This window comes from Triticum aestivum, chromosome 2D (assembly GCF_018294505.1).
Source record: "Triticum aestivum cultivar Chinese Spring chromosome 2D, IWGSC CS RefSeq v2.1, whole genome shotgun sequence".
Classification (NCBI taxonomy): domain Eukaryota; kingdom Viridiplantae; phylum Streptophyta; class Magnoliopsida; order Poales; family Poaceae; genus Triticum; species Triticum aestivum.
In genome coordinates this window covers 617,948,268-618,020,356 of record NC_057799.1, presented here as the reverse complement: position 1 = coordinate 618,020,356, position 72,089 = coordinate 617,948,268, and the positions used below count along the sequence as shown (strand labels likewise).

At 44.8% G+C, this 72,089-nt stretch overlaps 2 protein-coding genes across 3 annotated transcripts; both read left to right on the top strand.

Annotated features, from left to right (window-relative positions):
* Positions 1 to 26,736: 26,736 nt before the first annotated feature.
* On the top strand, positions 26,737 to 33,030 carry LOC123054998 (pentatricopeptide repeat-containing protein At1g10270). Of its 2 annotated transcripts, XM_044478888.1 has the most exons (8): positions 26,737 to 29,827; positions 30,312 to 30,345; positions 30,465 to 30,537; positions 30,750 to 30,778; positions 31,022 to 31,078; positions 31,826 to 31,894; positions 32,595 to 32,681; positions 32,760 to 33,030. In XM_044478888.1, exons 1-8 carry the CDS (start codon positions 26,823 to 26,825, stop codon positions 32,898 to 32,900), a joined length of 3,495 nt encoding a protein of 1,164 aa, XP_044334823.1. In that variant the 5' UTR covers positions 26,737 to 26,822; the 3' UTR covers positions 32,901 to 33,030. The 2 variants fall into 2 exon arrangements, with proteins under 2 accessions (XP_044334823.1, XP_044334822.1); XM_044478887.1 differs by lacking the exons at positions 30,465 to 30,537; positions 30,750 to 30,778; positions 31,022 to 31,078; ... (1 more) ...; positions 32,595 to 32,681; positions 32,760 to 33,030 and having other exon boundaries at positions 26,738 to 29,895; positions 30,031 to 30,371.
* A 549-nt stretch (positions 33,031 to 33,579) lies between these two features.
* LOC123050438 (uncharacterized) lies at positions 33,580 to 34,249 on the top strand. Its single transcript, XM_044473232.1, has 2 exons — positions 33,580 to 33,813; positions 33,897 to 34,249. The coding sequence occupies exons 1-2, from the start codon at positions 33,687 to 33,689 to the stop codon at positions 34,091 to 34,093; spliced, it is 324 nt and encodes a 107-aa protein (XP_044329167.1). The 5' UTR covers positions 33,580 to 33,686; the 3' UTR covers positions 34,094 to 34,249.
* The last annotated feature ends 37,840 nt before the right edge of the window (positions 34,250 to 72,089 follow it).

The following is a 72,089-nucleotide window of genomic DNA, read 5'->3' as shown; positions in this document are numbered from 1 at the left end:
TTGTATAGTAAAACGGGGCAAGACTCTCTCTTTGTGTGGTGTGAATAGTTTTATTTTTTTCGTTTTCTTTTTGGTTGAGGGAAGTGCGAATTGATTTGGTACGTACAAGTACAATATTACTACACGTTAGGCTTGTCCCTAAAATTCAACCCGCGTCTTGTTATATCCCGAAAATTCAGATATCGTGCTCCCAAAACTGGCGCCTTCACAACCCGCGCCTTGCTATCCCGAAATTACAACGCGCGCGAAAACTCCCTCCAGCTGCCAAATCCCGACACGCGAAATCCCCCTTCTAACCCTGAGCCGAAAGGGCCGCTAGTTCAAATCGGTGGGGGTACTTTTGTAACACACCCTACATTTTGGACAAGCGCGTCCCTAAGTCATGCTTCACCCCCTCCCATCGCCCCCTTTTCGCCATTCGAAATCCCAGGCTGCCATAACCTCTCCGCTCCAGCCGCGAAACCCCACCCTCCTCCGTCCGCCACGTCACCGCTGCCCAGCCGGAGCCTCTTCCCTGACGACGTCGTCCACCGCAATAGCTCGACGTCCCTCGTCCACCTTCCCGGATGAGGATCCGTCGTCCATCTCGCCGTCCCGCCGGTTCAGCCGCCCCGTCCTCCACCTCCAAGGAGCTACTCCGACGATCGCCTCGTCTATCGCGGCTGCTCCATCCCCATAGCGCTGCCTTAACCTGCTCCACCGGAACCGCAGCATCCTCACCGACTCCTCGGACGAAGCCTAGGCCTACTCGGCGCCACCAAAGAGGTTGTACACTCATCGCATCGCACCTTCTCCTTAACTCGACCTCCCGGCGCCGACGGTGCTCCATCCCGCACCCCCATGGAGCGGCTACCTTGAAGTCAGCACCGCGGGCGACATCTCCACGGCGGCTCTCCCCCAGTGCGAGGCCCCTTCGGCGGCGGCGACCATACCAGCCGGATCTGCTGCTGCTGCTCCGGCTCTTGCTCGCTCGCTCGCGCTGCTGCTGCTGCTCCCGCTCTCGCTCGATCGCTCGCTCGCCCAGCTGCTGCTGCTGTTGCTCTCCCCCTCGCTCGTGCTGCTGCTCTGCTCCGATTAAGCCACATTTCAGTCGACTGAATCGACTTTTGGGTCAGTCAATTTTCAGGGGTTGGGGGGCTCGCCAGAGTTAAGGAAGAACCACCCGCAGTGGGGACGGGGGCTCGCCGGAGAGGTACCCCACTATCTATCTTAGGGTTCAGGGTGGGGGCGGGGGGCCTAGAGGGCTGGCCGGGGCGGCGGTGGCGAGTTGTTTCGGGGCGGCGAGGCGGCGCTGGGGCCGGCAGTTCGGCCGGTGGTGGCTGGCGGCTCAGGGGGGTGCAGGTTGAAGATGAACTGCAGGCCCTCCCTAAACTACATGTCAAGTGCCTCTCTGCTACCATTGCGTTCAGTTTCGACAGTAGCATTCAGATTCCACAGTAAATTTCAGTTTCGACAGTTAAGTTCAGAGTCAACAGTTTTTACCTCATCTGTTGTAGTCAGGTGGTTTTTGGTGATGTTAATTTTACATCCATTTTACATCATCTATTGGAGATGCTATTAGAATCCCACTTGAGATTGACGATGTCTGTCTTGTGCTGCTTCAGCCTTGACGTCTTACGGCTCACTGGAGCTGCTCCAACGACAGAACGATCCATCACAACAGAGCAGTGCCCTGGACGCCGTCTACAGATTCCTCAGATCTTCCTCCACACCTCCGACAGCCACCTCTGCCTCAACTGCTTCAGCGACCAACCCAATGATGCTGAGGTCGACACGGCTACGGCAAAGAGGTTGTACACTTGTTGCATCACTTATTACTATACATTCACGTCGATCCATTAGGGCTATTTTGGTTCAACGGAAAAACGTCGATCCACTGGTTGTTACCATCACTCTAAATTTCTGCATGCTCTCCTTACATAATCTCACCATATTTTTTCGTATGCATGTCAGATATTGTACACAGTCATGCTGAACATGTAGAGAAAAAGAGAAGAGTTTTGCGCGGCAATACAATGTCATGCAGACATCGCTCCATGGTGGGTTCAATGGCAAACCCTCCCCACCCCTCTCCAGATTGTAATCCAGAGGAAGATATCTGTTCTGAGGCGGATTCAGACGCCGCTGACCACTCCTATTTACCCCCCAAGGTGTTTGCTCTACCTTGGCATGATGATGTTAGTCATATCATGCATATGTTGCCTTGCAGTGCCTACTTTTGACATCATATATGTCATCTGCTTAGTTTAGACATGTTCTGTAATGCCACCTGTTTAGTTTCTATATCATATATGGGAATTATGCAGTCTCATGTCTTTTAGCCAGCCATAATATATGTGAAATGTGCAATGCCATCCTGTTTAACCAGGCATCATATATTTGAATGATATCTTGCCCATCCTTTTCTTCATTACATTTCCATTTGTCGACAATGTTTGTACATTAAACTACTCTTCCTGTGAATCAGCCATTTGGGTGGGAGATGGAAAAATCTGGAGTGAAAACAAGGCCTTCAGAGCAGACAGTGCTACCTGTCGAAGCAGATCTCTTGTTGGGTCCCGATAGCTCCTCAGAGATGGATTCAGAGACAGATGACCAGTCCTATTCCCCCACTGAGGTGTATGCTCTAACTTGGCACGGTTATACTGCTCATATCATGCATACGGTGTCTTGCATTGCATAGTTTAGACATCATATACACAATATTCAACACCATGTTCTTAGTTCAGACATCATATCGAATGCCCTCTGTTTAGCATATAAATCACATATGTGAATTAAATGATGCGATCCTGATTACTTAGATAACATGTAGGTGAATTATGTCATGCGATCCTGTTTAGTTATTCATCATATCTTTGAATTATGTTATGCTATGCTATCCAGTTTAGATAGACATCATATATGTGAAATTATGTCATGCTATCCGTTTTAGTTAAACAATATACATGTCAACTATTTCATGCCCTCTTTTTTCCACACTATCTATTGCATCTGTCTCTCATACAATGTCTGTACATTCAACTATGTTTCCTGTTTATCAGCCATTTGAATTGGAGCGGGTGATGCCAGTATCTAGCGGACTAAAAACACGGTCTTCAAATAAAACAGTGCTACCTCTTGGTGGAGATAGCACCCCGGTTGTACATGCACAAGAACCAGCCCTACCACACATAACCCAAACTCTCGCAGATTGTACCCCTACTGCGATGGACAGAGAACCAGCTTCACCCAATCTAACCCCAACCCCAGCCGATAGTAACCCAGTTCCTGTTGACACAGCACCATCTCCACCACAGAGCTCCCAAACAAGAGCAGTTAGTAAGGCAGCTCCAGTGCCCAAAGGGCCAGTACTATCACGGCGAACCCCAACTCCACCAGTTAGTACGCCTATTCCTGTGGAGGAAGCACAACCAGCTAGTCGTAGTTTAGCATCTATCGCATTTGATGTTGTTAAATCGTATGTGCGTATCTTCCCATCTTGGAAATATTATACTGAAGATGAAGGAAAATGCCAGTTGCAGGTGTTTGTCCAGGAGTTATGTGTAAGTAATGTTATTCATGGCAATTACTTTGCTTCGTCCCATACATCCTACCTCCATGATGGTTATAATACAGCAAATTTTCCCATTTTTCTCTATAGAGAAGGACCGATTTGGAAACTCAGGATGAGGTAACCTGTGCTAATACCTCTGCTATCTTCAAGAATGCTTGGTGGCAGTATCGGAATTACCTGAAGAAAACGTACTTCACCGGCAAAGAAACTCATCAAATTCCCTTACGTTCTCCTGAGACACATTTACTGGACGATGACTGGGAACGCCTTGTTCTGTACTGGTCCCGAACCAAGAATGTGGTAAGGTCTATGAGCTCATTTTCTATTTTTAAGTATTATATTCTTGCGTCTTACTGTACTCTGTTCATGTAGAACAAGTGCCTAAACCTGAAGAACAACTGTTCTAATTTAAGATTCCATTGCTATCATAGTTCAAAAAAGCGCTAGGCGTTAATTGTGCGTTTTGCCACCGCCTTGTGCTTTACTGACCAAAGCGCATGCTTATGCGCAGTTATGCACAGATTATGCGTAGTTATGCGCAATGCGTTTTGCCAACGCCTAGAGCCTAGGCGCGCTTAAGCGCTCGCTTAGGCGCGCCTTTTTTAACTATGATTGCTTTGCTCTTGTATCACTGTATTTACTCATACAAACTTATTTTTAAATTGAAGGATCCAATCGAAACTCCAATGGCACAGCAGGTATGTTCACGCATGTTTCTTTAACAGGTTTGCTCTTATCAATAGCTCTGTTGATTTCAATTTCAATTGTGTATACAGTTGACTTTCATATCATGCACATTACTAGCATCACAACAGAGCCAATAGTGTTGTTGTACATGTAGACCCGTGGTACCCATCTGAAATCTTGTTGTGCCGTGTAGTTTCCCACGCTTTGTATTCTTTCACTGCTGCTTTGTCTTGAACTGATATGATTTGAACCGTGTCTCTATTTTGATTTGGCAAGACAATGCAGTGACCATAGGACATAGATATATGTTTGTTTGATGCTTTTATTATGTACTAGTACTTGGCAATAGAAGACTTGGTAGTTTAATCCTGTCCACCTTACTAATGAACTGGTTCACCGAAATGAGTTTCATATACTAGTACATGCTAAACTTGTTATGTGTCTGCTTGTTTCTTCTTTTAGAATGCTGACAGAATATTGGGGAAGAGTGCCTTATTAAGCAATGGTAAAGGAAGTAATGCAGATAAGGTTCAGGATAGTGACACATCCTTGTTGGTCTCCAACAAAGCTGATAAAACAGCTAAGGAAGACTATCTTGAAGACAGCGAGACAACCCCAAAGTCCTGTCTTGGTTTAGTGTTCGAGTTACTGGCCACTACCGCTTGCACAAGCTATTCAAACTCACTGTCTGAATCAGTTCGGTTTCTTGAGTCTCAACTACAAGCTGAAAGACATCGATCAGCTGTGCTGCGACAAGAAGCGGAAGGACTGCGGAAGTCCCTGGAGCATTCAGATGCATACTTTCTGGTGCAACAGCAAGCGTTGGAGGATTTTAGCGCCAAACAGGACAAAGCTAATCAGCTTGCTAAGCTTATTGCCAGCATGGTGGATACCCAGGATAACGTTTCTTGAGCTCTTCTGAAGTTGTTTCAGTTATGCTCTTGTTTTGCTGCCGCGTTTATTTGCACTGGTGGCCAATTTTGACGGCCAGTGTATGTAATGTGCTGCTTTGTTCCCTATATTTGCACTGGTGGCGAACTTTGATGCCCAGTGGATGTAATATGTGTAATAGCGGTAATAGGCTAGCGTTAATTGCTTGCTTATTTATTTCCTTATTGTCTTGTTTAGTTGTTTGCTTGTAGTCACTGCAGTTCTTTTTCTGTTTTTTTCTAGTGGCCACAATAGCCTATTTTTGGTAACTAGGCCAAAATAATCATGGCAACACACGGACTGTTGTAACCATGGGCCTCCTGCAGGCCGTATGATCCATGGGCCTTCGTCCGGCCGTAGGATCCATCGGCCTTCTATACGGGCCTTAGGGTCCATGGGCCTTCTACGGGCTGTAGGGCCCATGGGCCTTCTACGGGCCGTACGATCCATGGGCCTTCTACGGGCTGTACTATCCATGGGCCTCATACGGGCCGTAGGATCCATGGGCCTTCTACGGGGCGTATCATCATTTCGCCAATCATGGGCCGTACTATTCGTGGACCATAACGGGGCGTTAATAGACCGTATTTGATAACTCTATGAAAACAGCCCAACGGGTTTTTTTGACATGAAAACGGCCCAACGTATTAACGGTCCGCAAATGGGCCAACTGTAACGACGGGCTGAATTTGGCCCACAAGCAGAAAATGACAGTAACGGGCTGTATGTAACCGAATTCTGCAAATGAGCCCAAGAATCAATGGGCCCTGAGAAGGCCGAAAGATAACTTGGGCTGGAAACGATCCAATGGAATAACGGGCCGTTAATGGGTATAAAGTGATACACTGTTCATTACGGGCCAGTTTCACCACAGGCCGTTAATGGGCCAAGAGTTACAAAGGTCCTCATATGGGCCGAAAGAAGTCATGGGCCACACATGGGCCGGAAGTTAAAACGGGCTGAATCATATTGGACGGCCTAGATGACGCTAATGGGCCTAACTCGGATAGGGCGTAACTGGCCCTGGGTTAGCAGGCTGTAAATGGGCTATATGTGAACAAGCCGTTAACAGGCTTTCCGTGGGCCGGCCCGCCACCTTTTGACCAAGTCAAATGGGCCGGCCTTTTCACCGGAATGGGCCTCTGTTGGGCCGTGCCACGTGTCGCCGTATCATAGGCGCCTTTGGTCCAATGAGCGGATGACATCTGTCCCAACGGTGAGCTGACACGTGTTTCCTCCAGCCAATGATGATTTTCGCGTGGAAAATCCCCATTGGTCGGGGCTGTTAACGGGTTATCGGATCCAAAACCCGACCCGATAGCTTAACGGCGTTCCGTTACGGTGGATGCCACGTGTCGGTCACCCTTGATGAAAGCACTTCTGTGACGCGCGATTTATCGTCATGGAAGTGGACACTTCCGTGATGATAATTTTGGTAATGTCATGGAACACTTCTACAACAGCACAGGTATGACTATCTTGATTCTGTCATAAAATCGTCATGGATGTACATGCATGACAAAAAACGCGACCTATTGTGACAAACACGTATCATCACGGAAGTGTATTTTTTTGTAGTGGGAGGTAGAGCCGATTGGATGCATGACACGCGGTGTTGATGGCTTCGGCCCAAAAGTTGTAAGGAGACTTGAACTCCGCCATCATGGTCCTTGCCGCATCCATCAACGTCTGGTTCTTCCTCTCCGCTACACCATTTTGTTGAGGGGTGTATGGTGCGGAATATTGATGCTTGATCCCCTCATCACTAAGAAACTCATCCAGGGTGTAGTTCTTGAACTCGGTGCCATTGTCGCTTCTTATAGTTAAGATCTTTGCATTGTATTGACGTTGGGCTTCATTTGCAAAGTCAATGACGGTTTGTTGGGTCTCACTCTTCCTCTTGAAGAAATATACCCAAGTGTATCTTGAGTAGTCATCCACAATCACCAAGCAATACTTTCTACCCCAAGACTATCAAAGGATGGAGGCCCAAAGAGATCCAAGTGAAGGAGCTCCAAAGGCCTCTTCGAGTAAATGATAGTCGTGGGTGGGTGAGCCTTCTCATGTAGCTTTCCTTCAATACAAGCACGATCTTTAGCAAAACTAACATTTGTTAGTCCATGAACATGGTCCCCCTTGAGAAGACTTTGCAAAGATCTCATATTGACATGGGCTAAATGGCGATGCCAAAGCCATCCCACGTCAACTTTAGCCATTAGGCATGTCGCGGTCTTAGTGGGTTGCTCCAAAAAGTTAATCACATATAGACCGTTCTCGACATGCCCAACAAAGGCTACTTTAAGAGTCTTGATCCACAAGAGGGCCACGGTATCAATATCAAAGAAAGTGGCAAAGCCCATGATTGCAAGTCGACGAACGGAAAGTAAATTGTATGCAAGGGACTCAACAAGCATGACCTTCTCGATCGTGAGATCATGAGAAATGACAACCTTGCCAAGTCCCAATACCTTAGAAGACGAGGCATCACCCCACTCGACGTTGGTGGGCATAGATGGAATCTTGTGCATGTCCACCACCAAGTCCTTGCTTCCGGTCATATGATTTGTAGCTCCACTATCGAGCAACCATGATCCCCCACCGGAAGCAAACACCTACAAGAGATCAATGCTTGATTTTAGGTACCCATTTTGTAATGGGTCCTTTGATGTTAGTAACAAGGGTCTTCGGAACCCAAATAGACCATTCAATGTACTCATAAGGAGAACCAACAAATTTGGCAAAAACATGTCCATCACTAGCACGACACAACACGTAAGAAGGGTTAAAGTCGCCGGCTTTGTTGAGAATGGAAGCGTTCCCCATCTTGGCATCACCACCCTTCACGGTGTTCTTCTTCTTCTCCTTAGTAGCACCCTCTACCTCCTTCACAAAGGTTTGCTTAAGAGGGGGAGGTCGTTTGGCCTTGTCATTCTTCTTTTTGATCTTGGACTTGGGTGCGTACCCAACCCCTTCCTTGTCCACAGCTTCCTTTTGATTGCTCAAAAGGTCATTGAGGTTCTTCTCGCCTTGTATGTAAGACACAAGACCCTTCTCAAGCTGCTCCTTTAACTTAGCATTCTCCTCAACAAGATGCACATGCTCACAACATGGGTTAGTAGCATTTGCATTATCAATTAACACCATATGAGGAAATGTGGCTTTCTCCTTGGTTAGATTTACTTGGAGTTGATCATGAGACTCCTTGAGGCTAGCATGAACACCCTTCAAGACTTTGTGAGCCTTGTCGAGAATGTCAAACTCCTCTTTGAGTCTAGCAAGATCAACCCCAAGCTTGGCCTTCTCGGAGTTTAGCACACGAGAAACAACAAGAGCATGATCAAGATCTTTCTTTAACTTAGCATGATCATCGTTGTGTGACTCCTCAAGAGCCAAACGAAGACCACGCTCTTCCTCAAGAGCATTGGAAAGATCCGAAATCTCATCGGCATAGTCACGACTATGCCCCTCCATCTTAGAGATGGTATCTTCATGAGCCTCGATCATGTCATTGGCTTCACCAAGTTGTTCCAAGAGAGCAACGAAGTGCTTCTTGGATTTACCCTTGAGTTTACCCATAAAGGTCTCAAAATCATTCTCCTCCACATTTGTTCCCTCATGTTCATCAATGCTATCCGTCGAAGAAGGATGATTAATGATGGTAGTTTTGATGTTGGGGGTTACCTTGTTGGTGGCTTTAGCCATGAGGCACTTGGTGGTGATGCTCTCATTGGGTGAGTCGAAGAGAGACACTCGTGGAGTCGTCGCAATGGCAACGGAGTCCATGGAAACCGACTCACCATCTTCATCATCGTCATCATCCTCATTGTACTCTTCTTGTACCATCAATGCCTTGGGAGGAGTCTTCTTGATGAAGTTGCTCTTGTTGGGGAACGACTTGGCCTTGTCCTTTCGGATGAGCTTGCCACCATTGTCTTCCCTCTTCTCATGGGCACTCCGCAACAAAGTGGCTCACATTGCCACAATTGAAGCAAGTCCTCACTCGTTGCTTGCCCTTTGCGCCACTTGAATTGTTCTTGTTGAAGTTGGGCCTTGAGTTCTTCTTTCTCCAAAATTGCCTTGAAGCAAGGGCCATGTGTTCATGATAGGCATACTTCGTATCTTCGAGGTTGCTCTCATCTTCTTCCTCTTCATCCTCTTCCTCCATACTAACCTTGGACTTTAGAGCAAGGTTGGGCTTCTTTACTCTTTGAGAGCGTAGTACCGCATTGTCGGCGGTCTTGTCCAAGATGCTCATAGCAACGAACTCATCCAACACTTCACTTGAGGACAAGGTGTGGAAGTCCGGCCTTTGACGAATGATGGAGAACATGGCTTTGTGGTAGGGCATCATTGCCTTGAGGAATTTGCACTTGATCCAATTGTCATCCGTGTCCTTACTTCCATGATCTCGGAGAGAGACCGTGAGTTTGGTTACCCTCCGATAAAGCTCACGAGGTTCTTCATCTTCTTTCATTGCAAACTCATCGGCTTCATCTTGCACCAATTCATAGTTGGAGCACTGAATGCTTGTGCTTCCCCGATAGAGGGACACCACTTGGTGACACGCATCTTTGGCCATGGAGTAGGGCCGGAGATGAGGAAGATCTTCGGGTGGGATTGCTTCTTGGATGATGAAGAGAGCATTCTCATTGAATTGATTATCCACGGCTTCTCTAGGAGTGAAGCTGCTTCGGTGATGCGGATAGAAACCTTCTTCAATGATTCTCCAAAGGTTAGTGTTCACATGATTTAAATGACGCTTAAAGCGATAGACCCAAGAATCAAATTCTACATTCTTCTCAATCTTAGGGGCCAGGCCGGCATGATTCAAATGAGTGGAAGGAAGCGGTCCACCATAGACAAGTGGAGGTTCCACATGGGCAAAGATGCCGGTGCCATTTTTACCACTAGAAGAAGGAGCTTTCTCGCTAGTAGCTTCCCCCTTGTCGGAGGTAGCATCCGTCACCTTGTTAGCGGGATCACCCACTTTCAACGGTGCGGCGGAAAGTTTAAGCCCTCCTAAGAATTTATTAAACATGCTTTCGACCTTGGTCGTCATGGAGGTTTTCAATGTGTCCAACGCCACATTGAATTCCTCACGAGAGACCGCGGTTCCCCCATCTCCCGTAGATGAGACCGGATTCGCACCGAAGTGCTCCTCCACACTGTCTACGACGTCAACCATACTCTTCGGATGGTAAAGTCCTTAATAAAGAGACGAGGCTCTGATACCAATTGAAAGGATCGATATAGTTGACTAGAGGGGGGGTGAATAGGCAACTAACAATTTTTAACTTTTCTTTACCAATTTAAACTTTGCATCAAAGTAGGTTGTCTAGACATGCAACTAGGTGAGCAACCTATATGATGCAACAACAACAAGCACAAAAGCAAGCAAGAGATATAACACAAAAAGGCTTGCACAAGTAAAGGCATGAGATAACCAAGAGTGGAGCCGGTGGAGACGAGGATGTGTTACCGAAGTTCCTTCCCTTTGAGGGGGAAGTACGTCTCCGTTGGAGCGGTGTGGAGGCACAATGCTCCCCAAGAAGCCACTAGGGCCACCGTATTCTCCTCACGCCCTCACACAATGCGATATGTCGTGATTCCACTATTGGTGCCCTTGAAGATGGCGACCGAACCTTTACAAACAAGGTTGGGGCAATCTCCACAACTTAATTGGAGGCTCCGAACGACACCACGAAGCATCATGATGACCCACAAGTATAGGGGATCTATCGTAGTCCGTTCGATAAGTAAGAGTGTCGAACCCAACGAGGAGCAGAAGGAAATGGTAAGCGGTTTTCAGCAAGGTATTCTCTGCAAGCACTGAAATTATAGGTAACAGATAGTTTTGTGATAGGATAATTTGTAACGAGCAACAAGTAACAAAAGTAAATAAAGTGCAGCAAGGTGGCCCAAGCCTTTTTGTAGCAAAGGACAAGCCTGGACAAACTCTTATATAGAGAAAAGCGCTCCCGAGAACACATGGGAATTATCGTCAAGCTAGCTTTCATCACGTTCATATGATTCGCGTTCGGTACTTTGATAATTTGATATGTGGGTGGACCGGTGCTTGGGTGTTGTTCTTACTTGAACAAGCATCCCACTTATGATTTACCTCTATTGCAAGCATCCGCAACTACAACAAGAGTATTAAGGTAAACCTAACCATAGCATGAAACATATGGATCCAAATCAGCCCCTTACGAAGCAACACATAAACTAGGGTTTAAGCTTCTGTCACTCTAGCAACCCAGCATCTACTTATTACTTCCCAATGCCTTCCTCTAGGCCCAATTAATGGTGAAGTGTTATGTAGTCGACGTTCACATAACACCACTAGAGGATAGACAACATACATCTCATCAAAATATCGAACGAATACCAAATTCACATGACTACTAATAGCAAGACTTCTCCCATGTCCTCAGGAACAAACGTAACTACTCACAAAGCATATTCATGTTCATAATCAGAGGGGTATTAATATGCATATAGGATCTGAACATATGATCTTCCACCAAATAAACCAACTAGCATCAACTACAAGGAGTAATCAACACTACTAGCAACCTACAGGTACCAATCCCAGACTTAGAGACAAGAATTGGATACAAGAGATGAACTAGGGTTTGAGAGGAGATGGTGCTGGTGAAGATGTTGATGGAGATTGCCCTCTCCCGATGAGAGGAGCGTTGGTGATGACGATGGCGATGATTTCCCCCTCCCGGAGGGAAGTGTCCCCGGCAGAACAGCTCTGCCGGAGCCCTAGATTGGTTCCGCCAAGGTTCCGCCTCGTGGCGGCGGAGTCTCGTCCCGAAAGCTTGCTTATGATTTTTCTTCGGACGAAAGACTTCATATAGCAGAAGATGGGCACCGGAGGGCCAACAGGGGGCCCACGAGGCAGGGGGCCGCCTAGGGGGTAGGGCGCGCCCCCACCCTCGTGGACAGGTGGAGGCCCCCCTGACGTATTTCTTCCGCTCAATATTTTTTATTATTTCCAAAAATAACTTTCGTGGAGTTTCAGGACTTTTGGAGTTGTGCAGAATAGGTCTCTAATATTTGCTCCTTTTCCAGCCCAGAATTCCAGCTGCCGGCATTCTCCCTCCTTATGTAAACCTTGTAAAATAAGAGAGAATAGGCATAAGTATTGTGACATAATGTGTAATAACAGCCCATAATGCAATAAATATCGATATAAAAGCATGATGCAAAATGGACATATCAACTCCCCCAAGCTTAGACCTCGCTTGTCCTCAAGCGGAAGCCGATAACGATAAATATGTCCACATGTTTAGAGGTAGAGGTGTCGATAAAATAAAATACGGACATGAGGGCATCATGATTATTCTCATAACAGCAACATATATGGATATTGTCATATGATTCCTTATGCTCAAGTAATAATCTATTCACAATGAAAAGTATGAATCAGAAACTTTATTGAGAACTAACAAACTATAATCTTAGTCATTGAGGCAATTGCAATTTATCATAACATCAGAAAGAGTCTATGTCAGAGCTTTCTAGCAAGTCCACATACTCAACTATCATTTAGTCTTTCATAATTGCTAACACTCACGCAATACTTGTGGTTACAGAGTTTTAGTTGGACACAGAGAAAGATAGGGGCTTATAGTTTCGCCTCCCAACCTTTTACCTCAAGGGTAATGTCAACAATAATAACTCATGCTAACCCACATCCAATTAGATATATATATCAGGATCTTTCCAACATCCTGTGCTTGCCAAAGGACAAAATGTTAAAAGGAAAGGTGAAGATCACCATGACTCTTGCATAAGATAGAAGATAATAATAATAGATAGGCCCTTCGCAGAGGGAAGCAGAGGTTGCCATGCGCTTTCAGGTTTGGATGCACAAAATCTTAATGCAAAAGAACGTCACTTTATATTGCCACTTGTGATATGAACCTTTATTATGCAGTCCGTCGCTTTTATTTCTTCCACATCACAAGATCGTATAAAGCTTATTTCCTCCACACCAATCAATCATACATATTTAGAGAGCAATTTTTATTGCTTGCACCGATGACAACTTACTTGAAGGATCTTACTCAATCCATAGGTAGATATGGTGGACTCTCATGGCAAAACTGGTTTAAGGGTTTTTGGAAGCACAAGTAGTATCTCTACTTGGTGCAAAGAATTTGGCTAGCATGAGGGGGAAAGGCAAGCTCAACATGTTGGATGATCCATGACAATATACTTTATCTCAGATATAAGAAAACATAACCCATTACGTTGTCTTCCTTGTCCAACATCAACTCTTTAGCATGTCATATTTTAATGAGTGCTCCCAATCATAAAAGATGTCCAAGATAGTATATTTATATGTGAAACCTCTCTTCCTTTATTACTTCCTATTAATTGCAACGATGACCAAAGCTATGTTTGTCAACTCTCAACAATTTTTAATCATCATACTCTTTCTATGTGAAGTCATTACTCTCCATAAGATCAATATGATCTCTTTGTTTGTTTTTATACTTTTCTCTTTTCTTTTATTCCCTCAAGATCATAGCAAGATAATCAAGCCCTTGACTCAACACTAATCTTTATTATATATAGCTCACGGACTCGATTACATAGAGGGATCATAAAGCAAAACTCAAAACTAGATCATACCAAAACTTTATTCTGCTAGATCAAGATACTACTAATAGGATCAAACTAAGAAAAAGGTAAAGGTAGGAGATGTGGTGGTGATACGATACCGGGGCACCTCCCCCAAGCTTGGCAGTTGCCAAGGGGAGTGCCCATGCCCATATGATTATGTCTCCTTTGCTGGTGAAGAAGGTGGAGTTGTTGATGATGGGTAATCGCACATCGAGCGTAAGAGATCCTCCAACTTGCGGATAATGCCCTTGAGTGCGACAATATGCCCCTTCAACAAAATATTTTCATGGGTGAGATATTTGTTTTGTATATGAGCTAACTCAATCATCTTGAAAGCTTCGATCTCAGTTGGGGTAAGAAAATTGTGATCAAGTTGAAGGGTGTCTCCTGCAGCCGGAACTTGGTCTTCTGTGGCCTTCTTGATCCCTTCATCCTTGTTGATATCCACGGGTTATTCCCTCTTCAGCTCTATCTTCATTAGCCAAGCATCGTTGTCACCATTGTTGGAGGAGGGGGACGACATGATGCCTGGCCTTGACAACCCTGACAGAAAACAGCTCGAAACAAGAACAGGGGACAATTGCGTGATACAGGAGTCAAAACCTTCGGGAGATTATATAATGAATTTTTACCGACCAAAATACGTATCGTGCAAGAAAACGGAGTCCGGAGAGCGCACGAGGTGCCCACGAGGCAGGGGGCGCGCCCTCCACCCTCGTGGAGGCCTCGTGTCCTTCCCGGACTGCTTCTTATTTTTCTATTTTTCTAAACATTCCAAAACGGAGAAAAATTGCCTTTAGAACTGTTTTGGAGTCGGTTTACTTACCGTACCACATACCTATTCCTTTTTGGAGACTGAAACGTTCTGGAAAGTGTCCCTTATGTATTCCTCCGGGGTTACGGTTTCAATAACATTGGTTTCAAAATTTATAGGATTACCTGAGATATAATGTTTGATTCTTTGACCGTTCACCACCTTCGGATTTGTGCCTTCGAAGTTGTTGATTTTTATGGCACCGGAACGATAGACCTCCTCGATAACGTAAGGGCCTTCCCATTTAGAGAGAAGTTTTCCTGCAAAGACAGTTGTATAGAAATACATAGTCACCTACATTAAACTCACGCTTTTGTATTCTTTGTCATGCCATCTTTTAACTTTTTCTTTAAACAATTTGGCATTCTCATAGACTTGGGTTCTCCATTCATCAAGTGACCTAATGTCGAATAACCTCTTCTCACCGGCAAGTTTGAAATCATAATTGAGTTCTTTAATAGCCCAATATGCCTTATGTTCTAGTTCGAGGGGTAAGTGACATGCTTTTCCATAAACCATTTTATACGGGGACATACCCATAGGGTTTTTATATGCAGTTCTATATGCCCATAATGCATCATCAAGTTTCATGGACCAATTCTTTCTAGATCTATTAACAGTCTTTTGTAAAATTAATTTGAGCTCTCTGTTGCTCAATTCTACTTGACCACTAGACTGCGGGTGATAAGGAGATGCAATTCTATGATTAACATCATATTTAGCAAGCATTTTACGAAAAGCACCATGAATAAAATGTGAACCACCATCAGTCATTAAATATCTAGGGACTCCAAACCTCGGAAAAATAACTTCTTTAAGCATCTTAATAGAAGTGTTATGATCAGCACTACTAGTTGGAATAGCTTCTACCCACTTAGTAACGTAATCAACAACAACTAAAATATGTGTATATCCATTAGAGGCAGGAAAAGGTCCCATATAATCAAAACCCCAAACATCAAACGGTTCAATAACAAGTGAATAATTCATAGGCATTTATTGACATCTACTAATATTACCAATTCTTTGACATTCATCACAAGACAAGACAAACTTACGGGCATCCTTGAAGAGAGTAGGCCAATAAAAACCGGATTGCAATACCTTATGTGCAGTTCTGTCTCCAGCGTGGTGTCCTCCATAAGCCTCGGAGTGACATTTGCGTAGGATCTGTTCCTGTTCATGCTCAGGTACACAACGTCTAATAACACCATCTACTCCTTCTTTATAAAGATGTGGGTAATCCCAAAAGTAATGTCTCAAATCATAGAAAAACCTTTTCTTTTGCTGGTATGTGAAACTAGGTGGTATGAATTTAGCAACGATGTAATTAGCATAATCAGCATACCATGGAGAAGTACGAGAAGTATTTATGACATTTAATTGCTCATCAGGAAAGCTATCATCGATAGGTAGTGGGTCATCAAGAACATTTTCTAACCTAGACAAGTTGTCTGCAACGGGGTTCTCAGCTCCCTTTCTATCAATAATATGCAAATCAAATTCTTGTAACAGGAGAACCCATCTAATGAGTCTAGGTTTAGCATCTTTCTTTTCCATAAGATATTTAATAGCAGCATGATCAGTGTGAATAGTTACTTTAGAATCAACAATATAAGGTCTGAACTTATCACAAGCAAATACAACTGCTAAGAATTCTTTTTCAGTAGTAGCATAATTTCTTTGAGCATTGTCTAGAGTTTTACTAGCATATTGAATAACATTTAATTTCTTATCAACTCTTTGCCCTAGAACAGCACCTACAGCATCACACATAATTTCAAAAGGTAAATTCCAATCAGGTGGCTGAACAATAGGTGCAGAGATCAATGCTTTCTTAAGTATTTCAAATGCTTCTACACAATCATCATCAAAGACAAATGGTATATCTTTTTGTAATAAATTAGTCACAGGCCGAGAAATTTTTGAGAAGTCCTTAATGAACCTCCTGTAAAAACCGGCGTGACCAAGGAAACTTCTTATACCTTTGATCTCCTTGGGACATGGCATCTTTTCAATAGCATCAACCTTGGCTTTATCAACTTCAATACCTCTTTCAGAAACTTTATGCCCCAAGACAATACCTTCATTAACCATAAAGTGGCACTTCTCCCAATTCAAGACAAGGTTAGTTTCTTCACATCTCTGCAAAACTCGATCAAGGTTGCTCAAGCAATCATCAAAAGAGGATCCATAGACGGAGAAATTGTCCATGAAAACCTCACAAATCTTTTCACAAAAGTCAGAGAATATAGCCATCATGCATCTTTGAAAGGTAGCAGGTGCATTACATAAACCAAAAGGCATACGTCTATAAGAAAAAGTACCGAAAGGGCAAGTAAAAGTGGTCTTTGATTGATCATCGGCTAACACCGGTATTTGAGAGAAACCAGAATAACCATCTAGAAAGCAAAAATGTGTATGTTTAGATAATCTTTCTAGCATTTGATCGATAAAAGGTAATGGGTAATGATCCTTTTTAGTAGCTTTATTTAATTTGCGGAAATCAATTACCATCCTATAACCTGTAATAATTCTTTGCGGAATCAATTCATCTTTATCATTAGGAACGACAGTAATACCTCCCTTCTTAGGGACACAATGGACAGGACTTACCCACTGACTATCAGCAACGGGATAAATTATACTTGCCTCAAGGAGCTTTAGTATTTCCTTTCTTACCACTTCTTTCATCTTAGGATTCAACCGTCGTTGATGATCACGAACTGGTTTGGCATCTTTCTCCAAATTTATTTTATGTTGACATAGAGTGGGGCTAATGCCCTTAAGATCATCAAGAGTATATCCAATAGCAGCGCGGTGCTTCTTCAGAGTTTTCAATAATCTCTCTTCTTCATGCTCTGAAAGGTTAGCACTAATAATAACAGGATATATCTTTTTCTCATCAAGATAAGCATATTTAAGAGTATCAGGTAACGGTTTAAGCTCAAACACGGGATCACCCTTGGGTGGAGGAGGATCCCCTAGGATTTCAATAGGCAAATTGTGTTTCAGGATAGGTTCATGTTTAAAGAATACTTCATCTATTTCCCTTCTTTCATTCATAAACATATCATTTTCATGGTCTAGCAAATATTGTTCTAAAGGATCACTAGGAGGTACGGCAATAGAAGCAAGACCAATTATTTCATCCTTACTAGGCAATTCCTCTTCACGGTGTTGTCTACGAAATTTAGAGAAATTAAACTCATGAGACATATCACCCAAGCCAATAGTAACGACATCCTTTTCGCAGTCTATCCTAGCATTAACTGTGTTCAAGAAGGGTCTACCAAAAATAATGGGACAAAAGCTATCTTGTGGGGGGCCAAGAATAAGAAAATCAGTAGGATATTTAGTTTTCCCACACAAGACTTCAACATCTCTAACAATTCCAATGGGTGATATTGTATCTCTATTAGCAAGTTTGATGGTAACATCAATACCTTCTATCTCAGCAGGTGCAAGTTTGATGGTAACATCAATATTGCTTTTACAAACCACAGTTGAAGCTTTAGCATGATCCTTTATTCTAACAGGGAAAGGTGGTTTCTCAACATAAGTAGTAGGAACAATAGGATCATTATAAGTGATAGTCTTTTCTTCAACTTTAATAGGTGCAGCTACTTTTACTTCTATGGGAGGATGATATTTAAACCACTTATCCTTAGGCAGATCAACATGAGCAGCAAAAGATTCACAGAAAGAAGCTACTATCTCAGAGTCAAGTCCATGTTTAGTGCTAAATTTACGGAAAACATCGGTATCCATAAAAGATTTAACACAATCAAACTTAGGTGTCATACCTGACTCCTTACCTTCGTCGAGATCCCAATCTTCAGAGTTGCGTTTAATTCTATCCAATAAATCCCATTTGAATTCAATAGTCTTCATCATAAAAGAGCCAGCACAAGAAGTATCGAGCATGGTGTGATTGTTATCAGAAAGCCGAGCATAAAAACTTTGAATAATTATTTCTCTTGGAAGCTCATGATTGGGGCATGAATATAACATTGATTTAAGCCTCCCCCAAGCTTGAGCGATGCTTTCTCCTTCGCGAGGCCAAAAATTATATATATAATTGCGATCACAATGAACAAGATGCATAGGATAAAATTTCTGATGAAATTCCAATTTCAATCGTTTGTAGTTCCATGATTCCGTATCATCACATAGCCTATACCATGTCAATGCATCTCCCTTCAAAGATAAAGGGAAGACCTTCTTCTTAATAACATCACCGGGTATACCTGCAAGCTTAAATAATACACAAACTTCATCCACATATATTAGGTGCTCATCAGGATGCTTTGTTCCATCACCTGCAAAAGGATTAGCTAGCAGTTTTTCTAACATACCCGAAGGAATTTCAAAGTAGACATTTTCATTTTCAGTAGGTTCAGTAGGTTGAGGAGCAATTCTTTGCTCTACTGGTCGGGGTGAAGATACCCCGAACAAGCCCCTCAGAGGATTACTTTCCATAGTAACAAGTGACAGTACATTTCAGCACACTATATAAATTTTTCCTTACCAAATTCCACCCACCAAAGGCGCTTCACTCCCTGGCAACGGCGCCAGAAAAGAGTCTTGATGACCCACAAGTATAGGGGATCTATCGTAGTCCTTTCGATAAGTAAGATTGTCGAACCCAACGAGGAGCAAAAGGAAATGATAAGCGGTTTTCAGCAAGGTATTCTCTGCAAGCACTGAAATTATAGGTAACAGATAGTTTTGTGATAGGATAATTTGTAACGAGCAACAAGTAACAAAAGTAAATAAAGTTCAGCAAGGTGGCCCAATCCTTTTTGTAGCAAAGGACAAGCCTGGACAAACTCTTATATAGAGAAAAGCTCTCCCGAGGACACATGGGAATTATTGTCAAGCTAGTTTTCATCACGTTCATATGGTTCGCGTTCGGTACTTTGATAATTTGATATGTGGGTGGACCGGTGCTTGGGTGTTGTTCTTACTTGAACAAGCATCCCACTTATGATTAACCTCTATTGCAAGCATCTGCAACTACAACAAAAGTATTAAGGTAAACCTAACCATAGCATGAAACATATGGATCCAAATCAGCCCCTTACGAAGCAACGCATAAACTAGGGTTTAAGCTTCTGTCACTCTAGCAACCCATCATCTACTTATTACTTCCCAATGCCTTCCTCTAGGCCCAATTAATGGTGAAGTGTTATGTAGTCGACGTTCACATAACACCAACTAGAGGATAGACAACATACATCTCATCAAAATATCGAACGAATACCAAATTCACATGACTACTAATAGCAAGACTTCTCCCATGTCCTCAGGAACAAACGTAACTACTCATAAAGCATATTCATGTTCATAATCAGAGGGGTATTAATATGAATATAGGATCTGAACATATGATCTTCCACCAAATAAACCAACTAGCATCAACTACAAGGAGTAATCAACACTACTATCAACCTACAGGTACCAATCCCAGACTTAGAGACAAGAATTGGATACAAGAGATGAACTAGGGTTTGAGAGGAGATGGTGCTGGTGAAGATGTTGATGGAGATTGCCCTCTCCCGATGAGAGGAGCGTTGGTGATGACGATGGCGATGATTTCCCCCTCCCGGAGGGAAGTGTCCCTGGCAGAACAGCTCTGCCGGAGCCCTAGATTGGTTCCGCCAAGGTTCCGCCTCATGGCGGCGGAGTCTCGTCCCGTAAGCTTGCTTATGATTTTTCTTCGGACGAAAGACTTCATATAGCAGAAGATGGGCACCGGAGGGCCAACAGGGGGCCCATGAGGCAGGGGGGCGCGCCCCCCACCCTCGTGGACAGGTGGAGGCCCCCCTGACGTATTTCTTCCGCTCAATATTTTTTATTATTTCCAAAAATAACTTTCGTGGAGTTCCAGGACTTTTGGAGTTGTGCAGAATAGGTCTCTAATATTTGCTCCTTTTCCAGCCCAGAATTCCAGCTGCCGGCATTCTCCCTCCTTATGTAAACCTTGTAAAATAAGAGAGAATAGGCATAAGTATTGTGACATAATGTGTAATAACCGCCCATAATGCAATAAATATCGATATAAAAGCATGATGCAAAATGGACGTATCACTTCACCACAATGGACTATGGCTCCACGGTGACCTCAACCGTCTAGGGTTCTCAAACACCCAAGAGTAACAAGATCCGCAAGGGATTAGTGGGGGGATCAAATTTCTCTTGGTGGAAGTGTAGATCGGGGCCTTCTCAACCACTCCCGAGCAAATCAACAAGTTTGATTGGCTAGGGAGTGAGATCGGGTGAAAATGGAGTTTGGAGCAACAATGGAGCTTAGAGTTGGAAGAGGTAGTCAACTAGAGGAAGAAGACACCCCTTTTATAGTCGAGAACTAAATCCAACCGTTATCCACCTAACTAGCCCGCGACTTGCCGTACTACCGCCCCTGACAAGCGGTACTACCGCACGGCCACACGGTACTACTGCGAGTGACCGCGGTACTACCGCTGCTACGGCAGGAACTAGGTCAAGCCTGAAGCACAGAGGCTGAGAGCAATACTTCCGCAGGCGCGGTACTACCGCTCCCCCTTGCGGTACTACCGCAAGGCAGGAATGGCCTAGCCTGGGAAGGACGCGGATGAATAAAAATACATCCGTGCCTACTTCCGCTGAAAATCAATCGATGCAAAAATCCGACACGGTAGTACAGCTGGAGGAGCGGTACTACCGCGTGGCGGCTGAGCCAGGCCAGGGCGCGCGGTACTACCGCGCACAAGGTGCGGTACTACCATGGAGGCGCGGATGTAAAAAAATTACATCCGCCCCTACTACCGCATTGCAGCGGCACTTGGCCTGGGGGCCACGGTACTACAGCTCCAGAGGAGCGGTACTACCGTGGGCTCCTACGGTACTACCGCGCCGAGGTCCGGTACTACCGCAGGTGCCTGCGGTACTACTGCTCCAGGGAGCAGTACTACCGCAAGCCCAATATCAGCAACCAAGACATAATGCATAGAGGATAAACGGAGGATGCTCCAAAGCGCAGGGGAAAGGTGGAGACAACGAAGAAAATGTGTACGTGATGATTCCACCCGAACCTTTCCGAAGCGGACCCCCTCTTGATAGTATGACTTTCCTACGACTCAATTCCACCGAAAAGAAACGTAAAAAGAACGCCGTCTTCAATAGTCTTCGAGGGGCACCAAACCGTCTTGTGCCTAGCGATGAAACGTCTGAGAAACTCAAGGCACACGATTAGTCCGCAAAAGCATTGTCATCAATCACCAAAGCACCTTAGGATAAATATGCCCTTACACATGCAATCTCTTTAATTCTATAGTTTCAATAACATTAATTATCAGGCTTGATTAATTATTATCTGATTGAACTCTATTCTCGTACAGGCCATGAAGCAGGAGCCGGGGAATGATTTTATGTGCATACTACGTTTGCGAAAACATTCGCATGATGACGTCCGAAAGGAGCACATCTGATAGACAGATATGGGTACGTTTGCCAGAACACACTATACACAATTTTTACATCATTATCGATATCTAGTCACACAACTAATACATGCATATTGATCTCCTTAACAGTTCAATGAGGTGCGGCAGAAGCTCCTACAAATGGATCACGTACGAGCAATTGCAGAGGAAATAGCGGGATTTTTGCTCGACCAAGTCATAGATCCTAGAGGAGAATTCCATTACCCGCTACCGCACTAATGCCTCCATGTAGGAGAAATTGTATATACCAAATTGTATATATATATATATATATACGTACATGCATGTGTATGTGTGAATATGGTGGTGCGAGACATTCGATGATATGTATATATATATGATCGGTTCTACGAGAAATTCTATTTATATATATATATATATATATATGCATAACGTGTACGAGATGTAGTATCGTAAAATACCAGCAAACGAAAAAGAATTAAATGGAAAACACAAAATTAAAGGAAAAATAAAAAATAAAACCAAAACCCCCCAAACATTTAGTACCGGTTGGTGTTACCAACCGGTACTAATGGTCTACACGCACCCTGGCCTGGCTCGTGCCACGTGGTGGCACTTTAGCGCCGGTTCGTGACAAACCGGTAGTAAAGGGGGGGGGGGCTTTAGTCCCCACTCTTTAGTGCCAGTTGTGGAACCGGTACTAAAGGCCCTTACGAACCGGCGCTAAAGCCCGGTTCTGCACTAGTGACAGTTCATAACAATAAACTGCAATGTTTATGGGAAACCATACATGTCAAGAATATAGGCACTATCTCCTTGTACCCATAAACCGCTATCCAGCATGCATATATAGCTAAAACTCCACCCACAAACCGCTATCTAGCATACATCCGGAATATTCAGTAATAAAATGGAGTATCACATCACACTATGTTGACTATTGGGTTCTCTACACCTCATCCATTAACATGATAGCAAGATCAACTATCTTTTTATCCTTAGTGGCAAGGATACAACGATGTGCTTTGTATTCTTATTGGCAGCGAAAATAATCATTGAAAGAAATCAACCCCAACCTCACAACTCCCTATCGCAGAACATTCATCTAAACATGAACAGTGAAAAAACTAATAGATCGGAGAGCATATGCATAAATAAACAAAATAAATCCATATATAATATGATCACAAAGTGAAAATTCATCACACCGCAACAAAAATACTGAAGATTACATCAGATTGATCACAAGCATGTTAGGCTCGGTGATGATCTCCCCCTCCGGTGGAGTAGAAAATGACTCCAATTTGGATAGCCTCGGATCATGTCCATGCAGTGGCAGAAAAATTATGCAATTAATATCATGAAGATGTAGGGAAGGCATTGGACATGGGGTCTACATGCCCCTCCACGTGCACACCCCTCCATGTGCATGAGGCCTAGGGCGTTTGGACCCTGGCAATCCCCCCCCCCCCTTCCGTGCTTCTTCGTCCCATCTTGCTCCTTCTTCGATGAAAACTTCTGTCTTTTTTCCTGATTTTTATCTCCAGAAAACACCCCTTTTCATGTTAAACCAAAAAACACTAAAAACATCTGCTATCACGTTGGCACTAAATTAATATGTTAGTCCAGAAAAATGATAAATATGCCTATATGACATGAGTATAGCGTGAAACATTTTTTTAACAAAATCACAAACATATGCATGAGTAGGGGTGGAGTCGATTTGGAGTTAAAGTGAACAATATTGTCTTGTGATAATATGCAATCCAAAGTTTTATATTCCGCACCATATATATTGTACAAAATCAATCAAAACAACACCAAGAGTGAGGCGGGCTTCAAGCTAAGCATATGGAGCATGTCAAAAGATGTATACGGATAGGGTGTTTTGAATACATATGTACTCCCCAAGTTACCCGAAGTTGGTGATGAAGATGGAGACAAATTCTGTCGGCAGACACATTGGAGGAGGCAAAATCTAGGTTGCTCGGCGAAGAAAGAGACTTTGTTCCGTTACAACCTCCTTTACCGTGGCCAAAAATCAGGTATGTTCCCATCTTCACATACAAATTGCATCCTATTCTCCCCGTATTTTTATATAAAATAACTAAATTTCTTGATTATGGCTCCTTTCCTAATTCCAGTGTCTCATCAATCAGCTAGTGTAATTCTCAAATAAAAATATGATTTGACAAGATATATTCAATATATATCAAATAATAAGTGAAAATAGACATGTTTTCCCCTTTAAATTTCTGATGCAAAATACACGTTTCCCGGTTCCATTTTGTACTGAAGGCCTAACTAATATGTTGTTTCTCAGAGAAGAATATGGTGGCATTGACTGGATTTGTTGATTAGTCCATAATTCCCGTGAAACCCAGTGTATTGAATGCAACTACCTGCGACATGTATTGGATGCCAATTGTGCTTGCAATCTCCGGGTAACTGATATTTTTGGGAAAAGTAAGCACATTTATTAGTCATAACACAGATGTTAACACAATCATGGATGTATGTGTAAAGCTACATTGAGGCACTATCTAAGAAACACGTGTGGGTCTACTTGGTGGAAACTGTGCCATACAAAGAAACTAAGAGGTATGAGTTTCAATATTTTTAGTTTTTTAACATGGAAAGTGGCTTGGCATTGGCAACAAGGCAATGTTGGCATCTACACATAAATCAAATTCACTTTGTGTCTTGGTCCTAGGAAGAAATAGTAGCCTCCAAACGATATTTTTAAGGAAAGAAGTTATAAACATCAACTTGGCTAAGTATCATTGCAGGCATTCATACCTTCAAGAGAAGGGATATATGGAGATTTCGAAATGGATATAACATTGACATTTGGAATGATTCTTGCATCAGATCAAGCCGATGTTCGGAAGTCATACACATAGAGAATTAGCAAGGTCATACATTTATTTTGTGCAGTAGAAGTTTGTCATAGTATGTAAAATTCCCCTAAGTTCTAATGGCTTCAGATATTTTATGTCTTGGCATCACGAGTAAGAGTGGCATATGTTTATTAGGAGTGGCGTATTATTTGAAATGGAATCGTAAATTTAGAGGAGCTAGGAGGCATACTCTAGTCTTTGTTATTCTATTGCTACTTATTTGGAAAATCTTATGGAGTCTGTCGGTTTTAGTCAACATAAAATAGTCTATTGCTCACAATAGAAGATTAGTGCATAATGAATGTGATAGTAAAAGTATATAAAAAAATTGGTGCAAAATTAATAACCAAAAAGAAATGGACAACCATTGGTTTTGCAATTAAACAAAGTTCTACTAGATGTGAACACTCATAAAAAAGTGCAAGGATGGTTCAAAATTAGCATATACTCACATATGATATATTTACCAAAAAATAACAGTGACCATAATTTAGCAAGTCTACATATCTTAGTACTCATTAAAGACTAGAAGGTTTTTAGTTGACTCAAATACCAAAAGTGTGTAATTTTAGATCTTAATTATTACAAACAGTGGGACAAGGGGTGAAATAAAAAAATTACAACCCTTTCCTTCTATAAGGGGAGTGGATCCTCATATCATCCAGTAACGCATAGATAGCCAACAACACCAAAAAAATATCAACCTTTTGGTAGACCATTTGAGCTTACCACTTAAGATGCACCTTTTGAACTATATGTAAGTACTTACCACAAATATAACCACCTTTTCCTATCAAGTACCACAAACGTTCGAGTCAGCATAGGCGCCCATGTCTTCCCAGTTAACGTCCATCCTAAAACTAGTTCCTGACCAGGCAGATGATATGCCTCCACACCCTTAGAACTGCAATTTATTACAACATAGTGGAACCACTGCAGAACAACTCAATCCCTAACTCAACCACTGGGAATCCTGTGGACGCCCCAACACAATTGTTGTACTCCAGTGACAATGACTTCCCCATCCGTGAATCGATTGGCTATGATAACTCGGCATATGCTCCTTCGAACCAGTCACACTACAAGGGGAACCTAGAGACGGATGCTTACTTGGGCTATAATGGTAATGTTGTAGGCCAATATAACATGGAATACGATGAGTTTATCAATGCACCGCAAAAATTCTTCCTGTGGGAATGTTGATGATATTGATGCATGGTTTGAATGACTTCTTTAGATGCCAGTTAGTGCTTCCATTTAAATGCTATATCATGGAATAAGTTATTATACTGCCATTAGGTGCCATTATCAATTGTACTATGCCTATTCTAGGCGATAATAAACATATCAACATGCTCAGGATATTGGGCCATGAAGTTTGTTTTGGTATGACAATACTAATTTTTATTGCACCGTGTTCTTCATTTTGATTTAGTTAGTGTTTCTATTCAGTAAGAAGCGTGCTATTTTTCAACCGCTATTGGTGAACAAGAGCAATATGAAATATTCAACCATGTTTCACCTATTTAAAGCTTAATCCAGATTGTTGAAGTAGGGTTATATATTTTAGCTCATGCCTCTATGCCTAAAAAATTATCATACGTCGGGACCTCTTTAGCATTAATGGTGATGAAGAAAGAAAAACAGAAGAAATGGAAAGGGTGAGGAGAAAAAAAAAGGTTGGGTTTAGAGCATTTGAGTTGAGAGTGAAACACAAGCCCAAGAGTGAAAAGGAGAGGGGCCAAAACAAACCAAGCAAAACTGAGCCCATTTGGTTCTGTTGACACACAAATCCTACCCCGCTCCTCCTCTCCCCTCCCCTCCCCGAGCCGCCGCCGGAAGTGACCATGGCGGCGCCCTACCGCCGTCTCCTCCTCCTCCGCCGCCTCTCCATCTCCATCTCCCAATCCCACCTCGCCCCGCACCCCCAGCCCGCCCCGCTGCTCTCTCCCGCCCGCCACTTCGCCTTCTCCTCCGCGGAGGAGGCCGCGGCCGAGCGCCGCCGCCGCAAGCGCCGCCTCCGCATCGAGCCGCCGCTGCACGCCCTCCGCCGCGACCCCTCCAACCCGCCGCCCCCGCGCGACCCCAACGCGCCCCGCCTCCCCGACACCACCTCCTCCCTGGTCGGCCCGCGCCTCAGCCTCCACAACCGCGTGCAGGCCCTCATCCGCTCCGGCGACCTCGACGGCGCCGCCGCCGCCTCCCGCGCGGCCGTCTCCTCGCGCGTCCGCCCCACCGTCTTCACCTGCAACGCGGTCGCCGCCTCCATGGTCCGCGCCGGCCGGCCCGACGACGCCGTCGCCCTCTTCGCCTTCTTCTTCCGCCGCTCCAACATCGTCCCCAACGTCGTCTCCTACAACACCCTCATCCTCGCCCACTGCGACGCCGCCCGCGTCGACGACGCGCTCCAGGCATACCAGGAGATGCTGGACGGCCTCACCTCCTTCTCCCCCTCCACGGTCTCCTACCGCCACCTCACCAAGGGCCTCGTCGCCGCCGGCCGCGTCCAGGACGCCCTCGACCTCCTCCGTGACATGCTCAACCGCGGCCAGGGCGCCGACTCCATCGTCTACAAGAACCTCATCGACGGCTACGTTGCCCTCGACGACTGGGACAAGGCCTTCCAGCTCTTCGACGAGCTCCGGGAGAAGGCCACCGTCTATGACGGCGTCGTGCACACCAGCTTCATGGAGGGCTACTGGAAGAAAGGCATGGACAAGGAGGCCATGGACAGCTACAGCTCCCTTCTGGACAAGAAGTTCAAGATGACGCCGGCCACCTGCAACGTGCTGCTCCAGACACTCTTCAGCCACGACAAGCACAAGGAGGCACACGACCTGTGGGAGACCATGGTCGACAACCACAACCCGCCCAGCTTCATCGGCGTCAACAGCGAGTCCTACACTGTCATGGTCAACCAGTGCTTCAAGGAGGGCAGGTTCCAGGACGCCATCGAGGTGTTCCACAGGCAGCCGAGGAAGAGTGTGCAGATGGACGTCGCCTGCTTCAACAACATCATCGGGAAGCTCTGCGAGAACGGGATGCTAGCAGAGGCGGAGCAGCTCTTCGAGGAGATGGAGAGCAAGTCAGTGCTTCCAGATGTGTACACCTACACTTACCTGGTCGACTCGTGCTTCAAGGATGGCCGTGTGGATGACACCATGCAGTATTTCCACAAAATGGCGGACGGGAGGGAGCACGGGCCAAAGTTCAATATCGCTTTCTTCAATCGGATGTTTCAAGGGCTTACAGAAGCTGGCCGGATTGATGATGCCTTGAAGGTGTATGGAAGGATGCCTGACAAGGAGATTAAGCCGTCCACGGCCACCTTTGAGATCCTGGTTAAGGCGTCCTGCAAGGAAGGGGAATTGGATAGAGCACGAGACCTGGTGAGGGACATGGCCAGAGGCGGTGTTGTCGCTCCTCCTGAGTTCCGTGAGTGTATTGTTGAGATTTTCAAGACTGCTGATCGCCAGGAAGAGATCGAGCAAGCTTTTGATGAAAAGCCAGTGCCACCACCTCCTTCGCCAAGGCCAGAGTATCGCCCTCGGAGTCTACCTGGATTTGCATCTAATCAGACGCCGGGTAGCTACGCACCTAACCAAGGCAAACTGGGCTATGGTTCTCAACCATTTCATCATGGCAATGCTGTACCTCAAATCCTGCGACCTGAGGGGATGTCTTCTGAACCCCGTCAGCCTGCGTTTGGAAGCCAGCAAGTTCAGAAAACAGAAGTTGGTGCTTCTAATACATCACAATATGGGCTTCCTTCTCCTCAAGGATCACCACCTGGGACGTCCCTGCCTCAAGGTCATCTGCCGGAGTTTGGTTCCTCTCGTCCTTGGCAGCAAGCAGTCGGTGCTTCTCAAGTGCAACAACCTAAATTTAGCTCGGATTCACCGGTGCAGTCTGGATTTGGTACCCCTCAACCGCAACAATCAACGCATATCTCTCATCAGACTCAACATGCCGGGTTTGGCACACCTCGTCCATGGCAGACAGGGTTTGGCTCTCAGCAAGCGCAGCAGCCCGGGTATGGCTCTCAGCAAGCGCAGCAGCCAGGGTATGGCTATCAGCAAGCGCAGCAGCCTGGATATGGCTCTCAGCAAGCGCAGCAGCCAGGGTATGGCTCTCAGCAAGGTCAACAGCCAGGATATGGCTCTCAGCAAGTGCAACAACCAGGATATGTCTCTGACCAAACGCAGCAGCCCAGGTATGGCTCTCAGCAAGCGCAACAGCCAGGATATGGCTCTCAGCAAGCGCAACAAACAGGGTATGGCTCTCAGCAAACGCAGCAGCCAGGTTATGGCTCTCAGCAAGGGCAGCAGCCAGGGTATGGCTCGCACCAAGCGCAACAGACTGGATATGGCCCGCATCAAGCGCAACAGCCTGGGTATAGCTACCAAGCCCAACAGCCAAGGTATGGCGCTCACCAAGCGGAACAGCCAGGATATGGTGCTTATCAAGCGCAACAGCCTGGGTACGGCGCTCATCAAGCACGACAGCCTGGGTATGGTGCACCTCAGACATCACAGCCACCTTTTGGTCTTCCTGAAGCACCACAATCTGGCTTTCGCAGTGCTCGGACTCTACCAAGCTATGGCCATATAGGAAATCAGCATGATCAGTTTGGATCTCCTCCTCAGGGCAGACAAAAGGTTGACACTCAGCCAGCGCAGGACTCTGGTGCTCCTGAAGCACCACAATCTGGTTCGGGCATTGCTCAGAGCTTGCCAAACAGTGGCCACATTGGAAATCAACATGATCAGTTTGGATCGGGTGGAATAAAATTTAGCACCCAGTCACCTCAGGAGGACTTTGGTACTCAGGCATCAGATGAAGTGGCTGTCAAGTACGCTGAGCGATACTAAAATGGCAACCTTGTCCTCCAAATCAAACATGGCCTAATTTGAGGAGCAGGTACTGCAAGCATGTTAGACAGTGCTCATTCCATTTCATTCCACGATGCCACACCCCCTTATTTTTGTTGTTTGTGCTTCTGTTTTAATTTACTTGTAGACCCCAATGATGATATTCGTGGTGTGCTGCTTGCAGGGCATTGTGAAACAATTCTGTCGTCTTTGTTTGGAGCAAGGTGCTACATGGATGCAAATGTCTGTTAGCCGATCAAGAACAGCCGGAGTTAGGCGATCAAATGGGTTTGGCTGTAGTAATTTTGAGTACCATTATTTGCCTCAGTTACATTCGGCTAACTTTGGTCTAGTATAGGCTTGTAATAATTAGGCATGATAAATCACATGCACTATGAGTTGATCTACTCGAATAGGATTGGAGGGCAACATAATTAATTGCTGATCCTAATGCCCTTTATTTAGTGGAACGGTTTATGGAAATGTAATGAACAACTCAGTAAGACCAAATTTTGTTTATCTTAATCAGGCAGATTCATCAGTAACTAAGAGATTGTGTTTGCATTTCTTGTACTAATTATCCTGCTGTATTAACTGATATCATCGATCATCTTGAAGTCTGTCCTGATTGGTACACAAATCTGGATTGGATGGCAAAAAAATGCAGCAGGCCAGGTCAGGTCCTCACATAGTATGTATGTACAACCCCTTTTCTCCTCCCTATCTGCTATACATATCCTTCTCACTTTGATAATAGTTGGCAATGCCGGAGGGGAGCTTGCATTGTCTGTGTGCGCTTGGTGTCTTGGCCTGGCACCTGTATCAATGCTTGTATGTGGTTAGTTGCATCATAGCAGCAAAAGTAGTAAACTAATCTCCCTGTCCTTTTTTTGCAATGCATAGATGATGATGATGATGATGGTGATATCCAAGTAAGTAGAGTATGTTTGTGTTTGTGAAAGAAAAGAAAATTAAGACGTGTTGTTGGATGTTGGGGTTCAGTTCATACAAGGTATAATAAATTTTACGTACATGTAGAGTCGCGCAATGCATCTTTAATTCTTATGTTTTATTTATTTATCTTGCACAAGAGTACTTACTAGGAAGTAAGGAAACAGAAGAAGGGCTCCCGTTGTTTGCCTGATGATTTGCTTACATAAGTGTCGTACAACAAGGTCCTGGAGCTCTTTTTCACTGTTAACGATGATTTGCTAGTAAATGTCACCAAAAAGGTCAGGTTTTGGCGGTGGACTAGAAAATATTGCTCTTCTTTCTTTCTTATGTGAATTAAACAAACAGTTAAACATGGCTACATACGGACGCATTCATTTCATTTTTATTTTTCCTGAAGTTTTCTGGTTTGCTAATTCACACAATCTGTTCTGCTTCGCCTGAATCTAGGTAGTTAATTTGCTTCACTTGGTGTGTGTTGGTTGAAGAGGAAGAGTTGCCTGAATCCTGTGTTAGTGCCACACTACTGGACTGACAGAAGAAGCAGGAATTTTCTTACTTCTGTCAGGCAACTAGGAGATGTCTGACTGAACGTTCTGGCTGGACAAACTAGGAGATGCCTGTCTGTTTGTTTGTTTGTAGACCACGTCACGTGGTAAAACTTTCTAGTGTCAACAAGAGGACTCTTGTTGTACGATCAATGAATTTTTTAAATTTATTATTTGGAGAATCCATATAACCGCTAAAGGTTCTGTTTGATGATTCGCTGGAGATGATCAGAGCGCCGGGTGTGGATTGGCGGTGCTGACATGGCATTTTCGATGGTAACGTGTCTGTCAATTGCTGACATGGCTCACTTGGTTGGTGTGGCAGACTGACTAGTTGAGAGCTGATGGTTGTAAATTAGGGTCAGGTCAGGTCAGTCAATAATTCCCATGAAAGCAGCCATTCATGAAAACCAATAAGGTCTTACTAGATGAGTTTCAAAGCTAGCAACTTGACATTTATTACACCTTGTAATATCACAGGTAGTACTTCCAGAGGGATTGAAATGTCCGCAAGCGGTTGTTCCTTTTGAGACTGAGCAACATCTTGAGGTAATCATATCTTCCCATCAACTACCTCAAAAGGGAAATTTAACCAAAATATCACTTTGTACGAACATACGTACGTATGTATGCAAATTCACAACTGATGAAATTGAGTTACTTTGGTTTAAAGTTTCTTATTTAGAACAAGAAACAAAATCCAAAAAATCAATAAGATACGCGTGCGTGTTCTGAACCTTCTTATTGGTTAGGTCAGGTCAGTCAATAATTCCCATTAAAGCACCCATTGGTTAAAACCAATAAGAACGTCCTACTAGATGAGTTTCAGAGGTATGAACCCCACACCACGGTGCCTAGCTAGCAACTTGACATCTAGCAGCATCATTTCAGAGGTAGTGCTTCCAGAGGGATCGAAAAGTCTGCAAGCGGTTGTTCCTTTTGAGACTGAGCAACATCTTGAGGTAATCCCATCTTTTACCTCAAAAGGGAAATTTGCTCGTACCGAGTTAATTACCTCGAAAGGAACATTGTTCTGGCTTGATATTGTTTTCCCTTCATCGATTCTTAGTTCTGATGATGATATATGCCACTGAATGCAGACTAGCTATTCATACCTCGAGTTAACTAGTGCTCCCTTCTTATATTTCTTTACAGAGGGAGTACTTTGGAAGGAAATTTGTTTGTGGCTTTATATTGTTTTCCTTTCTTGGATCCTAGCTCTGATGATGATTTATGCCACTGAATGCAGACTAGGTATTCATACCTTGGTGTTGTTGGCAGGACGACAGCGGTGATAAAGAAGAACATAGTCGGAGAGCACAATGTTCCATTCCAGGTACTTTGCACATAGAGAGTGGCGAGCCATGTTCCTTGGGTCTTGCTGCTCCCTATCTCATCGTTCTGTGAACTGCAGATGTACTATGAGTTAAGCCCGATCGATCTTCATGCTGGCGGAGCAGCTGATGCTGATAACAGCAGTGCTGCTCTTTTTCGGCTCGTATCTTTCTTTACGGAGGGAGTAATTAGTATGATGAATGAATTGATGATCGGATGACCCCTGGGGGTGTATTAGCTTTGGAGAGTTTTCTGCACAAAAGAAAAGAGAATAAAATTGGTTAAAAGTGGGATTTGAACCTAGTGGGCTGGTTCCAGCACGAGGAACTTAACCATTTGAGCTATGCCCAGTTCACATATTGTCCTTTGTAATTATGAACTATAATATGGTTTGTCAAGTCGTAATAGCTCATCGCGTGCACAGTTGTTGTGCCAGGTTCTGGGAGATTGTTTATCTGTCTTGCCATTATTACTCGTATTTGTATTGTTTGGTCTCTATACTCTGTACTATGCACATTGCTCGCAGAGGTACGATAAGCGAACAACAAAGAATGTTTCACGCTGGCCCTGATTTGAGATCTCGAGAGAATAGGTGGAAAGTGCCCACGACATCGGATAATATGATGCCCGGCCCGGCCCGCTCCGACCCCTCGAATCATGTCATCCATGCAAATTGCAGCTACCATTAGTCTGGTAGTGATCATATCAGCAAGTTGGCACTCAACAACTGTGCACAAGATCTGCGTGGTAAACGATGCTGCATTGATCTGAATATCTCTGCACGTACGGCTATGCATGAAGCATGATGACAGATGGAGGTGCAACACTAAAGCTGACGCGTTTGGTGCCCGCGTAGTGTATAAATGGGATCTCTGCATCGCTCTCAGAACTCGCACCATTCTCCCCCCACCAAAATCAAGCACCACAGCTATCCTACGTGGTTCAGATTCCAGATCGCCAGTGTGCACTGCACTCTGTTCTCTTCGGTAGCTCCACTTCCACCATCATGGCCAACTTCGCCGTCCAGCTCAAGGATAGGTTTTTCGGCCTTGTCGACCGGGTCGCCGGCTGCGGCCGCGCCGGGGTCAGGGAGGAGGGCCCCCAAGTCGGCGCCGGCGCCGGCCGTGCAGGAGGTATGTTTAATTAGACATTGTTTTCTACCGTACAAGACTTGTTGTAGCTGGAGAAGTCACCGTACTGCTTGTTACTCTTGCAGCACGTCGAGATTCGACCGAGAGGCCCCAATGTGTCAGGAGGATCGGAGGCGGGAGTCAATTAGACAGTGTGGATGCTACTCGTTTGTTACTGTCTGCTGATGTCTGGAGTGTTATCGCTTCGTTTCAGATTCACGTGCCTTCCCTTGTTCTGAAAGTTGAAACAAATGCTTTCCTTGCTGGTGTTCTGAATGCGTGAAGTGTGCTTGTGCGTGCGTGGGTGTGTTTTCAATGTTCAACTAGTTTTTTCTTCATACCTCAAAAGTGGTAACAGAAGTATTAAGCTTAATGATTTCATTGTATCATGTATGTTCGATGAAGCAATAATTTATTTGATCGAAATTTCACACGCTCACACGCAGTGGCGTAGCTTGAAAGCAAAAGTTGGGTGGGCCAGACTAAAGAAAAGCATAATTTTTTTTTTCAAATTCGCCATCATAAGGGCATGTTAAAAGACCGGGCTAGGAGATATACTCTCCCTATGTGCCGAAATACTGGTAGTTGGGGGAACTTGTACTAGTTTCCGCCAACTACAAGTATATCCGTACAGAGGGAGTATATAATATATACAATACGTGTAATAAAGTACAGTTCACCCATCAAGCACTATTAAGTTATCTGCAAGAAGCTTCACCATTTCAAGAAAGCTTGGAATGTAAGCCACTTAACAACCGCAATTTACACTTTCAGCCGCAAACGGTTTCTTGGCACTTTCTCCTTGCCCTTCACAACTACAATATTCTCCGTGTGGCATGGTTGTTTCAGTAAGGCATGACCACCAGTGACTGCATTGTTGTGTGGTGAGCATGGTCCAGATCCTATGTGGGTCAAGAATGCACAATGTTTTCGATGAACCCTCTTCCAACTGTCAAATCCATATATTGTGAAGACATGAGAACCACCTCACGTATTCTTTTGTTACTGGAGACGAAACAATATTAGACAATACACACAATTTTTGTCCTCTAAATACTCTAGACATGATGGAAAATCACCAAACCAACTATACTGGAAGCGGCGGTGATGCCCTGGTTCACCTTAAGGGCAATACATGGTCTTCCTCAACTTCACTTATGTCATCTCTTTTCCTTCTAAAAGCCAAATCGATTCTTCTCTAAGTCTGATTTTCCTTGCCCATGACTACCTATGTTGCAATTTGCATAAGATCAGATCATCAGTCTTTACTTATAACTAGCAAGACAGATCACTGGATGTATGGAGGCCTATTGCTTATCAAATATAGAATTTGGGGGAAGATTTATACCTGCTAGCTACCTGGGGCTGTGTGCCCGTGTGTGAAGTGTGATGCGGCAGGGGGCTAATTCATGTGTTCGCCAACACAGAACATGGAAGGGGATCTCGCTCAGGTCATGCGCCAGCCATTGAGTTGGAGGAGAACAGCCAGCCGCAAGATTAGATGGCCGGCAGCACGCACGGCATTGGTCGGTGGACGATGAGCGGCGGGAGGGAATAGGGCAGGGGCGAGACGGCGGGCAGCGCTCTAGTGGACGGTGCTCCCTCCCTGTCCACGGCGGTCAGTGTCGGCGGCGTGGCTACATGCTGAGACTATATCTGGCCATGGGCCGGGCCGGGCCGGGCTTGGGCCGGGCCTAAAAAAGCCCACGGCAGAAAACTGAGGCCCTGGCCCTCCCAGGCCCTTTCAGCGGGCCTACTTTTCAAGCCCAATCCCGGCCCATCTGGTAAAAAGCCCTGAAAAGCCCTTAGGGCTTAGGGCCGTGGGCCGGGCCTCTTCCTTAAAATGCCAATATGCCAAGCCCAAGCCCGTCCAGGCCCTGCTGATGGGCTCAAAACTCAGGCCCAAGCCCGGCCCATGGGCAAGCCCATAGGGCCTAGGCCCTGGATTTTAGGGCCGGGCCTGGGTGGGCCGACAGGGCCGGGCCTGAGATGGCCAGGACTAGCTGAGACGAAGAGGAAATTGGGAATTGGGGAAGGTGCGTGACTGCCTACGCGTGCGTGAGACGAGAGGAAAGGATAGGGATGATGTGTCGTGCGTGGGCTGGGCTAAGACGATATGTAGGTAAAAAAAATTTGGCCAAATTCCTGGGCGGGCCATGGCCCGGGTCGGCCCCTAGAGCTCCGCCCCTGCTCACATGCTGTTCAAAAGTTATACATGCATCCGTAGACTTGAATGTTGCTAGTAGACAACCCCCCCCCCCACTTACGCATAAGTACATTGAATGGAGCACTAGTAGGCGGCCAACACCATCCCCCCTCCCGCGACGCTCTGCGAGCGTCCGGGGGAAACTTTAGCCACTAACTCGTCTCAAACCCCCTCTGGTCCTTCCCCCCTGCCCGCCGCTGAGAGGCGCCGCTGGGTGAAGTCCCGTCGGCGGCGGTGGCAGCGGGGCCTCTCTCTCTTCCCCTTTGCAAGCTCGCAGAGGCTTGCACGGGACAACCGGGCATGTGGACTCACTGGGCTCACACGAGGCCCATTGGTGGTTCTGGCCCGCTATTACTCTTGCAACACGTCGAGATTATAGTGTTGTAGTTTCTACTGTACAATGATTACATTGTTGTAGCTAGAGAACTCACCGTGCTACTATTACTCTCGCAACACGTCAAGATTCGACCGAGAGGCCCCAATGTGTCAGGAGGATCAGAGGCGGGAGTCAATTAGACACCGCGGATGCTACTCGCTTGTTACTGTCTGCTGATGTCTGGAGTGTTATCGCTTCGTTTGAGATTCACGTGGCTTCCCTTGTTCTGAAAGTTGAAACAAATGCTTTTCTTGTTGGTGTGCTTTGTGCGTGCCTGGTTGTGTTTTCAATATTCAACAATTTTGTTTTCATGCTTCGTGACCGAAGTATTAAGCTTAATGATTTCATTATAATATGTATATTTGATGAAGCAGTAATAAATTTGATTGAAATTTCAAACGCTGTTCAAAACTTACTTTTTTTGAAACGCGGTCCCTTAGGGCCCGATAAATTAGAAAAAGTAGAAGAGACTTGCACGAGGCGAGCCGCCGGTTACGTCACCTGAGTAACCCGTAGCCGACACCCTACAACCAAAACCGAAGCCGTCACTCCGGCATCCACGCCGACCCTGAGGCCGCGCACCAGACGAGCCGCCTGCTCTGCTGCCCAAGAAACTAGCACGAACACCCTATAACCATCTCCGGAGCCGCCGCTTTGACACACAGACGAAAACCACACACATCGACTGACGTGGACCAGATCACGACCAAGGCATCAAAGAGTGAGGTTCATGCTAGCTCAAATGATAAACCATTAGAGCAGCCAAAGGGAGAAATGGGCAAAACCATTGTCCTAGTTGAGAAGCTTCCAGTGCCTATTTTGGAAGAAATGACACATTAGATTTCCAGCTGCAACTTCACACCTAAACCTAATAATTCTAAAAGGGTCTAGCACGTTTTAGTGGCTGCATAAGATGGTGTCTGAAGTCAGCTTTCATTAAAAAAAGGTGCATCATTTGAGGTCTTGAGTCAAAAGTTATGCAAGTTCCCATGCAAACTGTACAGGAATTAATTACATCGCGAGGCTCAACAAGTCATGAATTCACCCTTCATTTTGAGTTGTTTTCACACCTAACTAGTAGGTGCTTCTAGTATAAGTACTCCCCGGTTGTTCCATGTGAAAGGGGGATGAGATTTCTGAGTTTATGTTTGTAGACAGCCGGTGAGGTTGTGGTGTGTTGTGAGCACTAGTATCGTTGAATATTAGCTCGTGTGTGCGGATCGATTGGATGGCCTGTTCTCACTTCATATATGATCCTTGTGGTTCCCTCTTGTGATTCTACTTAGTTCATCAATTTCATGGTTTGGATTTCGTCCTTTTTAAACCAAGCTAGTTATTCGCTGCAATTTATTTGAGTGTTTCTTGCTGTTCTTTGCCACTTGAGAGAGATAGTTGCTTCTTGTGAGTTGTTTGGCACCGTGAAAGATTGTTTCCAGCGGCGTCCCGCATCACCGACCCCAAGGCCATGCACCAGGCGAACCGCCAGCTTCGTCACCCGAGCAACCGGAACCGACACCCGACAACCATATCCGGAGCCACCGCTCAAACCTCCACGCTAACCCCGAGGCCGCGCACCAGGCTGGCCAACGACACTACCACCCACATGGCCAATACCAGCAACCCTTCAAAACTTATAATTATAGCATGTCATGTCCTGATAAACAGCTAGCATCTTTTTGGGAAAACTCAAACAAATTGAGCCCCAATGAGGCAACTTATGTATACGAAAGACCAAAGTAAGCACATGACTGGCTGGAGCACATGCGCTTCTTTTTGGTTCACTACTAGCACAATGCCCGTGCATTGCAACGGGAGAAACATATTCATAGTCTCATAGCGAGAGGGACAATTGTCTCGCTGTAAACGGACACCCGCACAACCCCCTCATATCAGCACCCGCAATCAACGACTTAATCCCCTTTGTCATCACAAAACCTCTTGAATCACAACATAGTAGTTAAGCTGTGTCACCGCGTTGTCGTGCCTCGTCCAAATCCATCAACCATGTCGCCGCGGATTCACTCTGCTCTGGCCTGGCCTCCAGAGCAGCCAACCGGATCTAGTTAGGATTTTTTTGTTTTGAGGCTAAATTGTTTGATTTCTTTCGTAGCTTGCACATCATAATAGAGTATTTAATAGAATTTTACATATTTGTGGAGAATAACTATACCGGAGGGAAAATTCAATTGTCTTGGAATTTTTAAATATCCTTTTTAAATAAAATAAATTTCTAGGCTCCCTAGATCCACGGAGCCAAATTGCCTCACTTAGTGATTGATCTGGTATTACACAAAGTAGTAAATCTTATTAGACTACCACTAGTAGAAAACAGGGCTTTGGTTCAGCCCTGGCCAGCCCATTAGTCCCGGTTCAGTCACGAACCGGGACCAATGGAGGCATACGTCCCGGTTCGTGAGCCCGGGGGGCCGGCCGGGCCTCGTGGGGCATTGGTACCGGTTCGTATGGACCCATTTGTCCCGGTTCCAGGCATGAACCGGGACCAATGGGCCTCTCTCCTGGCCCACAGCCATTGGTCCCAGTTTGTGGCTGGAACCGGGACAGAAGGGGGGCCTTTAGTCCCGGTTGCAGCCACGAACCGGGACCAATGAGGTGCCTATATATACCCCTCGCCCGCGAGCAGAGCACTCCAAGGCTCTGTTTTTCTGGCCGGCGAGGGGAGGGCATTTTGGTGCTCTAGCTCACCTCCTATGCACATGAGGTGTTCGATGAAATGCCCGAGCCACACTAGTTAAGCTTTCTCCTCTCCAAACTCGACCTCCAAGCTCCATTTTCCTTAAGATTTGTCTAGGTTTAGTGGTCCGTCACGTCCCGTCCCCGTCTTCACCGCCGTCGATCGCCCGCGCCGATCTCGTTGCCGGCACCACCGTGGTGAGCCTGTTGTTCTTATCTTCTTTCTGAAAGGAAAAAATTCTTACTTGTATGATTAGATAGATACTTGTCTAATTTTCTTACTTTTATTATTGCTTGTTATTATATAGTGCAATGGTTTTGGTATCCGCCCCCGTCGGCCCTCGTCCTGTATATGATTCGGATGTGGTATATATTATCTTTATAACTATTTGGTTCATTTATTGTTTATGACAATTATGCCGACCAACGTGACATAGATTTTATTTATCTAGGAGGTATGTGAACTGGAAATTCCAACTGACCCTATTGTCGAGAGGTTAAATTTAGTTGAAGAAGAAAACAATTACTTGAAGGAAAAAATAAAGAAAATAGAGGAGGAGAAGATGATATTAGAGTTGCATGTTGCGGATGTCATCGATGATCACAAGATCAAGATGGACGCAATGCGTTTGAAGATTAGAAAATATACCATTCATACCGAGGCTTGGTATCATTATGCCGTTGGATCAATTGTTACCTTGGTTGCGGTTATGATCGCATTTGTTGTTGCATTGAAATGTTTTACATAGTTTCAATGTATGGTTTAATTAGATGCTCTGGAGAGCTATATGTTGTTCAATGAGAACTGTGTATGTACTTTGGTTTTAATGTGATGATGAACTTCTATTAATTTGGTCACTTATCTATCCATGATGTTTTGTAATGGTTTTTGACACACTTAATTATATATAATGCACGCAGATGAACCGGCAATGGATGTACGGTGACAGACACACCTCCGAGTACGTTAATGGCGTGCATAATTTTCTCGAAGTGGCTGAGGCAAACAAGCAGAATGGTTTTATGTGCTGTCCATGCCCTATATGTGGGAATACGAAGTCTTACTCTGACCGGAAAATCCTTCACACCCACCTGCTTTATAAGGGTTTCATGCCACACTATAATGTTTGGACCAGGCACGGAGAAATAGGGGTTATGATGGAAGACAACGAAGAAGAAGAGGACGATGACAACTATGTGCCCCCGGAATACGGTGATGCTGCAACGGGGGAAGTTGCTGAAGATCAAGAGGAACCAGACGATATTGTGCCCGATGATGATCTCCGTCGGGTCATTGTTGATGCAAGGAGACAGTGCGAAAGTCAAAAGGAGAAGCTGAAGTTCGATCGCATGTTAGAGGATCACAAAAAAGGGTTGTACCCCAATTGCGAAGATGGCAACACAAAGCTCGGTACCGTACTGGAACTGCTGCAATGGAAGGCAGAGAATGCTGTGCCTGATAAAGGATTTGAGAAGCTACTGAAAATATTGAAGAAGAAGCTTCCAAAGGATAACGAATTGTCCGATAGCACGTACGCAGCAAAGAAGATCGTATGCCCTCTAGGATTGGAGGTGCAGAAGATACATGCATGCCCTAATGACTGCATCCTCTACCGCGGTGCGTACGAGGATTTGAACGCATGCCCGGTATGCGGTGCATTGTGGTATAAGATCAGACGAGATGACCCTGGTGATGTTGACGGCGAGCCCCCCAGGAAGAGGGTTCCTGCGAAGGTTATGTGGTATGCTCCTATAATACCACGGTTGAAACGACTGTTCAGAAACAAAGAGCATGCCAAGTTGATGCGATGGCACAGTGAGGACTGTAAGAAAGACGGGAAGTTGAGAGCACCCGCTGACGGGTCGCAGTGGAGAAAAATCGAGAGAAAGTACCGGGCTGAGTTTGCAGGTGACCCAAGGAACGTATGGTTTGGTTTAAGCGCGGATGGCATTAATCCTTTCGAGGAGCAGAGCAACAATCACAGCACCTGACCCGTGACTCTATGTATGTATAACCTTCCTCCTTGGATGTGCATTAAGCGGAAGTTCATTATGATGCCAGTTCTCATCCAAGGTCCTAAGCAACCCGACAACGACATTGATGTGTACCTAAGGCCATTAGTTGAAGAACTTTTACAGCTGTGGAATGGAAACGGTGTACGTGTGTGGGATGAGCACAAACAAGAGGAATTTAACCTGCACGCGTTGCTGTTTGTAACCATCAACGATTGGCCCGCTCTCAGTAACCTTTCAGGACAGACAAACAAGGGATACCACGCATGCACGCACTGTTTAGCTGACACCAAAAGTATATACCTGGACAAATGCAGGAAGAATGTGTACCTGGGCCATCGTCGATTTCTTCCGACCAACCATCAATGTAGAAAGAAAGGCAAGCATTTCAAAGGTGAGGCAGATAACCGGAAGAAGCCCGCCATGCGTATCGGTGATCACGTACTTGCTATGGTCAATGATTTACACGTAATCTTTGGAAAAGGTCCCGGCGGACTATCTGTTCCGAATGACGCTGAGGGACGCGCACTCATGTGGAAGAAGAAATCTATATTTTGGGACCTACCCTACTGGAAAGACATATAGGTCCGCTCTTCAATCGACGTGATGCACGTGACGAAGAACCTTTGCGTGAACCTGCTAGGCTTCTTGGGCGTGTATGGGAAGACAAAAGATACACCGGAGGCACGGGAGGACCTGCAACGTTTGCACAAAAATACGGCATGCCTCCAAAGCAGTATGAAGGTCCTGCCAGCTACACCCTTACCAAAGAAGAGAAGGAAATCTTCTTTGAATGCCTGCTCAGTATGAAGGTCCCGTATGGCTTCTCGTCGAATATAAAGGGAATAATAAATATGCCAGAGAAAAAGTTCCAGAACCTAAAGTATCATGACTACCACGTGATTATGACGCAACTGCTTCCGGTTGCATTGAGGGGGCTTCTACCGGAAAACGCCCGATTAGCCATTGTGAAGCTATGTGCATTCCTCAATGCAATCTCTCAGAAGGTGATCGATCCAGAAATCATACCAAGGCTAAGGAGTGATGTGGCGCAATGTCTTGTCAGTTTCGAGCTGGTGTTCCCACCATCCTTCTTCAATATCATGACACACGTCCTAGTTCATCTAGTCGATGAGATTGTCATTCTGGGCCCCGTATTTCTACACAATATGTTCCCTTTTGAGAGGTTCATGGGAGTCCTGAAGAAATATGTCCGTAACCGCGCTAGGCCAGAAGGAAGCATCTCCATGGGCCATCAAACAGAGGATGTCATTGGATTTTGTGTTGACTTCATTCCTGGCCTTAATAAGATTGGTCTCCCTAAATCGTGGTATGAGGGGAGACTGAATGGAAAAGGCACGCTTGGAGGGGACTCAATAATATGCAGGGACGAGCATTCTTGGTCTCAAGCACACTACACAGTTCTACAGAACTCTACCTTGGTGACCCCTTATGTCGAGAACACAAGAACAGTCTGCGCTCCACACACCCGTAGCAGTGTGACGACTGGATTACATGTGAACACATCAGGACTTTCGGCAGTTGGTTGGAAACACGTCTCAGAGGTGACAACACTGTTTGTGATGAGCTGTACTCGTTGTCCAGGGGACCATCTTCATTGTATTGACTTACAAAGGATACGAGATAAATGGGAATACATTTTACACGATCGCCCAAGATCAAAAGAGCACCAACCAAAACAGCGGTGTCCGCTTTGATGCAGTAACCAAGAGGGGAAAGGACACATATTATGGTTACATAGTGGACATATGGGAACTTGACTATGGACATGATTTTAAGGTCCCTTTGTTTAAGTGCAAATGGGTCAATCTGTCAGGAGGCGGGGTACAGGTAGACCCACAGTACGGAATGACAACAGTGGATCTGAACAATCTTGGGTACACGAACGAACCGTTTGTCCTAGCCAATGATGTGGCGCAGGTTTTCTATGTGAAGGACATGTCTACCAAACCGAGAAAAAGAAAAGATAAGGAAGCAAACACATCATACGATGAGCCAAAGCGCCACATAGTTCTTTCAGGAAAAAGAGACATCACGGGAGTGGAGGGCAAGACAGACATGTCTGAAGATTATGAAAAGTTTCATGAAATTCCTCCCTTCAAAGTGAAGGCTGACCCAAGCACCCTGTTAAACGATGAAGATTATCCATGGTTACGGCGCAATAAGAAAAGGACAGAAGCGAAGAAAAAGTGAAGACTCTCTCTCCACGACTATTATGATGATGCCTTTGATGTAGAATATCCATGATACTTCGAAAAAGATTGTCCGTTTTGTACACAAAGTGCATGCAGTTTTTGCTGTAACCCTCTCAACTTTTTAGTACATGCTATGTTGGTGAAATGATGATACCATGCCAACTTTCAACCTTTTCAGAGTTCATTTGTAGTGCTTTTCAATTTCAGGGTCATTTAGCTAAAAAAAAATCAGTAAATGCATGAAAAATAACAAATGAAGTCAGAAAGGGTTGAAAATTGATGATGTGGCTTTGAATGGTGCATTTTGAACACACAAAAAGTCTGGAGTTCAAATAAGTTCAAAAAAATGAAATCCCTTTGTAACAGATGAGTTTTCGTCCGAAACCCTGATACTTCGAAAGAGATTGTCCATTTTGTACACGAAGTGCATCCAGTTTTCCCCGTAACCCTCTCAACTTTCTAGCACATGCTATGTGGGTGAAATGATGATACCATGCCAACTTTCAACCTTTTCAGAGTTCATTTGTAGTGCTTTTCAATTTCAGGGTTATTTAGCTCAAAGAATGAACTAATATAAAAAAGAAATGAACTAATAGCAAAAAGGAATTAATAGCTAAAATAATGAACTAAAAATAATAAATTAAAATATTCTGTTATGACCAACTGAAACAAAACTATAATATTCTTCAATAGCAAAAAGAAGATCAACTAAAAACTTTTATAAAACTCTAATAGCAAAAGGAATCAACTAAAAAGCTTTTATAAACCTCTAGTATTTTCTAAAATAAAATTATATAAAATTTATGCAACTAAAATTATCAAAGTATTTTCTATTCAAAACATGAAAAGCAAAAAGATTATCATAAAGAGTTTTTTGTTAGAAACTTTAATAGCAAAATGAATTTTCATAAAGATTTTTTTGATAGAAACTAAAATAACAAAATCTGTTTTTGAATATAATGATAAAACACAGTAATATTAAATAGGAGGGAAAAGAATCACTCAAAAATATTTTTATAGTAAAGTTATTCATAAACTAGTGATTCACACAAATTTCAAAGAATTCAAATTTAAACTATTCAAATTTGAAAACTAATGGCACTAACAGAAAGTTTATAATTATTCTGACCTAAAAGAAAAAAGAATTTTTAAAAATAAAGAAAAAACAAAATAAAATAAATAATTCAAAAAACAAAACAAAAATACTGGAAAAAAATAAAAAATGCCGCCTACTGGGCCACACGGCCTGCATACGACTAGAAACCCATCTATACATGGGCCAGGATGCAGGCCCGCAGGCCCAACATGGCACTTCATATATGATATGTATGTATGTGTATATGACGATATGTATGTGTATATGATGATATGTCCTGGTTTTTCAAAAAAAATTGTTCATATATATGATGATTTTTTTGTTCATAGATAATCATATGATATTTTCTTGTTCATACATGATCATATGATTTTTTTGTTCATAGATGATCATTTTTAGGTTAGTTGTACTGTTAGTGCATTTTTGGTTAGTAGATTTTAGGTTAGTTGAGAGGAAAAAGGAAAAAGAAGAAAAGAGGAAGAAGGAAGAAGGAAGAGGAAAGAGGAGAATAAAATAAGAAGAGGAAGAAGAAGAAAAAAAAGGAGAAGAAGAAGGCTAAGGAAGAAGGAAGAGGAAAGAGGAGAAAAAAATAAGAAGAGGAGAGGAAGAAGAGGAGAAATAAATAAGAAGAGAAAAGAAGAAGAAAGGAATAGAGGAGAAGAAGAAAAAATAGAATAATTTCTATTTTTTCTTCTTCTCCTCTTTTTTTCTTTTTTTATTCGATCTTCTCCTATGTTCCTTTCTTCTTCTCCTCTTTTTTTTTCTTGTTCTTCCTCTTCATATTTTTTATCGGGTATGTCGTTGCCGATATACCCCCTCCCCGATAACTTCGACATGAGAGGGGAGGGTTGATCTACCCCCTCCCCGATAACTTCGACATAAGGGGGGGGGGGGGCAGGGGGTTGCCGAGGGTTCGAGGGGGTGAGGGTCGCGAACTAGCTAGGGTAGAGGGTCGAGGGTCGCCAAGGGTTCGAGGGTCGAGGGTCGCCGAGGGTTCGAGGGGTCGAGGGTTCGAGGGTCGAGGGGTCGAGGGTCGCCGAGGGTTCGAGGGGTCGAGGGTCGAGGGTCAAGGGTCGCCGACGGTTCGAGGGTCGAGGGGGCGAGGGTCGGGAACTAGCTAGGGTAGAGGGTCGAGGGTCGCCGAGGGTTCGAGGGTCGATGGGTCGAGGGTGGAGGGTCGCCGAGGGTTCGAGGGTCATCGAGGGGCCGAGGGTTCGAGGGTCGAGGGTCGTCGAGGGGCCGAGGGTCGAGGATCGGCAAGGGGTCGAGAGGTTGCCTAGTGTCAAAGTATTGAAGAAATCCATGCCTTCATCATTAGCCGGAAGTAACCGGGGCATGCTGGTACGAAGTTCTGCAAAGTTGTTCTGGAACGGAGTCCCGGATAGGATAATCCGCCTTTTGGTATGAATTTCAGGAAAGGCCTTCCAAATAGCGATATTCAGAAGGCTCTTGCTGAACTTTGTACCAAAAAGCGAATTATCCTATCTGGGACTCCGTTCCAGAACAACTTTGAAGAGCTTCGTACCATCATGCGCTTGTTACTTTCGCCTAATGATGAAGACATGGTTTTTTTGAATCCTTTGACACTAGACAAACGTGACATGAGGGGGTCGAGGGTCGGGAACTAGGGTAGAGGGTCGTGGATCGCCGAGCGGTCGAGGGTCGAGGATCGCCGAGGGGTCGACAGGTTGCCTTGTGTCAAAGTATTGAAGAAATCCATGGCTTCATCATTAGCCGGAAGTAACCGGGGCATGATGGTACGAAGCTCTCAAAAGTTATTCTGAAACAAAGTCCCGGATAGGATAATTCGTCTTTTTGTACGAATTATCCTATCCGGGACCCCGTTCCAGAACAACTTTGGAGAACTTCATACCACCATGCGCCCGTTACTTTCGCCTAATGATGAAGACATGGTTTTGTTGAATCCTTTGACACTAGACAATTTTCTGCACATCCAGAATGGCGCCATTTTGTTAAATCCCTTGTCGGTCCGGATGTCAAACAATCATGAGAGAGGCGGTCCGGCCCAAACCCTAGAAGCGCTGCCGAGGCCACCCAAATTTACCAAGTTAAAAGAGCGTTGTCGTCGAGGGCACCCCGGACCCTATAAGCATTGCCGAGGCCACCCCAAACCCTAGAGAAGCGTCGAGGCCACTAATATGATTCCTTGTTGTGATTAGTTAGCTAGGTCTGCCACTAATATGTCCACCTGCTGTCATGTTTGTATAATAATTGCCATGTTGTAATATTTGTAGAAACAATGGAGCACGGACGAGACGAGGAATCAGAATAGGTGTTGGGGGACATAATCGCAGCCGGAGCTGATGTCTTGTCGTATCTCAACGACAGCAATGGTCTGGAAGGACAGGGTGAAGAAGCAGGCTACGATGACCGAACAATGGAGGAGGAGGGACATGATTATGATGGCTCCGGTGACCAAATGCCGGTGGAAGAAGGACACCGTGATGACGGCTCCGGTGACCGAACAGAGTCCGGCCAGGTATATATATTAGTTAAGCCTGTGCTGACTAGCTAATTGATGCATTCATTGTTTTGGTATGTACACATATTAACTCTCGTCTTTCTTATTTTTTCTAGCCCTCTGGTGTAGGAGATATTCCCTAGAGGCAATAATAAATGATATTATTTATCTCCGAGTTCATAATTATGTTTATGTTCCATGCTATAACTGCAATGATTCTCGAGTCTGCAATATCCACGAGGCTCGGAGGAAGACTCATATGCACGTGTGGACTAATAAACAGTAAGAAGTATTCCTAGTCTGGCCTCTAAGACTAGCTCAAGTGTTGCATGATGGTTCTGTTTTCCTGATCATGGGCATGTCTATGCCAGCAATTTTGAGGGCACGATGTTAAGATAACATTTGTGTTGAATCGACCCGGATTGATGTTATGCTAAGAGATCCATTCATAACAAGTTAATGGTACATAACACAGAGATGGTTAACGTTTGCATGATTCCTTAGACCATGAGAGTATCGAGTTTCTTCATGCTTGCTTCATGAACTTTGGGGTTTGTTAAACGTCATCCGTAAATGGGTGGCTATTACGGCGGCTTACGGGTTCATGGAAAAGTGTGTCAAGTAACTTGATAGCTCAAGATTGGGATTTGCTCCTCCGACGATGGAGAGATATTCTCGGGCCCTCTCCGTATTACGGTATCCATCATTGTCTGGCCAGACACAGTGTGATTTGATCACTGGGATGCCGGAACACGGAAACGAGAAAAGAGAACAGAACCGGTAACGAGGTAACTTGCATGGTGGACAAATTGTTCGTCCACGGGGATGCAATAAATCTCACCTCGGGTGTTTGTGACATATCGCGAAGCAACAGGAATAGCTCACTGCAACTGGAGGTTCACTCGAATATTCATTCGTGTGGGTATAGGGGTCAATATGGGTGTCCATGGCTCCGATGTTAATCATTGATCGGAAGGGGTTCCGTGTCATGTCTATACTTCACCGAACCTATAGGGTCACACGCTTAAGGGTCATCTATCTGCTGAATACTAGACAGGGAGTCTGAGAGAAAATCACCGAAAAGTTTCGGACACCGAAAAGTTTCGGACAGCGGAAAAGTTCCGCAGAGAGAGGTCACCGGATGAGTTTCGGTGAAACCGAAAAGTTGTTTCGGGGTATGCCATTAAGTCAAAATGGTTTCGGCACATGCCTGATAATTCTTGGAGGGTGCCAGAATCATTCTGGAAACTTTTTGGAATTTTCAGAAATAAAAACCGGAAATGTTCCGGAGCTGCAGGAACCGGTTCAGATGCTTTTCGCAGATGAAAATCACTAAACTGGAATTGTTCCAGAACGCGTTGAAAATCATTATGGTGGGTACTGGAAATGTTCTAAGCCCACATAAATATTTTCAGTTCGAACAGACGCTGAAAAATGTCGTCGTGAATAGTGAAAGTGCTTTTTGGGATATTTTATGGTGAGTCACCTTTTGGGATATTTCCAAAAGGCTTCTAGAAGGGCTTGGGGGCCAAGCATGCTCCTCATGGGGGTCCCCCAAGGGGGTTGGCCGGCCACATGTGTGGGGCTCCATGGAGCTCCACTTCACTCCCCATTATGCCCTTCATGTGTGACATTTGCATGGGCATTTTGGGTTTTTGTGAGCCATCCCTACCCCTTGGCTTTCCTATAAATAGAGGAGGAGTGGGCAGCCCAAACCTCACCCCTTCTCACATACAAGTGCCATGCAATGATCTGGCTTCTCTCTCCCTCCCCGCGAAATAGTTTCGTAGAGCCGAAAGGCTGTCTGGGTTCCGGCAGGAACTAGTTCTGGACGGCGAAGCCCTGCCGGATAGATGACACCGTATGTGTGCAACTCTGTAGAGAGATCGTAGTTTCGGTCTTAGTTCGTGAGTGCCTCCCGAAGGGCTGTCCGTGTGACCGTCCGAGTTTCGAAGGTCCTCCCGAAGGGCTGTCCGAGTGACCGTTCGAGTTTCGAAGGTCCTCCCGAAGGGCTGTCCGCGACACCGTCCGGGGGGCTGTTCGACCGCCTCCCGGAGGGCTGTCTGAGGAGCAGATGAGGGTATACATCCTCGCGGTTGGGAGGTTGTAAATCCTAGCTGCGGGGATCTGCACCGCCGATCGTCATCGACTCTACTTCCCGCTGCGCTACGAGTCGGTAACGAAAAAGATCAAACCATGTATGCAGTCTCCATAGTGGTCCTGGGCTGGTGCGTAGGTCGGAAAATTTTTCTTTTCTGCTGCGTTACCCTACAGTGTCATCATGAGCCGTGCTATGCGTAGATGCAGGTTGCGATCTAGAATACATAGAGATGTATGGGTATTGCATAATATAATTAGGTAGTAGATGAGATCTATTGCTGAAAATTATTTATGCGGGTGACAGATGAAATCTGTTACCCGACGTTCTTGTTGCTTCCCTAGAATTTGCGTTTGCTCAATCTCGAGACAGCATGGTGGAATTTGACAAAGTTCTGGCAATCCGTGATCCTGATTGATCATGGAAGTGCTATCAGTTCTTTGGGTTCTGCCGTAGTCAAAAGAAAGATGAAATTCGCAGATGAAAGGGCATTGCAGATATGATCTGCACGGGGGTCATGCGTATGACGAAGTTTAGTATGGGGCTCGAGATTTAATTATCTCGTGTTTCATACACCCCGAGATGTTAATCTAGCAACTTGAATAATCATACTTGATGATAAAACGTTGGTAGCTGCGGTTTAAGTCAAAACCTTAGAAGCCACGTAAAATAAAATTTTGCATAAACCGATTAGAGGCGTCTAACTTGGTTTTGCAGGATGTGCATGTGATGTGGTATAGCAATGCTCATATTCAATTTGATTATGTATGAGATGACTATATGATGTAATTAACATGACCTGCGTGTCATGATTCGGCATGATGGCTGGAGCCATATGATTGTCACTTTAATGACCTGCGTGTCAACCTTAAGTAATGCACTTATTTTATTAGCTATAGAGATAGCAATATTATCTGGTGCATCAACAGGGTGGTGGCAATCTTCGTGAAGGTGAACACCGACGCGAATGCCGAAGACGAAGAAATGAAATACTTCTCCGTCAGAAAGGGCTATACCATATCATGCTATTATGAATTGCCTGAGATGTTTATCCCTTATGATGCACCCTTCTTGATTGCGCGGTAGTCGCTTTTTATTAGGGTGATCTCTCACTTAAAATATCAAAGTAGTTAGTGTTCACCCAAGTGTAGCACCGTCTGAAATTCGTATCTTTTCGGGGTGCGCCATGTACACATGAGCACGAACGAATCGAGAGGAATGAGGCGGGTGAGGTCAGACCTCGCAGCAAGATCACTTGGTTGTCTTTGACGTTCAGGCAGGAGAGTCCTGAGCTCGGAACACGCCCATCGAAAGATGAACAAGAATCACATAGAGATGTGATCGGCAAGTTGGCCTACCGATTGAAATTCGTGTCATCAGTGATGAACCCGTCAATGGCATCGAATAGAAATATGGATCTTGAATCACTCTAAATCAATTATGAGAGATATTGATTTGAGTGGGAGCGCACTGTTGAATTAACATGTTTAATTCTCAGTGCAATTAATTATGAACACTGTCTAAGTGTTTCTTGCAAAATAGTTGTAGAATAATGGCTCGCGATTTCCACCTTCCCTGTTAAAATTGAATAGCTGTTAAATATCTGGTTAAAACTTTACGATTGGTAACGTAATGTGAGGATTGTCCTCAAAAGTGCCGAGAAGGACTTTGTCCTATCGCATGCTTTCCGTATCCTCCCGCTAATGCTATGGATCATGTGACTCTCGTCCTTCGATCCAAAAGCTAGAATTCTGTTACGGTCAAGTGGAATATGTTTGCTTCCATGAAACCCAAACTTCGAAAGTTGGGATAGTTATATGATATTCATGGAACTGAAAATTATTTTCAGATACAAACAAAGCAATGTTTGTTTGCAAGTATTAGTAAAAGTGTTTACTATGCATTTGACTGTTGGGAAAGGGATCCAGAAGAACGCCTGTCATATAATGAAAGGTGAATAAAACAACAACTTAAAGAGAAAGGAAGTGTCCAAAGGGTGTTAGTATGACTTACACGCCTAGGAAGTCCGGGGCTAACGCCACTCTTAAGTTGGGTGCTTCTTTTGCGAGTAGGAGAAATACTAAAAGTTAAACTGTTAGAAGTATAAAGGCAGAAAGAAAGATGACTGGAATATCCAGCTCATGTATGAATGTCATACAAGTTTTTGATGTATAGTAGGCTGGTCAAAGATATAGTTCTTGGGAATTATGGTTAAACATGTTAATCACTAATTCTTGGGTATTGTGAGTTAATCACAAAGATACCCGCTCGATTGCATTCTGTTGCGAATCAATGTAAGAGCTACTATGGCCTAAAAAGACTAGCCAGAAATGAGGTTAAGGTATACACAGGGAACATAGTAAATGTTACTATACCTTCCATCGGTGTATTGCCGTCTGTATTTATTTTCATAATTCATTTAGAGTTTTACAAACTCTAGCCCATTGCATAAGGTATCTTGCAAGAAGGTTGTTCATAAGAGAACTTTTTATGTTCGATGTTATGAATAACACAAGGGCCATACTTTCATTATGAATGAGATGTATGTTATGAATATTGATAATAATACAATACCTCTGGGTTTACTTTCATAATTCATTTTAGAGTTTCATACACTCTAGCCCATTGCACAATGTTTGTTGCAAAAGAGTTGTTCATAAAAACAACAATTGTTGTTAAGTATTATGAATAACATGAAGGGCCATGCTTCCATCCAAGATGGGATGTATGTTATGAATATTGATGGTAATATGATACATCCATAACACTGACGCTAAATGTCGCAAGACTAAAGAATACCACACAAGTGTGGCACTACATTTGGTCACATTGGAGAAACCCGCATGGAAAATTCCATTATGATGGATTTTGAAGTCTTTTGATTTTGAATCATCTGACACTTGCAACTTTCCTCCGAAAAGTGAAGTGACTAAAATACCGTTCACAGGCCATAAGGAACGAACAACAAACTTATTAGTGATCATACATTTGATGTGTGTAGTCCGATAAGTGTTGTTAGTGGTGGATTTATTTATCTTCAGAAATGACTCAAGTAGATATATGGATATTTACTTGATGAGACGTAAGTCTGGATCTTTTGAAATCATTCGAAAGGTTTTCAAAAATGAAGTAGAAGTTATTGTAACAAGGAAAATTATGTTTCTGCAATTTGATTGCACAAAGGAATATTTGAGTTACATGTTTAGCGAATGTCTGATGAGTTGTGAAAGGGGTTTCATAACTTGCACCTCCCGGAACACCACTGCAAGTGGAAAGTCCGTGGAGATGTAATCAAACCATTTATGACATGGTAAGATCAAAGATGACATAAATAAATTTGCCATTATCCTTTTAAGAGTGATGCTTTAGAGACTGCGGCTTTTACACTGAAAAGAGCTACATCAGGTCTGTTGAAATGAAGCCATGGTATGGTACGCCCAACCATGTTATATCTTTTCTTAACATTTGGAATATGGGGCTTGTGTAAAAGGTTACAAACCTATTCCAAATCAGACAAGTGCTACTTTGTAGGTTATACCAAAATGTTGGGTATTCCTCCCTCACTATACCGAGGCAAATAGTTTTGCCGCGAAACGGTGTGCTTTTAAAGAGAATGGTTCTTTCAAAAAGGTGAGTGGGAGAATAGTGCAACTCGACGAGATAAACAGTATCTTCGTCATCAGATCAAAGGAAAGAGACCTTGGAAGTAATTCCAGAGTTTCCTACTGCGACTGATACGGAAGTCTCTACAATAAAATGTATGAACTTCGGTCGAACTTGCAGCTGAACCACGTAGGCAAGGCTCGTGCAAACCTCTCAGGTGCGCAAACGAGATATTGTTGTTAGACAACATTATACCTACGATACACAAGGAAGCGTTGATGGGCCCTGACTCCGGAATTGGCTAAATGCCAATACAACCCGAGTTAGTTTCCATATAAGTGATTCAAGATTAAAACCTTGATACACCTTTCGGAAGACTTAGAGTCTAACGAATATTTATGGAACTTAAAACTGATACGGATAAAAATGTTTTATCCATAAAGCTCGACTTGTTGAAATAACAAGTTCAAGAGTTGACTACGATGAGGTTGTTTTCATCGTAGCGATGCTTAAAGTCGGTTCAGGTTGAACTAGCAATTAATACATATTTCAATCATGAGATATGAAACATGGATGACAATAGGATTTCCATCTGATGGAAATGAAACCAAGGACTTGCATGTGTTACAGTCCAAGGCATTTTGTCTATCCAGAGGATGCTAGTAAGGGTGCAAACTTCAGAGTTCCAGCGATGGACAGAAGAGAGCAAAATGGAGTTGGAATCTTCGTGCTTTGATGAAATGGTCAAAGGGGTTCTGACTTCATCAATGGGTAACGAAGATGCTTGTAATTCAAGAAAGTAAGTGGGAGCGTAATAATATTTCTAAAACCTTGTGTGCTTGACACATTGTTAATTGGAAATAAATTTCTTGACACGAATTAGGACTTCATTTGAAAATAGTTTTTTGATGAAGTGCTTAGGCTAAATAGCCTCAATATTAGGCATAATGATCTATGGAGATAGATTTACCTAATAGGGCTAAGCAATGAATACATATTGACAAGGTGCTAAAACCTTTTAGCATTTAAAACCGCCAAGGAGTGATTCTTGCCGGAGTCACATGGAAGAGTTTTTTGCAAGACTCGGTGTCCCAAAACACTGATGAGCAAAATACATGATGCAGATTCCACACACTTTTGTGTTTTGGACTAATCATGTATTCCATGGTATGTAAAACAACCAGATATGTCCGATACTCCCAAGGTGTTGCGAGTATGGATACTAAAGTGATCAAAGTACTGATCGTGGGACAACAGTGAAAGATGTCATTGAGTACTAGAGTAAGTACTGATGATATGTTTTCTTGCAAGCGGAGATCATGAAGAGTTCGTTGTAAAATGTTACATCGATACAGTCTTCATCTTTTCTCCATGCGATTTTCGATTTAAGTTAAGGGTTTTGTGTAATACACAATATGGTGGCACGGTAGTTGGAAATTGTTCCCAACAGGATACTGTGGCGAATTCTATAACAAATGACTAAGTATGTTGACGCTTTAGAAGCGACAAAAGAAGATGTTGAATCATATAGTTCATTCATGAACTTAGTATGGTTCCAAGATGGCTTTTTGTCAATGGGACACTACTGCAGGTAGTTGCTCCATAACTCAGTCTGAGGAATCCAGGTTCGACCTATGATTCACATACATACAACGCCATGTCCACACAAAATATGAATTTTGTGAAAGCATGAAAATGCGAGGATATGCAGAGATACACAAGGAGCTGAAATTGTCAGATCCGATGGACATCAGGCTATACCACATGTGAAGCATTTTTTACACCAGTATGCCATAGGTGTAAAGTGAATTAGCATTAACTAGATTATTGACTCTACTGCAAGTGGGAGTCTGTAGGAGATATGCCCTAGAGGGAATAATAAATGATATTATTTATCTCCGAGTTCATAATTATGTTTATGTTCCATGCTATAACTGCAATGATTCCCGAGTCTGCAATATCCACAAGGCTCGGAGGAAGACTCATATCCACATGTGGAATAATAAACAGTAAGAAGTATCCTAGTCTGGCCTCTAAGACTAGCTCAAGTGTTGCATGATGGTTCTGTTTTCCTGATCATGGGCATGTCTATGCCAGCAATTTTGAGGGCACGATGTTAAGATAACATTTGTGTTGAATCGACCCGGATTGATGTTATGCTAAGAGATCCATTCGTCACAAGTTAATGGTACATAACACAGAGATGGTTAACGTTTGCATGATTCCTTAGACCATGAGAGTATCAAGTTTCTTCATGCTTGCTTCATGAACTTTGGGGTTTGTTAAACATCATCCGTAAATGGGTGGCTATTACGACGGCTTACGGGTTCATGGAAAAGTATGTCAAGTAACTTGATAGCTCAAGATTGGGATTTGCTCCTCCGACGATGGAGAGATATTCTCGGGCCCTCTCGGTGTTACGGTATCCATAATCGTCTGGCCAGACACCTTGTGATTTGATCACTGGGATGCCAGAACACGGAAACGAGAAAAGAGAACAAAACCGGTAACGAGGTAACTTGCATGGTGGACAAATTGTTTGTCCACGGGGATGCAATAAATCTCACCTCGGGTGTTTGTGACATATCGCGAAGCAACAGGAATAGCTCACTGCAACTGGAGGTTCACTCGAATATTTATTCGTGTGGGTATAGGGGTCAATATGGGTGTCCACGGCTCCGATGTTGATCATTGATCGGAAGGGGTTCCGGGTCATGTCTATACTTCACCGAACCTATAGGGTCACACGCTTAAGGGTCATCTATCTGTTGAATACTAGTTAGGGAGTCTGAGAGAAAATCACCGAAAAAGTTTCGGACACCGAAAAGTTTCGGACAACGGAAAAGTTCCGCAGAGAGAGGTCACCGGATGAGTTTCGGTGAAACCGAAAAAGTTGTTTCGGGGTATGCCATTAACTCAAAATGGTTTCGGCACATGCCTGATAATTCTTGGAGGGTGCCAGAATCATTCTGGAAACTTTTTGGAATTTTCAGAAATAAAAACCGGAAATGTTTCGGAGCTGCTGGAACCGGTTCAGATGCTTTTCGCAGATGAAAATCACTAAACTGGAATTGTTCCAGAACGCGTTGAAAATCATTATGGTGGGTACTGGAAATGTTCTAAGCCCACATAAATATTTTCAGTTCGAACAGACGCTGAAAAATGTTGTCGTGAATAGTGAAAGTGCTTTTTGGGATATTTTATGGTGAGTCACCTTTTGGGATATTTCCAAAAGGCTTCTAGAAGGGCTTGGGGGCCAATCATGCTCCTCATGGGGGTCCCCCAAGGGGGTTGGCCGGCCACATGTGTGGGGCTCCATGGAGCTCCACTTCCCTCCCCATTAAGCCCTTCATGTGTTATATTTGCATGGGCATTTTGGGTTTTTGTGAGCCATCCCTACCCCTTGGCTTTCCTATAAATAGAGGAGGAGTGGGCAGCCCAAACCTCATCCCTTATCACATACAAGTGCCATGCAATGATCTGGCTTCTCTCTCCCTCCCCGCGAAATAGTTTCTTAGAGCCGAAAGGCTGTCTGGGTTCTGGCAGGAACTAGTTCTGGACAGCGAAGCCCTGCCGGATAGATGACACCGTATGTGTGCAACTCTGTAGAGTGATCGTAGTTTCGGTCTTAGTTCGTGAGTGCCTCCCGAAGGGCTGTCCGTGTGACCGTCTGAGTTTCGAAGCTCCTCCCGAAGGGCTGTCCGAGTGACTGTTCGAGTTTTCGAAGGTCCTCCCGAAGGGCTGTCCGCGACACCGTCCGGGTGGGGCTGTTCGACCGCCTCCCGGAGGGCTGTCTGAGTAGCAGATGAGGGTATACATCCTCGCGGTTGGGAGGTTGTAAATCCTAGCTGCGGGGATCTGCACCGCCGATCGTCATCGACTCTACTTCCCGCTGCGCTACGAGTCGGTAACGAAAAAGATCAAACCATGTATCCAGTCTCCATAGTGGTCCTGGGCTGGTGCGTAGGTTGGAAATTTTTTGTTTTCTGCTGCGTTACCCTACATCCGGATCGAGCACAACTTCGGTAAAGAGACGAGGCCCGAAGAAAAAGTTGCGCTCGGATGAAAAGTTCACAATCACAGAAATCGCGCGCGATGGCCAACCGATTGCACTCATCCGGACCAAGGAAGCATTTTCTGCTCAGTGCAGGGTTCTTGTTAGGGACATCATCCCGATCAGTATCCACCAATGGTATAAGCCTAAGAAGGAAGACCCTGAGGTGTCTTATGTCAACGATAGACAGAAAGATGATCTTTGGACCGAGCTGAAGGCAAATTTCACCCTACCGCCAGAGGAGGATCCAGAGAAGCCAGTTATGGAGCCATTGGTCAAGGCTCATGCTCTTAAGAAGATGACGGATCTATTCAGGAGGTGGAAGACTGAGCTGAAAACAACATTTGTCGACAAAGAAAAGACACCAGAATTCACCGGTCGGTATGAGAAGATCAGAGATCAATGGGACGCATTTGTGGCCCACAAGACATCGGACAAGAGTAAGAAGATGTCAGTGAGAAACAAGATAAATGCTGCGAAGAAGGAGCATCACCATCGCACGGGGTCAGGTGGCTACCTCAAAGCCCGGCCGTTGTGGGCCAAGGCTGAGAATGATCTGCTTGATAAAGGGGTCGAACCAGAGACATTGAACTGGCCAGACCGTTCAAGGACTTGGTTCTTTGGGGTTGGCTGAACCTTGGACCCTGTAACAGGGAAGTGCGTTTGGACGAACGAGCAACTGCGAATACCCGTCACGAGGCTTCAGGACTATATCGCCGCAACGCAGGAAGGGATGTTCGTTCCCGACAGAGAGAATGACGAGCTCACAACGGCCCTCGGGAATCCTGAGCACCCTGGACAGACACGAGGCACGCCAGGCTCCGTTCCGTGGAAGGCTGGGTTTCCGGACGCAGGCGGTTACAAATGCCAGGAGAGGAGGAAGAAAGTGGAGCAGACCCAACTGCAGAAGCTGCACGCAAGGGTACAAGCGCTAGAGGAACGAGAAGCAGTTCGCAGCAAGCGACCTGCCAAAGCTACCCCACCATCTCAGCGGAGAAGCAGCGTGGCTTCCACCGAGCTGCTTCAGGAGCCTATCTTGACGGCTCCTGCTAGCTACCCCGTGGATGCTATCATGGAGTCTCAACATTGCCACCTTATGACGCAATAGCAGCAATTCAAAGTCAATGCGGCTGTCGGCTCTGTTCGCCTCCTAAACCCGATGCAACTTTTCACTGCCGTCCGATTCCAGAAGGATATGCTAGGGTGACGGTGGACGAAATAACGGAGGGATTTGAGGACCTCGAGCTTGACCACCCTACCGGTGAAGGGGAGACTCGGCTGAGTTCTGCTCTGAAGACTCCATGCCTATGGCGAAAGGAGCTCATCAACCTTCCGAACTGGACACCTCTGCCTCCTCCTCCTCCTCCGGCGAGTCAGGGCACTCCGCCTCCTCCTCTGCCTCCTCCTCCGGCGAGTGATCAGGGCACTCCGCCTCCTTCTCCGGCGCGTGGCGGCACTCCGCCTCCTTCTCCGCCTGCGCCGGTGCGCCTGAGCAGCCAGCCTCCTTCTTCTCCGCCTCGTCAGCAAGGGCGGAAGAGACCCGCCACTGCTCCGGCTGCTCCGGCGCATCATAGTCCTTCTCCTCCGCCTCGTAAGCAAGGAAAGAAGACAGCCGAAGCCGCTCCGTCTGCTCCGGCGTCTTGCAGTACAACCAGAGGCGGGAGGCAATACAGATTCGGTCCATCTCTCAAGCCTCTAGAGAAGTTACCATACGAGAGGACCGACGAGAAAAACGGGAAGATCTGTAAAGCCGAAGTGAGGGACTTCTTTGAAGCAGTGAAAGCAAAGAAACATCCACCTCCGGAGGAGAAGATACATCCGGTGAAAGCGAAGCGCACTATCGATGCCCTGAAACGACCACCACCTTCTCGCCGCAATCCAACTATGATCGCATTATTGAAAGGTCATTTATCGAAGCGGAGCGGTCGGGAAGTACTATCAGTGATGGAAGGTTAGCAGAACGACGAGCTAGGAAAAAAATTGCCCAGCTCGGCGAACAAGCGAACCAATCATGCCCCCCGCTCAAGATGTCTAGCGATATCGTCGCTAATCATCCGGAGATTTTGCCTGGTATCAATCTTGGAGATTACCTGCCCGACGATGTACATTATGATACAATGGAGGTGGACGAACACAAATACCATTACGGGAAGCCTCTCGTCAAAGATGAAAGATCTCTAACAACGATGATGCGAAGATTCCATGATTGGTACATGAAAACCTGCAGAGAGTCTGGGGGGAGGATACTTTGACGCTGAGAGTTAAAGAGGAGCATGACCTCATTGGAATTGAACTCTTGACTCTTCCATTTGAGGAGTTCTTCCAGTTTTTCAATCAAAAGGCCCTCGATAAATTAACGGTCACTTGCTACTGTCTGTAAGTACTACTTCTGTCATTAAGTCTCTATATATAGCTCAACTCTTTCATTGCATGTATATATAATTATCCTCACTATATTATGCAGATTGAAGATCGCCGAATTGAAGAAAAGACAAATCAGTGATATTGGGTTCATTAACACAAATCTCATAGATGAATATACGGTTAAATTTCATGCCAAAGATACCGAGGCTAACTTGCTACGATCGTTGGTAATAAATCAAAACAAAGATATAATACTCTTTCCTTACAACTTCAAGTGAGTGTTACTGGCTTGTGCATATTCGGTTTCCCTTATTAGTCGAGGTTATAGTAATGTAATTGATGAGTTATGCATGCGTGCGCAGCTTCCACTATATTCTCCTAGAGATTAAGCTTGAGCAGGGACTGGTAACCGTCTTAGACTCGAGACGAAAAGATCCCCAGGAGTATGCGGACATGACTGAAATGCTCGAGAAGTAAGTTAAATCGATCATTATCGCACCATGCATATTGGCAACTTTGTTCATTTTTCTGATATCAAGTAATTGTTTTCTTTGTCTGGCAGGGTTTGGAAAAAATTCACCGCAAAAGCTCCAAGACTGCCGGGGAAGCTGCGATTTACACACCCGAAAGTAAGTACTACTAGCTAGTTCCGCGCATCTCCTAGTGATTCAAGCGCTAGTTTCATCAATACCATTTAGCATGCTTGCTTATCAGTTTGATTGACCTCTATTTCTTGTAAAGTGGTTGTGGCAGGAAGCCGGGGATAATTACTGTGGATACTACGTTTGCGAGTCCATCCGCCACACGACCTGTGAGCGGGGCTACTCTAACAAACAATATGAAGTGCGTAAGCAATAATATTCACAATTTTATTTTATTACCATCATTTGTGTTGATTTTCATTCATTCATATATATGTATTGACCCCCTTCTTCAAATTAGATGTTTTAGATGCGGGATGAACTCCTAGCACAAGATCGCATGCGAGCAATTCAAGAGGAATTGGCGGGATTCTTTCTTGACCATGTGATCAATAAAGACGGAGAATCCCATGTGGAATCTGAGTTCATATATAATTAGGGGATTATATTGTAAGAGATCTTATATTGTATATATGTAGCCAGTAGCGTCGGATAGATATACGAAAACTTGTTGTTCGACCAATCTCTCGGAGAAGGAGAGGTTGATATCACTTCTCTCTGTATGCATATTCATGGCGATCTTCTGTACTTAATGGTTTCCTTCATTTGCTTACTAGCTAGCGTGTCGAGTCCTCTCTATACGTATAGTACGTAGCGTCGATCAGGCACGGAGATAAGAGAGGACACTTCTCTCTATTAATTAGCTAGCTAACACAATATATGAAACACCTAAATTAACCCTACAAAACCCCCCAAAGCCCCCAACCCCCCCTTTCAGAAAAAAAAACCCTAGCCCCTGAACTGCTGACGCGTGGTAGCTTATTGGTCCCGGTTGGTGCTACCAACCGGGACAAAAGGCCCCCCTGCCAGGGCAAGCCGCAACGACCACGTGGAGCCCCATCTGTCCCGGTTGGTATATGAACTAGGACTAAAGGTGTTGGGCTTTAGTACCGACCCTTTAGTCCCGGTTCCTGAACCGGGACAAATGGGCCTTATGAACTGGGACAAATGGCCCTTTTTCTACTAGTGTACACATGTACATCACATATCTTTATCTCTGGTTAACGAAAAACATATTGAATATGACCCCATCAAATCTGTTATCTAATAATATTTTCATGAGAGAAACTATTAAGTCACTTCTCGCATGTATTTCAATGAGTTCCTCGCTGGAAACAAAATATTACAATACTCGCAATTGGGTCAACTCTTAGAGAACAAAGAACGAGCCCTTTCATAAGAGTAGAGCGCAAACAAAGCATTTATTATTTCAAACAATGAAAACCAGTCACCTCCATCAGTAAAAAAAACAGATGATCTCACAAGAAGATTTTACACTAAATAACATATAGTGAAAAGGAAGTAAAGCCTAGTTTCAAAGTCGAAGTAGTGCTTCACAAGACCAGCTTGAGACTGGGCAAGATATGTTTAATTATGCATGACTCCATAGTCATTATACATCACAATATCACTGAATGGAATAAACGGTGGCTGAAAAAACAGAGGCCAAATGCCTGCTTTGGAAGCAAAAGATATGCTTCAGGAGAAACGCAAATCACAAGAAATCTGCTCCTTGCTAGTAGTAGGTGGATGTAATGTTGCCGAGGATGAGCAACACGTAGCTGGGGGCAGTGGTGGCAGGGGACTGCTGCAGCAGGAAATGGAGGAGGCATGAGGGGCTTTGTTGGCGGCACAAACGCTGCCAGAGGCAAAGTTACGATGCGTAGGTCATCGAAGGAGGAGACGTGGGAGGGGGCGGAGTGAATGGTGAGGATGAGGGGGATGTGGTGTTGATGATGGGTGGTCGGACTACTGCAACAGAGAAGAAGCAGGACACGTGTCGGGCGACTGACGACGTCGGTGTCGTACTTGTCATGGTCGGGCGGAGGAAGGAAGGGAGCGGCCGGGGAAGACAACGAGGGGAGAGTTGTGGTAGTGGTGGGCGACAGGGTGGAGAGGAACGTGGGCCGGACGGCGCTGACAAAAGCCGCCGCGGTAGATCGGTTCTGACACTGTCGACTGCTGCCTGTTTGTATGGGGCTTTTTTCTGAGATGTGGCTAGTCGAGAGAGACAGGGGGTTATCTAAAAATATCTACCTCAGTACGGGCGCCGTTTGGAAAATCACCACAATTTGCCTCCTGTCCGTTAGATGTAGATCTGATGGTTGTAAATCAAGAATGGCAGACACCCATCACCACCCTAGGAATTTTATAGAAGTAGAGATAACCAATTTTTCTTTTGGGCCATTGATGTAGACTCAAGAACCAGCCATATAATAACTAGGGTTCAGCTGTTCACATGTCAAACTGGAATTTGTTTTTATACATTCCAGTCGGTTAGATTTTCTACGCACCACAGGCAAGAGAAACATGAAAAACAAGAATTTCGGCAACACAAAGTTCTAGTAGACCAGCAACAATAAAAGTGAAGAAAAAAAAAAGCAAGAAACGTATAAAAACTTCATTCACAAAAAATCATTTCCGCACTTCAAAAATATTACACATTATTATAAGCCAAATAAATTATCAAAACATCTTTAGTAGTACAAACAGAAAAATGGTACTCCCTCCATTTTTATTTACTTCACATATTAGCTTTGTCTAAAGTATAACTTTGTAAACTGTCATCAGGTTTGTAGCAAAATATATTAACATATACACCATGAAATTAATACCATTAGATCTAGCAATGAATATATTTTCACATTATATAGATTTGTTCTTGTCAATATTCATATTTTTTTTCTATAAACTTGGTCAAAATTTATAAAGTTTGACTTGAGCCAAAGCTAATATGCGATAAATAAAAATGGAGGGAGTATATTGTACAGATGTTGCACATTACAAAACACATGTTGCACATTTTAAATTCAGGTAGTGTGTATATTTAAAGGGTAACACACCAGGTTTTAAAGTTGAAAATACAATTATAGGTACAAGAGCAAAAACAATGAATATATTACAAATACAATGGTTGCACTTTTTTGAATTGGTGTAGAATAAAATTGCAACTCAAGAGAAAAATTAGCGATTTCTCCAACGAATATCAGTTAACTATAGGGGAAAACACCCGTCTAAAGCAAATCTGAATAACTAAATACGAATGACCCGAAAGAAATCCAAAACACTTCTTTCGTGTGCAACTTTATGCTTAGTTGCTAATTTGTAAATGAAAGTCACAAAAATAAGTTGGCTTCGTTATAAACCCCTAAAATATGTAAAACAATTATCTATAGTTTCGAGCTTTAAATGTGAAAAATATCTGATTGCATATTTTCTAGTAAACTACTCTCTCCGTCCCATAATATAAGAACGTTTTTGAAGCTAAAATAGTTTGAAAAATGTTATTATGTTATGGAACAGAGGGAGTATTAGATAATCAATCTATTATTCAAGGTTCCAAACCATCTGTGGAGACGCAAATGAGGATCCAACCATCTACAGTGACCAACCAGAAATGCTATATGTTGCTCCTACCGAGCAAATGATATTGCTCGCCCAAGCGAGCCACTAACAGGGCCAGGCCAGTAGGAGGGTGTGGGGGCATCGACGGTTTTGCCTATGTGATTTTCTTGGTGTTTTTTCATGGATTTCCACTGCGGTTTTCCCGTCCTTTGTTTCTGACCAGATTTTCCCATTTTCTAAATTTAGTTTTTAACTGGTTTAATTTTCTGTTTTGATCTTCTTTTTTATTTTGCATTTGTATTCATATTTTTCCTTTTTCCTATTTTGTTTTCCTTTCCTGTTCTACTTTTTCTATAAAGTAAATATATATATTAAACATTTTATTAAAACACTTGTTGAAATAGTAGTTGAAATTACAAACACATGTAAAAATTACACAAATATCTTTTATAAGTAAGTGAACATGATTTTTAGTGATATGATTTTTTTAAAGTACACGATGAACATTTTTCAAGTACACATAAAAATACCTTCTTATAAATACATGAACACTTTTTTTAATAACATGATTTTTTTAAATACATGTAACATTAATTGATAAATATTTTTCTAACACACAATAATATTTTTAAAATATATGATGAACATCTTTTTAGAATATACAATTAACAATTTTGAAATGCATTTCAAACAATTATCTTATAAAAGCACTCCATCCGTCCCATAAGATATTCCGAAAAAGGCTTCCGCCCCGCTTTATATATAAAGCAAAGATCAACATCACCCAGTACAACGCACACCATCACCACACACACCCAAGAGGATACATCGGCGCTGAGCGCAGCCACACCCCCTAGCACTACGAAGAGATGAAGCCGCATACGACGCACCGTGGACTCCAAGACGGCGCCTTCAGGAAGGATACGACACCGGAGCGCCGCCACCGCCCGATCCGAGGATCAGAGTTTCCCCCGGAGCCGCACGATGGGCAATGAGAGCCGCGACGACGCCTTCAAGAAGGGAGCGAGCTTCGCCGTCGCCGGTCCGTCCGAAGATAGAACAGGTTTTCATCCCGGCCAACACTCACCGCCACCGAACGCCGCACCCCGGCTGCCACGCCGTCCACACGACCATGGTCACCGGGCAGCACCAAGCCACGGTCTTTGCCCAAGAGCACCGCGCTACCACCACGAGAGCCGCCGCCCCGGCATCCAAGACCTTGACACCACCTCACTCAAGACCCTCCGCTACCCCAACCGAAGAGACGAGCGGAAAGGTCCCCCCTTTCGCACCCCTGGGCGACCCCCAGCGTCGAGACCCAATAGGTTGGCCAGCACTGGCATCCATCGCCCCGTCCTGCAGCCCCGAGCGCGAGATGAGCTCGGTCCGGCAGCACCATGAGGGGGACGAGGTCAGTCCTGCTGCACCGTGCGCGAGACGAGCTCGGTCCTGCTGCACCGGGCGCGAGACGAGCGGTGGACCGCAGTTGGGAGAGGGCCAGCTATGCGATGGAAGTAGCGCACGGGCAACGAGGAGATGAGGCGAGGTCGAAACGGTCCCACCGCAGACGAGCGGGCGCCGGAAAAGCAGGTTGCCGCTGCAGGCAGATCCGCCAAGCCACCGTGTAGCCGCCACGACACCGGGAGGCCATCCGGACCTCCCCACACCGCCGCCCACGGCCGGAGCAACGGCCACGCCCGGCCGCTGCCCAACCCGCATCGCCCGGCGCGCTCCAAGCGTCGGAGCCGCGGGACACGCACCACCAGATCGGCCCCGCGCCATCACCGGACCGGGCGGATCGGAGACAGCAGCAGCCGGCCGCACCACCCAGCCCGCGCGCACCACCACACCATCCAGGAGGGACGGATCCAAGCCGCCCTCGGCCCGCGCCTCGTCGGAAGAGGCCCGACGGATCTGGCCGAAGCCCAGCCCAACCGCCACCACCGCCACCGCCGAGCGCACCACCAGTCAACGCGCCGCCCGATGCCCAGCGACGCCCGCCGCCGCAGCAGTGCGCCGCCACGCCGCGTCGCCCAACGCCAGCCACGCGTCCAGGCCGGAAGGGCAGCCCGCGCCGGCCCCGCCAGCGAGGAATCGAAGTTGCCCCGCCGGCGCCGGCGCCTGGCGGGCTTTGCCCGGCCGAGCCCTGGGGTGGCGGCGGGGAGGGGGGAGGAGAGCGGGGGACCTTGGCGGCGGCGGGCTAGGGTTTCCTCCCGGCCGCCGCACGGGGGCGACGCGGGAGGGGAGGGGCAATGTTTTTTTGGAGAAGTGAATTAGCTCCCATAAGATATGAGCATTTTTGACACTACACTAGTGTCGAAAACGCTCTTATATTATGGAGTGGAGAGAGTAGTAAAATAAAAATAGTTCTCCTAATATTTTTTAAAACTTTTTAGAGAATAGAGATAAAACAATAAAAATAAGTCGGATGAGAAATAAAGTAGACGTCCATCACCAATCCAACCCATTAGGGCATCTCTAACACCGACCCTCAAACCACCCGCATACGTCCGGACCGCGCTTCCGACCTCTCATTGACGCCGGTATTTTGTCGCTCCGGCCGGGGGAGCCGCCTGCACCGCGTCCCTGGTGTCCTCACTTGTTCAATGCCGGAGCGGCTGTACGGGACGGGACGAATATCTATCACGCCCATTCAATACCCGTCCATCTGTATGCCGTTATTAAGTAGGCTCGTCGGCCAAGGAACCAACTCCGACACAGCGCATTGACGCACCGGACGCCGGTTCTGTGAGATTGTTTCTTACTTATCAATCTTGTCATTATTACTCGTATTTGTATTGTTTGGTCTGTACTTTGTACTATGCTCATTGCGCGCAGAGGTACGATAAGCGAACAACGAAGAGTGTTTCACGTTGGCCCTGGTTCGAGATCGCGAGAGAATAGGTGGAAAGTGCCCACCTATCGGATAATATGGTGGCATGATGCCCGGCCCGTTGAATCATGTCATCCATGCAAATTGCAGCTAGCACTAGTCCAGTAGTGATCATATCAAGCAATGGACACAGCTAACACGACGGCAAGTTGGCACTCAACAACTCTGCACAAGATCTGCGTGGTAAACGATGCTGCATTGATCTGAATATCCCTGCACGTACGGCTATGCATGAAGCATGATGATAGATGGAGGTGCAACACTAAAGCTGACGGGTTTGGTGCCCCGCGTCGTGTATAAATGAGACCTCTCATCGCTCCCAGAACTCACACCACTCTTCCACCACCAAAATCAAGCACTACAACTACCTGCGTGTGATTCAGATTCGAGAGAGGCAGCGTGCAGTGCACTCCGTTCACTTCAGCTAGCTCAAACTCCACCACCATGGCCAACTTCGCCGCCCAGCTCAAGGATAGGTTTTTTGGCCTCGTCGACCGCGTCGCCGGCTGCGGCCGCGCCGGGGTCAGGGAGGAGGCCGCCAAGTCGGCGCCGGCGCCGGCCGTGCAGGAGGTATGTTAACATTTTACACGGAAAAGACAATTCGACAGAGTTTTCTACTGTACAAGACTTGCAGAGTTATAGTTGTGTAGCTAGAGAACTCACCGTGGTGCTCATTACTCTTGCAGCATGTCGAGATTCGACCGAGAGGCCCCGGTGTGTCAGGAGGATCGGAGGCGGGAGTCAATTAGACACCGCAACTGCTACTCGCCCACATTCTGAGAGTTGAAACAAATGATTTTCTTGTTGCTGTGCTTGTGCGTGCGTGGGTGTGTTTTCAATATTCAACAAGAGTTTTCTTTTCAACAAGTATTAAGCTTAATGATTTCATTGTAATATGTATATTTGATGAAGCAGTAATAAATTTGATTGAAATTTCAAACGCTGTTCAAAACTTCTTCTTCTTTTTGAAATGCGGTCCCTTAGGCCCGATTCATTATAAAAAGGAGAAGAGACTTGCCCGTTAATTAACGGAAACCTGGGCGAAAACCGTTACGACACACCCCCAACAGGGCACCATCACACACGCCGACCCCAGGGCCGCGCACCAGGCGAGCCACCGGCTACGTCATCTAAGTAACCCGTAGCCGACAAACAAATAAATTGTATTCCCTCCGTTTTTATTTATTTCACATATTAGCTTTGTCTAAAGTATAATTTTGTAAACTTTCATCAAGTTTGTAGCCAAATGTATTAACATACACACCACCAAATTAATACCATTAGATTTATCAATGAATATTTTTTCACATTATATAGATTTGTTATTGTCAATATTCATATTGTTTTCTGCAAACTTGGTCAAACTTTATAAAGTTTGACTTCAGCCAAAGCTAATATACGGAGTAAATAAAAACGGATGAAGTATATTCCAGTACAAATGTCACTGGTAGAAAAAGAGGCTTCCATACGCCCCCATTAGTCCCCAAAACAATCGAACCGCGACCAAAGGGGTCTTTAGTCGCGGTTCGGGAGGAGACCCGCGACCATATATCTGGGCCCAGCGCGCTCGGTCGACAGCTGGCGGACGGGAGGGGCTTTAGTCCCGGTTGGCCTGGCCAACCGGGACTAAAGGTCCCCGAAGGCCTTTAGTCGCGGTTGGCCAGGCCAACCGGGACTAAAGGCCCATCCAGCTGGCGGACGGGAGGGGCTTTAGTCCCGGTTGGCCTGGCCAACCGCGACTAAAGGTCCCCGAAGGCCTTTAGTTGCGGTTGGCCAGGCCAACCGGGACTAAAGGCCCATCCCTATATATAGGACTCAGCTCACTTCACTTCACTCAGCTCACTTCACAATTTTCAGAAGGGGGTGGTGGGTTTGCTTTTGGTTCCTCCTATGCACACAAGGTGTTTGATGAAATGCCCGAGAGCCTGAAACAAACATGATATGAAGTGTCCGAGCCACACTTGAGCTTTCTCATTTATTTTTCCTCCGCGATCGCGGTTAGCAACTTGAACCTTTCATGTGTCATTGATAAAATATGCATGTGTGTAGTTCATTGTTTAATTTGTATTATTTCTAGCTAGTTAGTTTAACAAATGCATGATGGTTAATTATATACTTTATATAATAATAATGCAGATGAATCGGCAATGGATGTACGGTCCCCGACTCTCCGGCGAGTTCACTACGGGTTTGAAAGATTTCCTCGTAGTGGCAAATGCGAACAAGCAGCAAGGTTTTATTATTTGTCCATGTGCTGTCTGTAAGAATCAGAAGGGTTACTCCTCCTCAAGAGACGTTCACATGCACCTGCTTCGGCACGGTTTCATGCCAAGCTATAATTGTTGGACCAAGCATGGAGAAAGAGGGGTTAGAATGGAAGAAGATGAAGAAGGGGATGATATCGATGACAACTATCATGATCATTTCGGTGATACTTTCATGGAGGATGATGCCGAAGGTGGGAATGGTTAGGTGAAGGTGAAGAAGAGGCACATGATGAGCCCGCTGATGATCTTGGTCGGACCATTGCTGATGCACGGAGACGCTGCGAAACCGACAAGGAGAGGGAGAATTTGGATCGCATGTTAGAGGATCACAAAAAGTCGTTGTATCCAGGATGCGATAATAGTCTGAAAAAGCTGGGCTGCACACTGGATTTGCTAAAATGGAAGGCACAGGAAGGTGTAGGTGACTCATCATTTGAAAATTTGCTGAAAATGTTGAAGAATATGTTTCCGAAGAATAACGAGTTGCCCGCCAGTACGTACGAAGCAAAGAAGGTTGTCTGCCCTCTAGGTTTAGAGGTTCTGAAGATACATGCATGCATTAACGACTGCATCCTCTACCGCGGTGAATACGAGAATTTGAATGAATGCCCTGTATGCACTGCATTGCGTTATAAGATCAGAGGCGATGACCCTGGTGACGATGTTGAGGGCGAGAAACCCAGGAAGAGGGTTCCCGCCAAGGTGATGTGGTATGCTCCTATAATACCACGGTTGAAACGTTTGTTCATGAACAAAAAGCATGCCAAGTCGTTGCGATGGCACAAAGAGGACCGTAAGTCCGACGGGGAGTTGAGACACCCCGCTGATGGAACACAATGGAGAAAGATCGACAGAGTGTTCAAAGATTTTGCAGCTGACGCAAGGAACATAAGATTTGGTCTAAGTACTGATGGCATGAATCCTTTTGGCGAGCAGAGCTCCAGCCATAGCACCTGGCCCGTGACTCTATGCATCTACAACCTTCCTCCTTGGTTGTGCATGAAGCGGAAGTTCATTATGATGCCAATTCTCATCCAAGGCCCTAAGCAACCCGGCAACGACATCGATGTGTACCTAAGGCCATTAGTTGAAGAACTTTTACAGTTGTGGGCCAGACCTGGTGTACGTGTCTGGGATGAGCACAAAGGAGAGGAATTTGACCTACGAGCGTTGCTTTTTGTAACCATCAACGATTGGCCTGCTCTCAGTAACCTTTCGGGACAGACAAATAAGGGATACAATGCATGCACGCACTGCTTACATCAGACTGAAAGTGTACGTTTGGTTAATTGTAAGAAGAACGTGTACCTGGGTCATCGTCGATTTCTTCCCCGAAATCATAACGTAAGAAAGAAAGGCAAGCATTTCAACGGCAAGGCAGATCACCGGCCGAAGCCTGTGGAACGTACTGGTGCTGAGATATTTGATATGGTCAAGGATTTGAAAGTCATCTTTGGAAAGGGTCCTGGCGGACAATCAGTTCCGCGGGGAGTTGACGGGCACGCACCCATGTGGAAGAAGAAATCTATATTTTGGGAGCTAGAATATTGGAAAGTCCTAGATGTCCGCTCTGCAATCGACGTGATGCATGTTACGAAGAATATTTGCGTGAACCTGCTAAGCTTCTTGGGCGTGTATGGGAAGACAAATGATACAAAGGAAGCACGGCAGGACCAGCAACTTTTGAAAGACCCAGATGACCGGCATCCGGAATGGTTTCAAGGTCGTGGCAGCTACGCTCTTACCAAAGAAGAGAAGGTCATTTTTTTGAATGCCTGAGCAGTATGAAGGTCCCGTCTGGCTTCTCGTCGAATATAAAGGGAGTAATAAACATGGCGAAGAAAAAGTTCCAAAACCTGAAGTCTCACGACTGCCACGTGATTATGACGCAATTGCTTCCGATTGCTTTGAGGGGGCTCCTACCGGAAAATGTTCGAGTAGCCATTGTGAAGCTATGTGCATTCCTCAATGCAATCTCTCAGAAGGTAATCAATCCAGAAGATCTACCACGGTTACAGAACGATGTGGTCCAATGCCTTGTCAGTTTCGAGTTGGTGTTCCCACCATCCTTCTTCGATATTATGACGCACCTCCTGGTCCACCTAGTCGAAGAGATTTCCATTCTCGGTCCTGTATTTCTACACAATATGTTCCCCTTTGAGAGGTTCATGGGAGTATTAAAGAAATATGTTCGTAACCGTGCTAGGCCAGAAGGAAGCATCGTCAAGGGCTATGGAAATGAGGAGGTAATTGAGTTCTGTATTGACTATGTTCCTGACCTTAAGCCGATTGGTATTCCTCAATCGCGGCACGAGGGGAGACTAAGTGGAAAAGGCAAGATCGGAAGGGAATCCACGATATGTATGGACGGTCATTCTATGACTGAAGCACACCACACAGTTCTGCAAAATTCCAGCTTGGTGGCTCCGTACTTCGAGCAACACAAGAATATTTTACGCTCGGACAACCCGGGGAAGCCTGAATCCTGGATTAGAAAGGCCCACATGGAGACTTTCGGCAGTTGGTTGCGAAAACATTTAATGAATGATAATGATGTTGGAGATCAGCTGTACATGTTGGCCAAGAAACCATCTTCGACTATAACGACTTTCCAAGGGTACGAGATAAATGGGAATACATTTTACACCATCGCCCAAGATAAAAAGAGCACCAACCAAAACAGTGGTGTCCGCTTTGATGCAGCAACCGAGAATGGGCAAAAGGTCACATATTATGGTTACATAGAGGAGATATGGGAACTTGACTATGGACCCTCCTTTAAGGTCCCTTTGTTCCGGTGCAAATGGTTCAAGCTAACAGGAGGTGGGGTAAAGGTGGACGAGCAATACGGAATGACAACGGTGGATTTCAACAATCTTGGTTACCTTGACGAACCATTCGTCCTTGCCAAAGATGTCGCTCAGGTTTTTTATTTGAAGGACATGAGTAGCAAACCGAGGAAACGGAAAGATAAGAAAACGATCAGTACATCATGCGATGATCCAAAGCGCCACATTATTCTTTCAGGGAAAAGAAACATCGTGGGAGTGGAGGACAAGACAGACATGTCAGAAGATTATAATATGTTTGGTGAAATTCCGCCCTTCAAAGTGAACACTGACCCAAGCATTAAGTTAAATGATGAGGATGCTCCATGGATACGGCACAATCGTAAGCAAGCAGGGACACAAGGGAAGAATCGATGTGTAATAATTTATTGTACCAAAGTTTGTATTTGGTCGATGAACTGAATGATGTATCAAACCTTTTGTCAAACCTTCAAGGGATTTTAAAATGAATTAGTTTTATTTTTCTGATTTTTTTGATATATAATTGTATTTTTAAGATTTTAAAATGAATTAGTTTCATTTTTCTGATTTTCAAAGGAAAAAGGAAGAAGAAGAAAGAAGGAAAAAGGAAGAAAAAAACAGAAGAAAAAACGAAAAACATAAGGAAAAAACAAACAGAAGAAAAACATAAGAAAAAAACAAACAGAAGAAAAAAACAGAAGAAAAAAGGAAGAAAAAAACAGAAGAAAAACAAGAATAAAATAAATAGAAGAAAAACAAAATAATATAAACTTTAATAAAATATATAAGTACAAACAAAATAAAATAAATTTTAATAACATAAATAAATAAGTAATTAGAAACTTTAATAGCAAAAATAATTATCATAAAGTAAAATAAATAAGTAATTAGAAACAAAATAAATAAAGCAAAAAAGAAAACAAAAAACAGGCAAAAAATAAAAAATATGCCACCTACTGGGCCACCGGCCTGAATACGACTAGAAACCCATTAATGGGCCAGGATTCAGGCCCGCAGAAGGCCCAGTAGGCCCACAGGCACATAGTGACAGAATAGGCCCGTAA

Excerpts from the sequence above, each read along its gene's own strand:
- LOC123054998 (XM_044478888.1), top strand. The coding sequence starts at position 26,823 with ATGGCGGCGCCCTACCGCCGTCTCCTCCTCCTCCGCCGCCTCTCCATC. Across the intron at positions 29,828-30,311 it reads TCAGATGAAGTGGCTGTCAA|TGGAACGGTTTATGGAAATG; the intron begins GTACGCTGAGCG and ends CCCTTTATTTAG. Across the intron at positions 30,779-31,021 it reads ATGATGATGGTGATATCCAA|GTCCTGGAGCTCTTTTTCAC; the intron begins GTAAGTAGAGTA and ends TCGTACAACAAG.
- LOC123050438 (XM_044473232.1), top strand. The coding sequence starts at position 33,687 with ATGGCCAACTTCGCCGTCCAGCTCAAGGATAGGTTTTTCGGCCTTGTC. Across the intron at positions 33,814-33,896 it reads CGGCGCCGGCCGTGCAGGAG|CACGTCGAGATTCGACCGAG; the intron begins GTATGTTTAATT and ends TTACTCTTGCAG.